At 38.1% G+C, this 72,089-nt stretch overlaps 1 protein-coding gene across 2 annotated transcripts; it reads right to left on the reverse strand.

Moving 5' to 3' along the window:
• Positions 1-393: 393 nt before the first annotated feature.
• LOC131572861 (actin nucleation-promoting factor WASL) lies at positions 394-51,286 on the reverse strand. Of its 2 annotated transcripts, XM_058826266.1 has the most exons (12): positions 50,810-51,286; positions 25,241-25,375; positions 23,869-23,955; positions 23,263-23,359; positions 18,332-18,355; positions 13,352-13,520; positions 10,091-10,133; positions 9,544-9,697; positions 8,735-8,752; positions 5,939-6,459; positions 4,695-4,803; positions 394-3,208 (listed from the first exon to the last, which is right to left on the reverse strand). In XM_058826266.1, the coding sequence occupies exons 1-12, from the start codon at positions 50,921-50,923 to the stop codon at positions 3,147-3,149; spliced, it is 1,533 nt and encodes a 510-aa protein (XP_058682249.1). In that variant the 5' UTR covers positions 50,924-51,286; the 3' UTR covers positions 394-3,146. The 2 variants fall into 2 exon arrangements, with proteins under 2 accessions (XP_058682249.1, XP_058682250.1); XM_058826267.1 differs by lacking the exon at positions 8,735-8,752 and having other exon boundaries at positions 50,810-51,282.
• Positions 51,287-72,089: the final 20,803 nt, after the last annotated feature.

Raw genomic sequence — 72,089 nt, forward strand, 5'->3', positions numbered from 1 at the left:
ATCTGTATAACCCAGGTTAAGTTAGAGCATTCACTGACTAGAGTTAATTATTTAGAACTTCTAGAATGTTTATTAATGATCCCGTTTGTTTGACCTTGAAATGTTGCTGGTTTATTGCACTTGCCTGCAGCAGTAGCTGTTTCCAAGGAAGCTGCTTAGCAGTGGTGAGATCTGCCAGGACGGGGTGTCACATTCTTACTCATTGTGTTTATTCAACAGCACAATCCAACTTTCCAGAGACATGAAACTACTGCGATTTGACAGTGGCTATTTACTGCTTTGTGAACTTGGCCAGGTGACCAAAGTCACTTTTAAAGCGTGTAATCAATCTACAGATCTATTTTAAAACCTGTGCCGCAATCAGCACTTAAAAACCACACAGTTTTACACTAGTTGGGTCAAATTAATTTTATTATGCTTCATGATGAATTGCCACCAGTGCAACATCCTATTCACTGTACATTTCAAAAATTCACATACTAAAAATTTCAGTTTGATAAATGGAAAACTGAATGATTGAGAAGTTCTTACGAATTTCATACGTACAAGTGGCTAGCTGATATTGTCTATGCACATAGAGTGTTGAGATACAAAAGCCTCATGCTAGTTTGTTAATTGCTAAGGCTATCTGGACAGTCAATTAACCAGAATATATAGGAGGCCTTCATTACAATGTTTAGCAACAATGCACCAGTATCATGAAATGCTATCTTCTGCTTGGAGTGCAAGTGGCAGAGTGCTGAAGCATGCAGCTATGACTAACTTAACTGCCGTCACAGTCTTTATGCCTGAAATTTATCATGAACAAACACTACTTTAAAGTAAATATTAACCTGGACACCACAGGTGTGAGTGTACTTCTTGTATGAAGAAATAGAAAACCCAAAAACTTTCTTTGGCCAGTATCTACAAATCAAAGTTTTATTCAATAATGCAACTTCAGAGCTCCTAAAATCCAGAACAGAAATTTGATTAATGAACTGTGGTGCTTAATTATGAACTATATTACAGAAATTCCAATTCTGGGAACAAAACAGCTAAACATATCTAGGAAGTAGCATGTTAGGAAAACCTCTAGGCCTCATCTGCTTAATTTTAAAATGCCCTATATGCAATAAAAATAAGAGTGCAGTGCCAGAAGTTATATGAAAGCCATACAAATATTTTCCTTAACTCCACTGCCATTAGCTACACCAGGCTGCACTTGCACTTGATCCAAAGCTCAAGCTATTACAGCAGCAAAGCTAGCAGGAAGTGTTTCCAGCAGCGGAGGCCAATGTGAAAGTTACTGCAAGAAAGTGAGACCACTTGGCAAATTTTTTCTCAAGTGATGTGCTTAAATTACTCTTGGAAGGAAGTTAGCATCCTCTGAATAATTTAACTACAACCATACCTCTCCCACTACTTTTCAGCAACTTTCTTTTCTCCTCCTACAACTAAATTAATTTGCTAAAGACTAGGTTATAATTGGGTTAGAAATCCAAGCCGTATCATGCAGGTCCAGCCTGTCAAGATCAGGTCAACACTGGGTTTCCGTCAATACTTTTCTGATAACTTAAATTCCGTTTGATACCCTGACTACAGTCAAAGACCCAGGACACTATGTATTAACTACACTCCAAATGTAACTGACTTAACTAAACATTCTGTGTCAGATAATGTGGTTTTTAAAAAGATTTTCTACCTGAAAATTACAGTAAGTACAGTAATTAATGCTGCAGATATTAAATACCCACATAGCATAGATTAGTATTTCATAATAGGCAGATGTGCCAATGTTTACTGCGCTACAAAGTACAATGTATATAAATGTGCAAGCTGTGAAATGAAAATCCCATTTTCTGTCCATTTATTCAAATACTACTCTTGTGAATCAGGTTCTTGATCTTCATCACAACCCTCGGTCTTAAAGCCAACATATGAAGACAAAATAATGCCATAAAGTTCAGTACTTATCCAAAGTGTATAATTCTGAGTTAATGACTTTCCAACCTACAGGATGTAGGATTGGTGTTTCAGTATCTGCTGTGTACCATAAAGCAAAGACTGCAAAGTAATACCACTTGTGTTTATTAGTACACCAATGTCCTACAAATTTTAAAAAGTAATTAAATGCTATTGAAGCAAGCCTTAAATGCAGCCCTTCAGCCTAAAAAAACCACAAAAAATTGATTTTAAAAACAGATCACACTGTAGCAATTGCCAGCCTCCAGTACAGCCCCCAGTAATTTAGATATTTTCATTCTGAAAGTAAGAGCGGGGAACAAAAAAAACCAAATAAACAAAAACAAACAAAAAGCCCCCAAACCACCATAAACAAAAAATCCACCAAACAAAAAGCTAACCAACAGAACCCAACCACCCAAAAATCCCCTAGAAACCCATCCCAAAAACAAAACAAACCAACCAAAAGTTGAACCTGTCTGCATCAAAGTTGCCATTACCACTATGACAATATAGAGCCACCCTGTTTAACTTAGATAGAGGTCCCCAGTTGAAGAATTTAATTACTACTGCTGTTCATAGCAGTCAGTACTATAGTCAGGGCAAGGTAATTTTCACAACTACCTGTGCATTTCTGTAGTGCTTTTCTGTTATGTAAAGCATACTGCTAAGATTTGAACTGCAATGTTTTGATGTATTTGAAACCATGCAGTCGTATAAACCAGCCTCAACATTCATATAGCATTGCATTTGAAATCAAGGGGCTAAATAAACTAAGAGCTGCATCACTTAAAGAACATAGTGCTATACTAGGCTTTAATAAGAAAATTTAGATACAGAAAAAGTAGGGTATGAAAATAGTGTTTTCCTTCTTGCATTATAACTAAATTACATTAAGGTTTTTGTCAGTCTCACATATTACATTTAAACTCCCTTATTGATGGAATGGAAAGTATTCACATGTACATGATCATCCAGGTGTAAACTTGCACACATTAACAGGGAGTAGCTTTGTAGAGGATTATGACAAACCTTTACAGATTAAATGAGGTATTGCACAGATTAATAAAAAAGCAAAAGGCAACAAAAATATACAGCAAAATTGGTAGAACATTTACATGATAATTTTACAGAATCCATAGACAGAAAGCAGTGTTTAGTATCTCATTCACCTTAAAAAATATATATATAATAATATATGATCAATCATCCCATTCGTCATCATCCTCAAAGTCTTCTTCATCGTCTTCATCCTCATCTTCATCTGCAAGACAGGAAAAGAAAGTCACTTGCATGCACAGAATTAACATGATAAAAGTATTACTGATTTCTGTCACAATTTTCTGAAAAGAGAACGATCAGTTCAAGGTCGTCATGACAATATGTTTAGTAATACTCCATTTTAAGATTGCTAGACATGACATCCAGTTCAGATAGTTACTAGCTGGAAGTTAAATCTAATTTTCTTCTTCTCTTACTCCTTTCCTCATGTAGGAAAAAAGTGTTTTGTTCTAGAGAAAAAGGAATCAGAAGCTCTCATTTAACAGTTACTACTTATTACTCTTTCTTAAAGAATGTGCAAGTAGCCAGCATGTTCCAGACTGGCTGTTAAACTTCAGGAACAGATTAATTCCTGGAATGTAAGAACTGCTTCCCCAGCTTTAGTACATAATGGAATTTGTTTACTTTACAAGCAGATAATAAACAGTCCCCCATAAAAGGTCTGGTGAGCTAAAGACCATCATGGATACTGGAATATTCAAAGTTGTGTAATGAATATTAACTTTAAAGTCAATGTTTGTTGACTTTATTCAGCCTTCCACTTTTTTAATATACATCATCCTTAAAAAAATGTAGCCTGCTAAAATTAAACTATTTATTTGTTGGACAAGAGCATTTCCTTCCCAGAAGAAAACGTTGTATTTAGCTCCCTTCAGGTATTTAGTTTATATTAAGTACCAAAATTGTCAATTATTACATAGGGCAGCATATCAACAAACCATACTGCACTTGGTGAGATGCTCTGCAAACTGAATACCCAATTCTGATATCAAGGCAAGCTCTAGAATGTATCAAAGCCTAGACAGAAGAAATGTACCCAAACAGCTGCATTGCAGCTACTGAACTAAATTTATTACAAGCTGGTATTTGAGAAATGCAAATCCTCTTGCAGCCCTAATTTCTCTCAGCTCTTTAGCATGGAAAGTTGTTTCGGTCCCGATAGAAGCCTAGTCAAGTAACACTGAATATCTGCTCCTTATCCAGGAGGTGGCAGCCAAAGCCCACTGGGAACAGCAGCACAGGAACTGAACACTGGCAAGAGATTTAGCATCAACAAACAGAAGGCATAAAAAACTTTCTTCCAAAATATTTTGACAGCTTATTTCATCAGATAGCTAGTAAATTAAAACAAGTCAGTTGCAACAACAACAACAACAAAACCTTTATAAGATAAAGCATATATGTTTTATCTTATATTATTATCTTGTATATCTCTATATACAGAAATAAGCAGTATATTAACTCTGCTTAGTAACTTAATCGAGGATTACTGCAAATTGCTATACCCCAGTAGCTCAAAGCAGCATGAAGGAATCATTCAGCCCATTTCCAGGGCACTGCCAAGAGCATTCTACCCTGCACTACCTGCTGGAATTCATGCTTTTCTCCAGGAGTATTTTGTGATAAACACAAGTGCGAAGTCTTGAAAACATGACATCATGAGGTCAGAAAAATTCCATCAGACACACCTGAAGAATGAATGGCTTTGCTCCTTTTCTGCATAACTTCCATTAACGCACCCACAATTCCTGAGGTGGGTGCAGGTGTAGGTGGTGCACTCTCCTGACCATCAGATACCTTGGAACAAAAAGGTTACAACAGAAAGATGCAATTAGCAAAACAGGACCTCTGTATTTTGAGACAAACTTCCTTTATGATTAATGAGTTTATTTTCCACTAGAAGAAAGTGTGGAACAGCTTGTTCATTTAGCTCAAACTGCAAAATCTTTATTAAGAAAAGTCAACTTTTTTAACATATAGCTGAACAGTAGTTAGCTATACCCAAGGTTAAATATTTCAGCTCTGATGAAGTGAGTACTCATCTAAAGGAAAGCTTCGTAATATGGCTGTACAGGAATGACTTGTGTGGCTGCATAAACATTATTTATTTAATCTTTGGTATATACATATATATATCACAAAATATTTTTCATTGTTTGGGTTTGTAAACTGAGACTGCTTTGGGCCAATAATCCCTTCTGAAGTAATTAACTTGGATAATGCCTACCTCTGATGGCAAATAAATATGAACACACCCTTACACTTTTTACAGTCAAAGCCTTGAGTGCAGAGGAGCGGTAAAAAATAAGCATAACAGGCAATATAGTTTTTAAGAAATTATTTTTAAGATAATCAGTGGCATCAGTAAGAAACAGTAATAGCCTGTGCTGCAGCAGGGACAGCTAAGGCATCTCTTATGGGCAGCACTTGTAGCAACACAAGCAGCCACCTTCTTATAAGCCTCAGTATTTGCAGAATACAGGCCCATTTTAGGATGAAAATAAAAACAAACTAATAAATCTAGTGCTTGCCTTCCACTACCATTACTCCTAAACTCATCCCCTGCAGTTTAGATTATTTTACTGTATAGTCAGGAAAGCAGTAATCTTTCATAATTCTTGCAAAAGTTCTGTACAGCCATGACACTATGGCATCACCATTTGTGGATTGTAGAAATTGCAGATTGTACAAATTGTAGGATTTACAGATTTTACTCAAAAATGATAAATGAGTTTGAAAGGGTAATTTCTTGCACCAAGACTCATCTATAGCAGATGTATGTTCTTTGCATTTTCTCAGTACTATTGTTAAGGAACCACTTCAAAAACTCTAAAACTTAAAATCCAGTCCCCAAAGCAGAGCCACATTTTACTGCTCATATTGCATTTGCAAGTCCCAAGGGGACCTAGATAAGAAAGAAGCTTTTACTCACAGATTTCAACTGTATACCCTGTCGTATCTGGTCTAGCAGTGCATCTCTTCCTGAGCAGGACACTGGTCGACTGTTCTGTTCTACCTTCTTTAACTGAGCTCCTTCTCTGATTTGATCCAAGAGTGCTGCTTTGTTTCCCACAGGAACTGGAAGCTGGTGATCAACCTCCGAAGGAAGGCCTGGTGGTGGAGGAGGACCAGGAGGGGGTGGAGGAGGCGGAGGGGGTGGAGGAACAGATGACCCACTTGCTGGTGGCGGTGGGGGCGGAGGAGGGCCGGATGGTGCAGATGAGGAATGCACTGGAGGTGGTGGAGGATACATCCGGTTGGGAGGAGGCGGGGGCACTGTTGCACCAGGTCTAGATGGAGGTGGGGGTGGAGGTGCCGCTGTGGGAGCTCTTGAAGGAGGTGGAGGTGGTGCCCCTCGGCCCCTAGCAGGTGGAGGAGGAGGGCCCGAGCTATGGGGAGGGGGAGGTGGAGGTGGAGGGGGTCCTCCTCTGCAAGGTGGTGGCGGAGGTGGAGCTGAAATGAAACAGAACAACTTTGAATTATCTGCTACTCAACACCTCTAAGTCTTTCAGACACCAGCAGAAAAAGAACACAGGCTGTGCCTTGCCTTTTGCAAGGATCTCTGTGCCTGTGCAAATTTTACCAATTCTGGATTAAATTGGATACAGCTGAATATAAGGTATGCCTATAGGGCAAATCAAGCTAAACATAGCCTATATCAGTTGTGTATTTTGTAAAAGAGTCAACCACTGCAGGAAGCAGGTGCAATACATAAAATGACTGATTAAAATTCGTAAGAATCTTGTAAAATTTTGTTGAGCTAGGACAGAACAAAATAGAAAAACTTTTCAGAAAATACACTTAAAGTGAAATACAGAATTTCCACTTTCTAATCTATCCATTATTTTATTAGGTAATTAAAGAAGCAAGCAGTTTTTGAAGCAGTATCTTCTAGTAACAATCCCCCCCAACTACTGCATTATAATGCAGCACAAACTGACTCTTAGTCTCCTACTGAAAATTACTTACAACAATGTCTTTATGGTAGGGGCTGTCAAAAGGAAACAACTTTAGGGCTACACACAGGGTCATTTCTCTGTGAAGTGGTGTTGAAATGTACTTGCTCTGCTAATGGCATTTTGAATAGCACTGTTTCATTTCTTCTTCCATTAAGCATCTAATGGCTCATGGTACTTGAGGTTGTGTGGTTGCTATACATAATTACTTGATAATCCAGGTGCCATCATATGACTAAGGAAATTCATGTTTGATTTCACATGCCTTTATAACAAAAAGGGTATTACACTCAAGAAGATAGTTCTTTACCCCTTCTATTATCCCCTTCACGTTATTTGCAAAGAAAGCAGGCTGGTTGCACTGGCATAGAGAAGGGAACATCCATAAAAATGGGATTGTGGGGAAGCAGGAGTCACTAGTACCTCAATGCCTCCTTCTCTGCTCATCTTTAGAGAAAGATACTACTCTAAATCATGTATTATGCTCTTAAGGTCCACGAGCTGCTGGTTTTTTTCCTACCCCTTCAAAAGAGCACTACAGAGAGAATTGCCTCTGAAATGCCATGTATTTTCCAAGAGATATACTACCAACATTCTAGATTTTAAAACCTGCCATTTTTGGCTGACATGGCTGTAGTTCATGTAGTAATGCCACTGGAGGGCGGCATTACCAGGTGTAACAACCTGCCAAGCACTACAGATGGGTTTTTGTGATACTGAGGAGATACTCGGTGTGGTCAGGGCTCCAGAGCCTCAGCTGCTCCTAAGATTTCAAACACAAGGTTTAGGTTTTCCAGTGGGGAAATGGTTTATTCATATTATAACTAGAGAGATATGCCACATCCAATTTGCAGAACCAGCATTCTGCCTGTCTGCACTCAAGTGTAGTGAAATGAGGGAGAAGCAGCAAGGAAGAGCACCATTAACTTATCCTCTGTCCCTTCCCCCTAAAACAGGTGGAACAATCAAAGCAAGAAAATAATTTTAGTTTTTTTTATAATTGCACACTAACCTGTACACTGCTATTAACAATAAAGTTCGTATAATTGTCTATAGATGGTAGTGACACCAAAAAAACAACCACCAGTACCAAAACTAAGGAAAGGGCAGAGAAAACAGGAAAATAATTTCCATCTCAGGAGAATGGCTTGTCTGCAACTCTCTAGTCAGCATCCTAGCAGGGTGAATATGTAAGCACAGAAATTCTTGCAATAAACACAGAAAAATGTTTTTCAGTTGAGAAAGAGCACTTCAAACAGCAGTGAAGCCTATACATCAAATAACGCAATTGTGGATAAACCCACTGAAATACTGGAGTATTTTACCTACCTCTATCAAAAAGCACAGAGGTAGATTATCATCATGCATATTATAGATGAGGCAGTTTTTCTTTTAATTGCATACATGCAAATGGCCATAATGTGAAGTTAACACGTACGAAATAGAAAAATAGGCATTTAAAAAATATTTTAAGCTTTTCATAAGACTCCAAGGCAAGTCTCCTCAATCTAGTTTTAAAGTTAGCAATCTGGGATCAACAACCCTGTAAACATTTCAAACAGAGTTAAGATTCTATATAGAAGCTGACAGATCTGTTACTGAGCAAAAAATTTGTAATTGGGAGTTTTGCTTGAAGTTTAACTAGGAAGTTTGAACATAATTTTTAGTATTGCATTCAAACAGGTGCAGACTAAGGTATCATCTAGGAAAGAAATCACACAACAGCATGAATACTTTGAAGCATATGCTTAGACACCAGCTCAAGTACATACCACTCCACCGAGGGGGACCTAAGGAATAAATGTAACAAGTCATTGTACCCTGATTCTGTATCTCTTCAGTCACTGAACAATTTACTCACTGCTTTCAAACTGCTATAATTTCACCTTAGATATACTGTTAAGAAGAGCTCTAAGCAAATTTTTGGAAGTTTGATACTGGCAGTGTAATTTTAAACTGACTTGCTATCTTCACTAGATAATGCATCAGCTGGGGTCACATTTAAAGGTTAGGCAGGCAGCAGAGTATTTGAGAATTTTTTTGCAGCAGAGGCATGTTCAAAACTACTATTTTAAATTTCAAATTAGAAAAAACCCTAACTTTAAAAAATATAAAAATTGCAGGTCTGTAGCTGTTGCAAGTCTCTCTACAGAGTACTGCCAGGGTAAATGGGCAGCATACATACCTGCCAGCCATCTACTACCACTACAGTTGACAACAGCATTATGGCTTCCAATATTTTAATTTACTTATAAGATTGAGATTATAAATAAATATTTAATGTACACAGTCTGAAAAATCTGTATCAAACACACTGCATAGCTTTGCATTCAGACTAAGTGCCACTGGAAATTACTTAACTGGCATAAATGTCCTTACTCCTCAGGGACAAGTACTCTCATGGATCATGCCAGAACGTTTTTACATGGTGTGTAGTGTGGAAACATGATCCAGTGCAACTGCAGTGACACGAAGCCCAGCGATGAGAATCAAAAACTGCTCACCATCAACAGTTTCTACTCTAATCCTTAAGATAAAAAATACCCTGTTAATTTTTATGTGGAAATGAAAAGAATCCCACCTTGTCTGCGCAGTTCATTTTTAACAGCCTCCACACCTCCTGTTTTTTCAATGAAATCGTATATGACCTTTGAAGTTTCTTTGTCTTTTAGCTGAGCCTCTGAAATCCCACACAGATCGAACAGATTTTTCAGTTCTGGGTCTAAGTTGTTCACCTGCAAGTCAGATAGATTAGTTTTGAGTAGCTTGGAATGTGGAGATATTTTAAAATATCATTGGTATTAGGGGAAAAAAAATACCCACAAACCATATAGTTAAAAGGAACAGCAGGGTGACCTATATGTCTCTGAATCAACTTTTCAAGTCAGAAAGTACTACTTTAGGAGTGGTAAGTACCCTGCATGAAAAACTGAAGGTTTTGAATCTTTTCCCCCCCTCACTCCCCCTGCCTATTCCCTTTCTACTCCAACATCTGTTTACATCACATCATAAAGTCCCAATTTATAACTATGTAATTGTACAGTTAACTTTTTCTTAATGCAAATCTTTAATGCAAAAAGTCTCTAAAGCTTAAATCATTCTCTTCAGTAACTTATTAAATTACTTACATCAAAACCTGTGTTTGGATCCCAACCAACATGTCCAATGTGTCTAAAAAAGCAAAAAAGTCCATTTAATCAGCATAAAAAAGATCTTATTAACTAAAATAAGAGGACGCCAAGACAACCAGAGATGACTACCAGCTTCTAAGCAATTCTTATTTCTCAGTGCCCCACCTGAGAATGGAATAGTGAAACCTCTTTACTTTCACTTTTTGTCTCATGTCCAGAAGACCAAGTAGATAATTTCTCTCCTTAGGTTACAATCTGTAGCAAAACACGAAGGCTTCATGCCACCCTGTGGTGCATACAGATAATGATGGAAGGACTGCACACAGATCAAAAAGTTTAGCCTTTATACAGCACCTGGACCTTGAACTACTGCCAAATTTTTCAGTGCCATGCTACTGGAAAACCTCCTCCTCCCTATCACCACTGGGTGTTCTCCTATCAGCCCTTTCCCACTCACATCTCTCAAAGGTAAGTCAGGACTGTTTTCAGCTGCCATCTTCCTAAGCCTCTAGTAGCTATTTCATGTGGCTACTAAAATATTATTTTATGTGATGCTATAACCAGCTAGAACACAGACGAGTTTTGTGCCCCTCCAAGTTACATCACGATACTGCCACTGGATATGGAAAAGAGGGCCATCATGTTACCTACCAGGACTCCATGTTTTGTGATTCTTTTTACATACAGTGACTTCTAGAAGCAAGATACAGTTTTCAGGAAGTTCAACTCAGAGTTATAAAAAATACCAGGTGAGCTGTTAGTAGCCAATGCAGTGTAGGCTTAGCTTGCTAAATTACAAAGACTGTTTGGCTGCTGTTAAACAGTGCCTTGCACAACAGACCTTCCATTCTTGCTTGGATCTGTTTTTATCAACACCACAAGTTTTCTTCATTAAAATACTGAAATACAATGATCAGTTTAGGTTTTGGTATAACTGTGACTAGTTAGCTAATTTTAAGAAGCAAGAAAAGTAAAAGACCTGGTTTAAAGTGACATTATGCCATTAAAAAGGAAACCAAAGTCCCCATTTTGCCAATTACTTAAATGCTTTTACCAAACTACCAGAATATGGGATGACTTGTTAATTACAGAATTTTGAATGTTAAACTACAGCTTGCTTCACATAAATTAGACATGCATTTCCCAACAGGGTCTCACAGCTGATCACCATGTATTAACCTGGCATATGTAAGTTGACATTAGTTTACCAATAATATAATCTTACCCACATATAAATATACAATATAATCTTACACACATCTATGCAACATGGGATGCTCTTTTAAGAGGCTGAGTGTACAAATCAGAATTTAGTGCACCTAATTGACACTAAAGTTTCATATGCCATAGTTTTAGCATTATTTTTCATTTATTTTTCACCCTTTCAGAATATGATAAATTACTTGTACACACTGACTGTAACACACTTTTTCAGATCTTTTCAATGCAAATACAATTAACAGGTAACCCCAAGTCTTATGCTACTTATAAGAATGTATACAGTAATAAGTTACATTCATGCTGAGTACAGACTGTTGCTTTTTTTCTCAAAACATTGAAACTCTACATCTGTCTAATAGAAGGTATTTAAAAATTTTATCCACCAATTGCAACTTTAATCTGGTATAAACAGTGACCATGTTGGTCTTCAGAAGTATCACAGCATATCACAGCACAAGTGATACAAGTTATCCTACTGGCTTATTTGCCCAACAATACCAAGTATCAGTTTGTACAAAACCAGAAATTAAAGTATCTTACATAATAAGATGACACATCTTATTATGCTTATTAGGTGCACTCTACAGGAAACTTAAATAGACCTTAAGCCACAAAGACTTTCAACAGACTTCTTTTGTAACATTAAATTGTAAATTTAGTGATACTGAAACGCATCTTTTGTTTGAATATCATTAAATATTTTATCATCTTACTCTCAGCTTCTCTAGGTCACAATCTGATACATAAACAATGTCTCAAAATAATTTTTTATCTATGCTGCTGCACAACCCCTTCCACAAATTCCAAACAGAGGTTTTGACAGGGCAATGCAACTTTTGTCTGCATATGCTCAAATCTGCATCAGTAGACATCATCACAACAGTGACCAGCTACTAAGCACTCTTCATTTTTGTTTTCCTTTTCCTTCTTTTCTGTATTTTTCCGTTGCCTAATGTGACTAATGTGTCAGTGTGACACACGTGCAGAACTTCCTGATACTAAGATCAGTAAGAAAAAGCCTGATGCCTGAATTTTCTATGCAGAGTCTGTTTAGGGAAGTGTTTTAGCCCACCTCTTATGTTCCATCCACTATCCCATTCCACAGAGCACTGTCTCAAAACACTGCAGTAATGTTACTGTAACTAGTAAAGTAAATATTATTTTAATGGAATTTTATTCTGGGAAAACACATCAGTGTAATGATGCATCACACCAGTTCAAAAGAATAAGACATTCACTTGGCATGTAAGCATCACACTGGTTTTCTCATGCTTCACAGAAACAGATCTCTCCTGTAACTAACTCAAGCTCTTCAAATTCCTGTTGCTTCAGCAAATAAAGTATATTTATTTTAAAAGGCAGAAGATTATTATGTCAATTAATGTTCATGAAAGCAACAGTTAATTGAGTAAAGTGATCAAAATCAAGTTTCATGAAAGTAAAGCTTAAAGTGATACACTCTAACTACTCCAAAAGATTAAAGATACGTAAGAAATGACAACCGGAAAAATTCCTGAAGGGTGTATGCTGTACTTTCATCACAAGATACAGGTCCCAGCCTACACATCAGAAAAAGTTTGTAAACAGAAAGCCAAAGATGAAATGATGGCAAGTAATTTCAGCAATTATGACAAGTCAGGACCCAAATATGTATTTCACATGACAATGCACAGCTAAATATGCACAGGTGTAAGAATCACAGTGTTGAAGAGTTGACCACTGAGGGTGAATGTGTGTGTCCACTGAGCTGACAACTTCAATAAGGCAACTTTATGCAGCAAAAGTGTTTTCTAAGCTGATTCTGGATAGCAAGTTACTTTTTGTTTACAGCTGCAGGAAAATCTTCATCTGCGCATAAGCTAGCATTTACTGAGTTCAGGTTACACAGATTTAAGAGTTGGCCACTTTCAAGTGTAACTGACACAAAAAAAAAAAATCAGAAAAGCAAAATGCCAACATCACCTCAGCCCACCACCTCAGACAAAAAAAAAAATCCCACCCATTCAAAACCAAACTCTAACTCAAGAACATACTTACTGGAAATTAGATGGAGTTCCAATATCTGCCTTCGTCAATCTTCTCTTTTTAGTTTTTCCTTTCTTTTTTTCTTTGGTATATGAAATATTGTTGACTTGTGGAGTATAAAATCTGTTAGTTGTAATTTCTGGGTTTTTGATATCAACAGTTGCCATTGGTAGATTTGGACCTGTGGAAGTCAAGTACAGGATTTTTACTGCTGTGTTTTACCAATGCCATGTTCAATCCACAAACTTCAGGAGTTGTTTTTGAGCTGTAGATTACCTGTACTCTAGGCCACATGCATCCAGAAGGGTTCTGAATGTCAGATGCATAAACAAAGATATTTGATGAAAAAAAAAAATGTTGCTAGAGCAGAGAGACAGGAATATTTTCTGAACTACAACTTTTTTTGCCACATGCACAGAACACATGGAATGATGAGATATATTAAGTAAGATACAACAAGGCTACATCCTAGATAGGATCAAAGATGTGACTTTTATAAACAGTTAAACCCAAAGAGCCAGCAGGCCATTACCTGGGTAGCACATTAAACTGATCTTTCAGGAGACAGAATCTTCTTCTAATAAGCCCCAAGTGGGAATGCCCTCTGCCAGCACACACAGAACCTGAACATCACAACAGCTTCAGAAGGCTGCTCTGGACACACTACTGTCTTCAAATACAGGACAATATCTGTGGAACTATTCAGGATTTCTTGTCTTACTCTTTGACAGGTTTTCAAAACAGTAAAGTCCCAGATAAGAAACAGCTTTCAGAGACAGTAAAAAGGGCACTAGAAATACAATTCATAATTCGTGTGTTTCATTTATGTTCTCAAACTTTGTTCTTAATTAAAAATAATTCTGAATTATTATTCTAGTTATTTTAAATGCATCTGAATTATACTCCCGCCAATTTTAGCATTTTAATATTATGTTACTTGTGCAATACCAGCAAATGAACATATCTAGCACATGTTCCACTCAGGTTTTTGGCTCTGATAGAAGATAACTCTTAAGCAAGTGATAGAAGTACTTAAATACTAAGAGCCAATTTATGCATTTATCATATATATACGTATGTATACATACATATACACACAGGTGTATTTTTAAAGAATCCTACAAAAATGGTAAGTAATTTCAGTTTTGGAAGAATGAGATTAAGCAGGTCATTTAAAAATAGTTTGGCAAAGAACAGTTTGAAAACATTCCATACCTCCCTGTGGTGTTAGGACCCAGTGGTTAGCAAATCAGCTAAAGTAAGACACAGTCTTACTGGGCAGATGATAAAAAAATGTCTCATTAGACTTTGATAAACCTGAACCTTGTTTTGACACTATTTTTTCATAAGTGCATTCAGAAAGAGCCAACAAGCCTTATGTTCACAGTCCAATGTAAAACCAGAAAGGACAAGTAGACAACACAACAGATAACATAGCTGACACCTGCTACACATCTCAGTGGGAAGCACCTAGTACTGGCTACAAGAAACAAGAAGAGAAACATGACTCTGGGCTAGACAAAACTCATCTAAAACATCATAAAAATTCCAACACTTCTGTAGGAATCTTAAAGAACAAGATTAAAACTGCATTGAAACTGCATGAAAAAAAAAATTCTAAACTGTTTCCTGCTAAGCTGAAATGCTTTTATCTAGAAATGTTTTGATCTAGACAACTGCCCTTTGAGAATACCAAAACACAAACTGACAACAGAAGTCTACACAAAACAATTTGCATTGTTAGCATTTCACTTAAAATTATTAGACTTGAATTGACTAATCATCAAGTATTATCAGCTCTAAACTTATTATTAAGTTCAGTAAAATCTTCAGAATTAATTGACAATTAAAGTCTTAATTTTCTTGGTACAGAACAAAAACCACTAGGAGTTAACCTTGACTTTAATCACCTATTACATTTTCTGTTACATTCTGCCCATTTTCACCTATTATATTAGTATTTACAGTTTCAATAGCTGTACTGACATTCAGAAAAGAAACGGGTACCTTTATAATGCTAGTAAGTTGGTGATATTCTTCTCTCAATTTCTAATAGTCTTTGAAATGCATCTTTTTGTGTACAGAATCTAAACTAACCGAACATGGTCAGTTGTATGTAAAGCAGCAGCAATTTGCAAATGGAAATTTTATTCAGCTGAGCTAAAATCAAGGACTGATAGCCTGATTCCTTGACAATAATATTCATACATGAAGTAACTGAAAATTTAAAGATGAAAATTTTTCTTACCGTCTGGTTTAGACCTTAGCTGTCCACGAGGGATAAAAGAACCTTGGAAAGAATTGTACTCCTCTAGAACTGCCATATTTATATCCAGTAAAATTTTTCCCATCATTAAACATGCACCTTCCCCAGCAGGTGTAGACAGCTCAATAAACGAAGATGAGAGAGGCATATAGAGCTCATCATTAGGAAGTACCTGACAGTACAGTGGCTTTAAGCATCCACTGTTATCAATATCTGTTACATCTTCAGAAGGGGCTCCAGAAAATGTTGTACAGAACATTTTGAAATGTTAACTCTAGTCTGTATTTTATTTAGAGCCTCTCTAGGTATCTGTCCCAGACTACAGACAGCCCTACAAGAAATGCAAACTGTTCTAGTTAACAGCTGAAACCAAATTCTGCTACATGGTTCTTCAAGATTCCCTTAAAACCTAATAATCTGACAAATCCTCATTTCATCCAGCACTTCACTATGAGGTCAGTTCAACCACAATAATTCTTCTTTATTTGCATAAAGAGACCTAGCTATTACAAATGAGTAGAACACAAATCCCAGGAAATTACAGACTAATACATTTTACATAACTGTTAATGCCAATTTGAGTTTAATCCTGCAATTCTAAAAAAAAAAAATAAAAAAAATCTTAAATCCCTACCATTGAAAACGTCATACAAAACACCAAGTGCTTTTTCCATGCAGCTTCAATGTATGCAGAAAATCCAGACTAACAAACCCCAGTAAAACCAAATTCCTCACAGTATTTCAACTATGGGTCATGTGAGTACAGAAATGTGACTGTTCTTGTTTTTCAGTTTTAGAGCAATTAATGCATTAAGACGCAGCACAAAAAAAAAAAAAAATGTTTTAGCTTTTCTCCCCAACAGAATTTGTGAAAAGAAACTGCATATAGAGAGTAAAATAAAAACTAGCTTTTATTACAACAGGTGCATTTTTTTTTTTCTGGTTACATGCTGATAGTATGTACCTGCTCTAGTCTTAATTTCAAATACTGAAATGTGAAGTCTGTGTAGGGTGTAACAACCTGAGGCTATAACCCATGCCCTGACCACATCTTATCTGTGACTACTGAGGACACAGCCACACAGCTTTTAATCAGCAGAGAAGCCAAGCATTAAAGAATTTGATAAAATCAGAAAAGGAAAAGGTTTTGACAGGTTTTGTAAGAGTATGTGGATGTCCCAGGGAAACAGTTTATTAAAAAACAGATGCTGAAACCTTTTAAGTGATTATAAATCTGAAACACTGAGTATAAACTCTGCCTTCCACAGAACACTCAGGATAAATTCAGCACAGGGACAATGACCCTAAGTTTAGCATGAGAGAATTTTTCTCAGAAAAATATTGTTCCCAAGGTCTTCTAGCATGAGTTATGGAGAGCATTTTAAGAACAAAAGTTTTTCCAGCCTTAGTTTTCTTAAATCTTACTCTATTCAAGGATAGAAAACTAGACCAATAAATTGTTTGTGTTATAACAGAGACAAAGACTACATTTTTTGTGGGAGGTGTTACTACATGATCACCACTACTGATGTAATTCTCATCTGCTGTGCAGACATTGCTATCAGGGATGTGCTGTTTAGGTGAACAGAGCAGTTAAAACCTTCTGAAAGCTCAGAAAGCTGCACATATGGTATTACTATAAGTGTTTCAAAACTTAACAGCCCAGTCAAAGTTTAATCTATACTAAAAATGACTGACCTAAATTGATGATTGCCTGACATTCCTCAAAACTTAAGCATTTATGAAAAAAAAAATAGCAATTTTTTGAGGAGGATTTCATATGAGGGAAGTTTTATCTGTGTATATAAAAGGAATCATTAGTTATCATAATTCAGGATTAGTTATGAATTACTTATTTTGGTGATCGACAGAGAAATGCCTGAATGACTTGGTTAGAACAAATTTTTAGGCTATGACCTCAAGCCATAAGTAGATTTCAGAAGACCAGTCGACTCTACCCTTGCTCAAGCAGCACACTCACAGATACATGCTATGACCTATGACCTGGATCACTGACAGAAATATGACAGGGGAAAACCCTTTTCAACTTCAGTGTGAACTCAGAAATCAACATCACCAAACTTGATATTCATTGATGTGCCTTTGTCAAGAGTTTAGAATGGATGGTAAAAAAAGTTCTGTATCAAACTGATGCACAGTTTGATTCCTTCCATCAATTTAATAAGAGAATCTCCTGAAGAACCTGTATCTTCATGCTAGTGAGACATGATCCTGAGAGGCAAGGAGATTCAAATAATTCTTGATGAACATATGACATAAACCCGAAAGACCATGTTACATAGTTAGCCAGATACACTGAAATTGAAATATTATATTCTATTAAATCCATCATTATTATGCCTGCCATTAAGACAAATGGACAAACTTTGTGCAGTGATCCTATACATGCATATTCTGAAGATCAAGCAGCAAATGCAAGGTACAAAGTTTTCGTCTCAGTTTAAGCTGAAGGGCCCTCTCTCCCACTTGCAACAAAATATGTTCCTCCAGAAACATTCTTTACAAATGCCAGCTAAGCCACAAAGTTTTCAAGCCACAACTAAACAAATACCAAAGAACAGAAACAAAAAGAATACTGTAACCTCCAGTTTACTGCTTTGTCACTACATGACTGTCCTGAACAAATCTGAAACAAAGCTATACATAAACAGTAAATGAAAGCAGAAGGAAAAAATAAAATGCAGTGATTCATGCAAAAAGCTTACCATTTGGTGGGTCTCGTCTTTTCTCTGTTGAAAAAGAAAAAAAACCTTTTAATCACAAGTATCACAGGAAAAATGAATTCTAAATTTTAGTCTCTAGTGAAGCTTTCTTTCAATGACCTTGACCTCAAACTTAAGAATCTATTAATATCCTTGGAGTCCACTAGTGCAGTTGAAAAGAAGTATTACAGAATAAAAAAATGCCAATCTTAGATAATAAACACTGATTTCAACTGTACAAACTGAGCAGGAGCATAAGGTAATAGTTACTGACTTGGTTTTGGGCATTTCAACTATGAAGTAGAGTGAAATATTCAAAAAGTGTCTGTTTTAAATACAACCTATCAAAGTAAGATTTTTGAAGCATTATATTTTCTGATGTCTACTGAATGAAATTGTTCTTTCATTTTAATCTGAAATGTAATTAGCACGTTTATTGAGTATTGTTTCCTCACAGAACCTAAACTTAAATTTTTGCTTTATGCATAAAAAACAGAACACAGAGGGGCAAACACTTTACCTATGATATTCAAGGTAACTGAACAAAATGGAAAGAACTAGAATCTCCTTGACACTATGATATTCTATGCACAGCACCGAAGTGTTTCACAGGCTGTGAAGAATCTGGCTAAATTATTTAAAATGTAATATTCAATATTCTCAGCTTATAAATTCCCCTTTAAAGTTTCTCAGTTACTATTAATTCCTATCCACCCCCAGTATACATTTACACTATTTGTGTATCTATACACACACTCTAAAGACCTTTGGATTCAGCAGCAGCCATAAAGGCAAGCAGTTTATCATCTCACTACGACAAAAACCACAGCTCTGTAAGGATCTGTATCTGTAGTTTAATAACAGGGGCTCCCAAGAGTTGTATTATCAGAATTTGTAACAGCCATTTCACTTTCCAGCAAGCCCCAAAAACTGTTAACTTGTTATATTTTTCCAGACTCACAAACATAAGAAGGGAGAGAGCACCTCCACAGACGGTGCTGACCCTGTCCTAGGAATACTTAAAACCAAAAAAACACCATCTTAAGTATGCAAGGCAAGTCAGCCTTATGCCAGTCTGCTGATCTTTAGGTAGGAATAAAGGAATCTTTAGATTATATTATAATTATATAATAATATATAAATCTTTAAGGAATATAAAAGATTATTTATATTCCTTAAAGATTATAAAACCTTCATGGGAAAGTGACCAAAACCTGTTGAGGATCAACTTTTGATGAACAAGCCTTCCAAAGACAGTTGATTTTTAGATCACAGCAGGTTAGTTTCAGGGATAGAGATGGAGAACGTCTGCAAGGGTGCCTCAGGATAAGGTAGAGGGTCTGAGGTGAGAAAAAGATAAAAGGCTTTTTGGCTAAGTACTCTGCTCTTTCTTCCTACAAGATTCAGTTTGAGAAACTACATCTTGCACTGTCCCCTAGAAATAAATTAAAAAAGAAAAAAAATCAACCCCCAACTCAACCTTTGGACCATAATCTAGTTCTAGTCAGCAACTCAGAGATGGCAAAGGAGAGTGCAGGACTGGTTGCAAGCATCTGTCATAGGATGGGAAGATGGCAAAAGCAAGAGGCATTCATAGGAAGTGTTAGGCAGCCTTGAGTCAAGTCAAGGGAATCCTTTACAATTTTCATTATAATAAATAGCTCTAGAGAAAAAATAGTGGGAAACAGACCAAAATATATATATACACTTCCTGTAATTTTTACTGGCTAGATTAATTTGTGGCCCAAAGAGACTAGTTCTGTTTTTCTGTGGTTACCACTGTTGACAAGAAAGTATGAACTTTTGTTCCTGAAGTGCAGATGACTTGACGAGAGTGGCAGATTTTCCGGTTTTTGAAGATGAACATGCCTACTGATCTAAAACAGATGAATATCAGCAGCTGCCTATGTACAAAAAAACCACAGCTTCCTTCAATAAGCATTCCTGGAAATGAGAATAATCTCTGCCAAGACTTGAATCCAATGCACACTGAGCAGGTTAGAAATGTCCTTGTCACCCAGGCAACAAAAATAGAAGCTGTGACCAAAGATGAGAGAAAAAAAACAGAGCAAATCCCTCTCCAAATGAAGTATCTACCTTGAAACTTACTTAGTCCATTATGAAGGTACTCAGGAGCTAAAAGCTTGTGAAGGAAAGAAGCAGTTTCATGGAAGGTTAACAGAGCTCCCATCCATGAGCTACAAGCAGTATACAAAAATTAGTCAAGAAGCCTCCTGTTTCAGAAAGAACTACTTGCAGTTAAGAACAAATGTCTGTTTCCCTTTCTAGGATCAGTGCTCAGCATGGGGAGAAGGCACCTGTGTCTGCTACACACATTAACATTTTTGAGGCAAGATAATAAAAATAAAAACTAATGATATCTATGTGCACTACTTGAACCGAGAGTGTACTGCAGTGACAAGCCCTGAGAAAACACACACTGTTCACCCTGTTTACTGGAGGACCTATTTGGGATTGGTTTAAGAAGTAAATGGAGAGATTATTTAAGTAAATCTACAGTCAAATTAATGTATTATAGTAATTTTTTTCTAACCTAAGGTTAAGAATTTAATTGACTAAAGAAAAAAAAAAACAACTCAAAACTGAAAACACAAAACCTCCAAAGCCTCAAAATCAAAAGGCCAACCCAAACCAGAGTTTATCTAGATTAAACCCTGCACGATTACAAAGATTAGGACAACAGATCAAGAATTCTCTCTCTGCCTTTGTTCCTCATTCTGTTCTCTACTTGATATTTACAAGCTTCTATACATTTTCCATTTGGAGCCAAACTCTCACCTCTCTGGAACTCCAGATGCACTTACTCAGGGGTTGTCTGTATACTGGGGTGCATCTCATGCTGAGTGAGGAAGAGCAGAACACTGTTGTGTCTCCTCTTAGCTGTCAGACAGTGTTTTATATACTATCCTCAGCACCAAGTCATAGCTTTGTGAGCCAGAACTGCTGTTACTGCTACCTTTCAACAACCTAAGTTTTCCATAAAACTCTTGGAGAAGTCTCCCAGCAAGCCCTGAATGACATAACAGGCAGCTAAATGATCACATGGGATACTTAGTTGAGTTGAAAGCATCTCAAGTGGCACTGCTATGAAATGAAACACAGTTTGGAAAGCATTAACGTAAAAATCCCATTAAAACAGAAAAGCATCAAAATTATTAGACTATTACCTCGGTGAGAAATTAAGATGTATTAATATTATAAATTACATACAACTCTGGTATCATATAAATATATATAAAATAATATATATTTTATATAAGCATTTATAAAAAACTGAAAGCATAAACACCAACAGCAAATCAGCTCTGATTTGAACAGTGTAAAGCCTGTTATTTTAGAAGCACAATTAGTCACACGGACAAATACAGAACTCCATCTGGTGGCTTAACTAAGGAATCTCGTAACTGTTTTAAATTCTTGGTTTGCAGCTCCTAACAAGGAAAAATCTGAAATGTTTTGTTTTGAGGGTTATTATTTGTTTTCCATTTAATTTTCTTTTTTAAATGAAAGCTATCTTGAAGTTGCAAGTGTTTGGGGAGGTGGAAGTGTTAAAACAATATATGAAGCAATGTGACCTTTACCATACAAACCAAGACATTAGTTCAGAGAGTAAACAAGAAAAACTTAATGTGGTCCTGTGAAAAAGAATCACTATGTGGAAGAAAAACTGCAAACAGAAGGTTTGAGTGAACCATTATTTTCCAAGTTTGCTATAGCCAATAATACAAACATACTTCTTCCTACATCGTGTCTGTGCATTGTAGCAGTGTGTTTCAGACATGTAATAGAGTAAAACTTCAGGAACAGTAGATGCGAAATTACTTTTTTGCAATGTGAGTATGAGAAATTTGATAACTGCCACTTCTTAATGATCCCACTTCTCATGAAACTTTATGAACTTATTCTGAGCTGAGGGAATCTTAAAGAAGTCATTTAAGCTCGAGGATCAAGTGTTCTGCTCCTGAGTCACCATGCTTTGGTGAAATCCAAGTGAATACATCCAGGTAATGCACATTTGCAAGAGTACTTGCAAGGGTTGGTCTCCGGGAAAAAGGCTTGCTCCTTTTTCAGTAGTCTCACTGCATTGCTAGTACGATTCCAAAATGGATTACAAAAATGCATCCTGTAGCTTGCACACGAGTCCAACTACATCTTACAACAAGCCTGATCACATCTGCTTGTTCCAAGCCTGTATTTTGTATCACTACCCTTCATGGACATATGGCTGTCAAGACAGGAAAGTTGTTTATGGGTTCCCTGGAAAATGACCAAGACCAGATCTGTAGGAAGTCTGAGCTGCCTTTAAAGCACTAACCACGTTTCCAAGGCATCTTGCAGCTGGCAAAAAGCATGCTGTGCTTCACTGTCTGTCCTGTGCTGCTAAGGACAGTATAGGCACATTATGTCTTCTGTTCTTGGCCTGAGCCACGAACACTAGTTCTGAATAAAAGATATTTCTCTACTAACTGTTGGATCAATGCCAAAAATTCATGAACTACTGAACGTACCAGATGGTAAATTTTTTGTTACAACCCGTTTGGGCTGAATTTAACCGACCAGTTATAAACAGCCCAGGGCTAAAAGAGGGTTTATTCAAATATGAAAACAACTTAGAAAAAGATTTCCAGTTTTCCCAATGTCAGCTTACAATTTTTGTTTCCCCCAATCTGTATTTTCAAATCACAACCTTGGGATCTCAGCTTACACACAGACTTATAGAACAGAACATCAAGGTGGGTTGTTTCAGGAAAGTTCCACAATAGAGAAAGAAGCACAGTTTAATAGCATAATTACTTCAAAATATAAATATGGCAGTAGTGCCTCCAGAAGCTTTCAGACATAGCAGTGTCTTCCTGCCTCCCCCCCAAAACAAGACAAACAAGCCTGAAGTTAAGATTAATTTGAATATTTACCAGATCTTCTCTGCCGTCGTCCAAGTAAATCTGTTACTGTTTTGCGGAATAGTTTAGCTTCTTCTTCATTAGCAAAATTAAGACCAACTTGACATGTCTGAAAAACATTAATATTTCCCCCCCCATGACTAAGATAATGTTTTAAAGGCTTTCTTAAATGTTGTCTTATGCCTTTCTAAAGATATAACAAGAAAAAAATCACTGCAAATTTGGAACCAAGTCTTAGTGACATGTATCTTAGGAATGTTTACTAATCAACTTTCTGAAGATCATGGCTAACAGATATGAGCAAAATCTTGTAGCTTCAAATCGAAGAGGGGAAAGGAAAGGAAAATTTGTGTTTTAATTTATGACATGATATGTCATAAATATTATCTCCAAGTCAGAAAGTAGTTTCATTAAAGAAAGTTGAAAATTAAGAACCATGCTTTATACTCCTGTACTATATGTTAAATTTTCTTGTTGAGATATCACAAAAATTCTTTTAATAAATAAGCTTTTACAAATACTTCACAGAATTAATTAATAACCTCAGTTACATTGAAAGAAGATACTGTTCAAACCAAAGGCATTTTAAAACAGGTATTCAAAGACATTGAGACTCACATCTCCAGCAAAGGTGTGAAAATATCCTCTAGGACTATTATATACAAAGTTATTGTACAGCTCCTGCTCCCACAATAATTTCCCATCCTGAAAAGAAGAAAACAAACAAAAAAAGAAATGAAAATATGATGAAAACAAACAAGCAAAAAAAGAGATGAAATTGCAGAGTTTAACTTATTTTACAATAGAACCTATTAAGAATTGGACACAGCTTAGTGTTTAACATCTGCCTTGTTATTAACCCAATGGATAAGCTCTATCAAAACCAAAGTACACCAGAGCTTGTGGAAGAGTTGTGAAAGTCTATTCCATGGGGTCACTGTATTTGGTTCAAATTCCTGGATGTCTCCAAAAACTTCTTTCAAGTTCTACAACCCTGCAACACTGATACTGAGAGCAGTAATAGTGACCAGTCATAGGAATATAGCAATGGAACAGCAACAGCAATAAAGGAGGCTTTGAATCTCCTTATCTCAGGCTTAACTTGAAAATGGTTAACTTAAAGAGAACAAAAATATCATCTTCTTAAGAAGTCTCATGTATTTAAATGACACTATAGTTCAGCACCAACGGAAGAGATTTCTGACAGTCTTGATAATCAAGTGACCAAATCACAAAGTCAAATGCAAGGGCCACCTGGCAAACCTGAACAAATCTGAGAGACTTCAAGCACTGAATGCTGACAGATAAGGAGCTGTTTCCTGGCTGCAGAGATAATGGGAAGCTTTCCAAAGTCTCAGCACAGTCATTAGGGCTTAGGTTTCTCAGCATCATTTTTGTTATGAAAACACATCTTGGACACTTTGTCTCTCAGTTCCCACCCCCGAGTGGAATATTATAATAGGACAAAGATCTTCAGTGTGAGTATTTTTTGTGGAGGGGGGAATGAAAGAAAAAGCCACCCACCCCACCAGAAAGTCAGAACACACTATTTGTTTATCCTGCAGTTTTCACATGCACCACCACACCAATCAAAAAGATTGTTTCCACCCATACATAAGACAGCATCTATTTTCTTAAACCATCCAAAGTAGTGACACCTGCTAGAATTTAGACAGCTATCCTTATCAGTGACACTATACTGATTTTCACTAATGTGACTAATCAGATCTGTAGAGGACAACTTCTGAGAGCCGTAAAAAAAAAAAAAAAAGATATTTCTTTCATCCATTAAAGATTACATATATGAAATTGTTTTGAGTACCTGAAAAAGTTGCAATTGCCTACTGATAACATCTGCACTGCTTAAAGCACAACCACTTACTTGAGAATGTCTATGAATGCATACCCAACAACCTATACTCATTGAATTCAAAATGGAGAATTAATACAACCAAATTTAAAGGCTCTGAAAAAGAAAAAAGATGCTTACCTTAATGTCAAATATTCTGATAAAATACGACCTCTGCGGATTGTCCTTTACAAGGCAAGCTACACCACAGCACTTCTTTGACCACATGGCATTGCGATCTGCTGCGTATATCTGAACAACTGCTGAAGACATCGTCTGAAAAGAAAAGGTAGCTATTACTTTTAAGGAAAAAAATAATAAATTCTGTAATTGATCCTTTCTCAAAGCATCTCTTGGTTTTGTCCCTTGTTCTAGGCAGCAATTTTGCTGATTTCCCAGGTAGATAACACCGTAAGGTTTAAATGACCCCAAATTAGTCCTGTGCTTTAGATTTTCACTCACCTTATGAACCCAAATTAACTTTTCATCCTTTTTCATGAAAATAAGGTTTTACCAAAGAGATTTTGCCTGTAAGAAGTAGACCAGTAACTATAACAGTCTATAACACAGAGTAGCTCTACTGTGCAAGGAAATGTCTGTTTAGTACTTCAAACTCAATACAAACACAATACACAAGATGAAACTATAAATTGCACAGTGCCTGGACATACTCCTGGGTACTGGAATGCAATTGGAATACATTGCTTAATTGTTCAAGTGATCTCTGGCACAATTTTAACCTATGCCAACTAGAGAACTCCTAAAATTTCTGGGCATGGTTTGAGAATTCACATGAGCTACGCTCATTCCCAGCTGGCAATCAGAAATTGTCCTGCTTTCAAACGGAGAGATTTTAATAAGAGATGAAGATTATTCCACACCAGATTGCTTCAGTAGCTAGAACATTCTTGAGCATATTGTCTAGTATGTATGTGTCTTTTACCTTAAGAGTCCCATAAGGAAAGAAAAATGGAAGCCCTTGAAGAATGTTTGTTTAGAAGCCAAGTCATAAGGACACAAAGCTTAAATGATCTGTAATGGGCCAGACCAGAGGCTATCTAGCCTAGGTTCTACACTCCAGCAGCACCAGATGCCAAAAGAAGGTAAGAATACAAGAATATACCATTACAACTATGGAACTATATCCCCATGAAACGCCAGGCTGGAACTCAAAGCTTCCCAGGACAGCAGCACATACTGTGTTTTTCCTTTGTGAATTTGTCTATTCACTCTTCAGACTCATGTGAAATTCTGAGCATGATAACACTGGACAGGATTGTGTTTCAGAGTTTTCTTATGCACTGGGCAAATAATTAGCTCCTTTTATCTAGACTTTTGCCACCTGCTAGTTTCAGTTGATTATCCCTTGTTACTCTTACACTAAGAGATAGTATTGATGGCTTCACAGTTATTCCTTTATGCTGCACATACTTTTATAGATATTTGCCACACTTTTTTTGCCTCTATGCTCTCTTTAGGAAGTTTAGAAGCAACACTAGTTTTGTGTTGTTCTTGTACCAAGAAAAAAAAAAAAATCACACTACACATTACCCTTGTCACTCTTACATGGATATTAACTAGTCCTACTATGTCCTCCTTTGACTGGGGATGAGACTTATGCTATATGAATACAGTTTGTTAGCCCTTTGAACATAGGGTCACAATAATAGCTTCCTTCTTTGTTCTCTACTTATTTCATTATCAGTCAAAAAGCTGCATTTCCTTTATCACTATGAAATATTAAGCAGTTGTTTTCTTACATCTGTTATAATTCCAAGAACTTTCTGGATGATTTATACCTAATCTGAGTAATGGACTCCCTGTTAGATTTTCCCCACTTGCTCAACAAGGATTACTTTGCCTTCATCAACACTGACTACTTGCCAAAACAGTAGACATCTAGAATGCAGGCATGTCTTCTTGCATTATAAAATTATCTACTAAATATCATTGTCACCATGGTCATACTTTTCAAATGGCTTAAAACACCCCAAAATAGCCTAAGTTTCACTGGATTTTTTTTAATCAAAAAACCTTCAGTTTTGTTAAAATAGAGTCAACATAATATAGTCAGACTGACAGCTACACCTTAGGGAAGCTACATAAACTTTGCCCATGCACTGTGATGCTAACTTTCACAAGTCAAGATATATTTCTGTTTCTCTTTGCAGCTACCTTGTCAGAAGTTGCCAAACTGACTACTAATCTTGCTGGTAACCTACAGAAGAAGTTAAAGCATGATTGTTTGATGAAAAGAGTGCTTTGTAGTTGCTTCCTCAAATGCTCTATAACTATGCATGGAGTAAAACTTCTCTCCCTATAATCTACAGAGTAATATGAGTAATTTAATCCTAGCTGCACTTGTCAGATGAGTAAAAAGGGACCTAAGAATTAGCCACACTACCACAACAAAACAGTTATATCTGCAACTCTGTGCCATCCAAGAGATGCCATTTTCCTCTCTATGTTACAAACAGGCAATGACCTAATTTTGGGCACACCCTGGCAGATTTTGTTCAAAATCTCTGCTTCTCTAACAACCTAGTTCCCCTCATTTCTCCAGTATTGTCTAATTGTTAAATTGATAACCTTGTAGACACAAGACAACACACTGGGGCAAAATGGGCCATTCTACAGTTCACATTTAACCACAGCAACTATCTCACCACCCCTGCAAGAAACCTTCTTAACACTCCAAGAAAAGTGTTGGAGTTAGCTCCACTAACCTCCACCCAACAGGACTTCTCACACAAATGAGTGGTCTTGGCGGGAATTATACAACTTAAATTCAAGGCACAGGAGACAGTGACTTGTGTCAAGACACAGCTCCCTATGCATTGCTCATTATCATATCTAACTGCAAAAGAACCAACTGGATTATCTGGGTAAACCTGTAACTGTCGTAACTCAACAATTGCTTATAAAACCTCAAACCAACACCTACCTCATGAGTACAAACAAGAACATTACACTGAGTGTGTCCTCATTCTGCATAATCATAATATATTTAATGTATATTTGGTTACCCTATGACTAGAGTTTGATTTACAAGAAACAATTTCACTGAATCTAAACTACATTTTGTTTTGAGGTCTACCAAGTTTAGAGTTCAATTGCATTTTAACTTACTCATAAGTTTTGTACAAATTCCTAGTGTCGACAAGCTGTAATGAAGATTTGCATGTTAGAATATAAAGTTACAAATTCTGCTGTTGTACCACTTAGTTTTTTTTTGTTAAAAGGGCAATACAGGAAAAAAATACAAGAGGGAGTAGGACAATAAAATCCAGCTCCTTTTACTTCATTCCCTAATCATTTTCATTATGTGGAGCAGTGGAGTCAAGCTTTCTGCTGTTTAGCTTCCGAAACAAAGATGGTAAAAGTAATCATCCACACCATTTGGAAATTTAGACTCACAGTGAAATTTAAAACCTGAGAAAATAAAATTCATCTACCACTATTCAGTATGAATCCTAGCCACATAAATTCAATTTTTAAAGTTAAAATTTAATTGCATAATTGCAGCATCAGAGAACATTTACACAAATATCATAATTTGAGTATTCTACAGTATTTACTGAGTATTCACTGTCTATTTTGAAGCCAAGTAATATACTCAGCTCAGTTTCTCACAACATTCTTGAAGAGAATCATGCATTTAAAAGTATGGGCTCTTTTGTATGTACATATTTCTTCAGAACACGTCAGACTACCAATTCATTATAATGATTGTATTTTTTTCTAACATGTAGTAGGTTACTTTGTTACACTACTGTATTTTCAGGAGGAGGATTTTGAAGCTGTCACTACTTCTTTTTTTTAAGCATTTTGGTGAGGAACTTGTCCTTTTTACATAGCTGTATATTTAGAAAAGGTGCATAGGGTAAAGAAATAAGGTAGTCCACCAAAAACTGATGGCCATGGCGGTGAAAAACAATCCTGCTCAGTTCCCTTTACTTTTTCCACAGTCAACCTCCACCTGGAGGACATACCATTGATTCCAGGAACCTATCACACACCCTTCAAGCTGATGAGCCATGAAGCAGTAGGTCTGTGCTGTCAACAGTGCCCTGGCTGTCTCACTGGAAGAGCTGGTCCTACCCTTTGACCCATACCACAGGATATGTGGTATCAACAAAGGGCTCATGAAAACACCTTCTGCCTGCAAAACTTAGCCACAACCACTCATCACACATTTGCAGAATGTGATCACAGCAGCCACTGACAGTTTCTGACTGGGCAGTAGATAGCTGTGTACTTTGACTGGCTTCTGGTGTGAACATTTGCTACAGTGGCCTGTCAAGTTAATGACTAGCTGTAACTCAAGTGTTTCTCAAAAAACAGTGAAGCAAGCCAACACAGACGGTGGCACATCTCATTACAAGAAAGAATCATTACAATGCATGGCTTATGGCTGACAGACATTAAAACATAGAGGGCTGAAAGCCACAACAAAGAGTGGCAAGCAAGATTAAAACTGCAAGATATTCAGCAGTCTCAGTATACACCAGAACAGAAAGCAAGACCCATTGGGATGTTTTTTTGCAGTGCTTACATACAGTTGACAACAGGCTGTGGTGCAAAGATCAAAGACTCATAAAACAACTTTGGTTGGATGTGACCTCTGTAGGTCTTCCAGGCCAAACTCCTGCTCCAAAATGGGTAATGAAAAGCCTAGAGTTCATTTGTTCATTTTGCAGTCCAGTTAAGTTTAAGGGCTAGAAAATCACCTCTGTGCTTAATCACTCCCACCTGGGTGCTTGTACAAATGTATCTACGTTTCAAGAATTTCTCTAATGGCTCAGTATTGTTGTGTCACATGTTGACAATACTACTGAAGACACACTAGCATTAACTTTCAACCTTTTCCCAATTCTAAGAGATGTTTTTTTCCCATAAAGGTGCAAAACCCTGCATACACACATAAGCTGATCACAGACGATAGGGCTTGCTTTTCTGAAATTACCCTTCCCGGCCCCTGGAAGTGTCTTACAGATAAAACCAGGAAAAAAAGGATTAAAAAAAAAAGAAGACTGTCCTGTAATGCCAGAATGCGAGTAGTAGCAGTTGCTTCCAAGCAGAGTAACCTCTTGAAAACACCCATGTTTATACAATGGCTATAGCTTCTTCACTAAATCAGTCTGAGGACTTTCTGCTCACTTAGCTACTTTTACATTACTGGGGGAAAAAGCAAGCTACGGTGAACAGTTGTGGGCAATCCAAACCTCATAAGAACAGAAATCAGTATTTCTATTCTCTTTCCCATAAAGCAGGTATCTGGAAACATTGTCCTAGTCAATACTAGAGCTGGTATGAAGACACCTATGGCAGGTATTTCTAAGACATGCTATAGTCAGCCTGACCAGATGATGCTGGGTGCTCCTGGGTCCCACATTTCTTCTTTGGTACAAAACCAGGAAGATAACCCACAGTTGACTTTTAGGGAAACTGTTCAAAAATAAAGGTCTGTTGCTATTCAGACACTACAACAGTGGTAATAGTTTTCCTCAGAGTGAAGGGTTCAGGAACAGAGGCATGCTAACATCAAGTACCACTTCACTGTAGAAATGCTTAGTAATCTTAGTAAGATCCAACTTTAATCCTGACCACAAGAACAGCAGAAGCTTCAGTACCAAAGCAATCTCTAATAGCCTAGCACTGGCTGAGTCACGAAGGAACATATGGGAACAATATCATTAAGACTCATGAATGAGAAAGATGAGAAGCAGAAGTGAGACCATGTTCTATAGAAAACTGATCTTCATTCACAGCAAATTAGGCAATTAGATATAATTCAGTGGCTGACATTTTTTTCTCCAGATGACAAATATTCTGTCGGAAAAAAACAACCAAAATATAGCATTGACTAATCAAGCAGAGACAGTGCTTGAAATCTTAGGTTTTTATCCAAAATAAGCTTAGGGTTTAACAATTACACTTTCAAATGTTGTTGCTTTAATAAATTCACGTTTTTCAATGCAAACAAAATTGTAATTAGACAGAGATAATAACTCCCTGTTGTTTTGTACTTGCCTTATCTTCAGTGTCATAAATATATGGATGGAGCTTCCAAAAATGTTTCTGCAGTGCTCAATACAGCTATGCATTTTATCTCATTGCTCAATACAGAAACATAAAACCTGCTGCAGGGACTAGGCACCAAAACTTTCACCTCTTTCTCAAGGGAAGACTTGTGCCCTACACAATCAAGCTCTACTTGCTTTTTCTCGCAGTTTAATTTTCCTTCTGTACAGTGGTCCTGTTTCAAGAAAAAAATGTAGCTTTTCTTCTTGGCATTGAGGAGTCTATCATGTGGGAACAGTATGTTCCCTTCCAGCTAGAAAGGGCTGATAACCCACTTCCAGGGAGAATGTTCTCTCCACCATGCACTCCTACAGAAGGCATGCACTGCAACCTCCTCCAATGGCAATTTTAAATGAATTGACTAAGACTGCCACTGTAGAAATGACCCCCAACTAATTAGGCCACATAAAAAACATGCAAATATGCTTCCCTAACAATTGCAACATTTTAAGTTAGAGAGGAATTTGCTAGAGTAGACAAAAATATTTCCTAGCACTTTCACAGAAACTTAGGAGAGTTTAAATAGATTCAGAATCCTACAATATTTATTAGCCCTGTAGAGTAGGTAAGCCAAACTTCTTAAGCGTGGCTGTCTAGTATGATGATACAGGTGCAATTCAGGCCAAACAGAGAAAAAATATGAACACAAATTAACATCAACACCAAATTTTAAACAGCTCAGGAAGTGTTCGTAAGTGTCAACTTGTAATTACTTTTCAGTTACGGGTGGGAAAGGATTGAGATTTGAAGAAACTGGAGAGAAAAGACTGGTGACACTGAAGACAGGCTACTCTTGCTTACTGCTGACACTTTCAACTGAAGGACTGCAAGGATTAGGGGCCCCAGACAACAGAATAAGTACAATAGATGCATCTAACTGTCTTTTTAGGCTGTTCCGCTCTAAAAAGAGTGTATTTAGGTTACTGCATCTTGTACAAATAAAGTGTGATGATGCTGTCTTGATAGCATGCACACACACACACACATACACGTGTGCTAAAAATATTCTTCAAGGACTCCACAACATTTTGACTACAAAATTAGATTTTCCTCAGTCAGATTTTGCAACTCTCAGACATAGTTTATGTTTTCACAGCAGACTGCCTCCAGAATCATCACAACTGAGTCTAAATGTGACAGCACTCATCCACTGGGGATTTGACTACTACCTAATTTTTATCCTGGACAAGCTATCGCAGCTTCTAAAGATATATTTAGCAAATTATTAAGAATCTCTTCTTTAAAGACAATTGTGTATTGCAAAAAAGATACCTTCAGATGTTACCAACGCTATTTTAAACTAGTTTCACATAGAAAGAAGACATACAGAACTTCAGAAGTTTGCTGGCAGATTTCAGTAAGCTAAGCAGCTAGAAACAATCTTCTAATTTTTATGCCATTTATAGGACACTGTTTTCCAAAGACCAACTGATTGCTCCAAAGACAGGAAAACTAAAGCAAGACTCCACATTATTTGATGGAATTGACAAAAGAAAGCATTTTATAAATATCCAATCACATGAGTAAAATTTTATTTTGTGGAAAACACAGAGGCCTAATCAGTTTCTACTGCTTGTGAAATTATTTGCAACAATTACCAAGTGTTCAGTTTTAAGCTTAAAGCTTGCTTTTCATCTTAATTTCCCATGATTACCCACTGATTTAAAAATGCTGCATATATAGATGCCAAGAAAATAGTAAATTGTTTCCACCTATACACAAAGATAGGCTATTAGAAATAAAGCCACTGCACAAGAGATGCTGCTTTTTCTTATTTGAAGGCAGAAGGAAGAAAGAAATTTTTTTTAGAAATAACAAAACCACTTCAAGTATTTTCTATCACTTCTGAAACATGAGAAGATAGTTCTGCTTAACACATAGCCAAAACATTTAAGGAAATAAGAGACTAAAATTAATTAAAAAAATAAATAATTAATACCTAAGAACAGATTCCCTGTCTTGCTTGTGCCCTGATAGCCAGACAAGTCAGCTGCAATATTCCTTAATGAAGTTTACTGATGTGAAGGTATCAATGATCATTAAGTAATGCTACAAGAAAAGGGATGAAACAAGGGACTGCTGTTTAACAAATAAAACTACTTGTCTGAACTTAAGTCTGCTGTTGTCCAGTAAAGAGATCCTTCACTCCTAATCCTCAGTCAGCCAGTTACAGACAGCTCACATTTTAACAAGTGTCCTCAGATACAAATTCATTTGCCTTTCCAGTACCTCCCACAACCCCCCAGTTTGGTTAGAGCTGGCCAACTCCTTTTCAAAACATTGCTCACATTGCTCAATGGTAGATCGCAGAAGACCAACAATTAAGGTGTGGGTAAACAGCATAGCATATAAAGCCTAATCAAACAGCACATGATTAAGAGAGACATTCTTTTATAAGACACAGCATGAAGATATTTTTAAATCCCACAACCTCAGTTGTAGATGTAGAGAAGTCTTCCTCAGCACATAGAAGACTTCAGCCTTCATGAGATATGACATAACCATAAGAATGCTGTGGATTATAATATTTCAAGCTATCTCAGTTTAGCAGATCATTTACCAGCTGACGTACACAACCTGGGGCTTCCAGCAATGAGCAAACTGAAAACCATCACTTCCTGTTAACCTGCACAGCATCACTCACTGAGCTGCACCTCACTGCTTAGTGATGCTGAAGCCTTGGCTGGACACAAAACAGCACACACAGCAAAAGAGTTACTTGGGTTCTGGAGTTTAAGTTGTTCATATAGTTACCTTCAGAAATAGAGAATGTGCTGCATTATGGGCTTTCCATAAATTTGTCACTGTCTACTGCCATGGAACAGAAATTCTCATTAAAGATATTTCTCTTGCAGTTCCATTCCCTCTCCAATCTCCCTAGAACCACTCAGATTCAAAGCATGTAAGACTGTTCTTGCCAAAGCTCAGGGAATTTTTAGACAAAATGCTGAAGTCTACCTTTCAATTTTGATCCATTTTAAATTTGTCAAGACTCCTAAGGCTAGAATGAACCTTTTGCAACCAGACCATTGTAAAGATACATAGATGAACCAGTTCTAAAAACTGTTTCATGGTCATACACAGAAATTGCAGATTCAAGTCAAGAATCACGAGTTTCATGAAATGCACAGGATAAAATTGTTCACCTCTGTTTTGTTCTATTCCACTGCCCATCCAGCTACAAGAAAATCCAGCTTCCTTCCCACAACATGCCCTTCTCTTCTACAGTAACTCACTGCCTTCATGCACTAAAGTCCTCTTTCTCCAGCCCTCACCAATCATTCCATTCTATGCACAGTAATATTTTGTAGATGCTAGTTCCTTATTAAATGCAGATTCTTACAAGCAAATCCTCAAACCCACTTAAATATAATATACGATATAAGATATGAGAGTGCTTTGAGAAAAGACATTAGAATTCAGGCCCATTTTTTCAGAGTTAGACCCACTGCATTCCTTATTGACCTACTCAATGAAATAGGTATCATTTAGTTCACAAGCAAAAATCTGTAGAACAACAGTTAAATTGATTAAGGAAAGGATGTGAAGCATAAACCTCAGGAATTCATGAATTATCCCAGCTCTGGAACACTCATTAATGAGCCCTTGAAAATGCTTTTCAGCATCCACTTGGTACTCCCAGGTCCAGAGTTAAAAAACAGATTAAAAAATGAGTATTTGCTTTGCAGAGGTGATGTTTAGGTAAACTGCATTGACAAACTTTACACTTGAAGACAGAAAGTAGTATGGAATTTTGACTTTTGATACTTAGGGAAGATTGAAATAAAACAGCTTAAGTGGTTTTAAAAACTCTTTTATAAGAGTACATTAATTACATGCCAACATAAAACAAAGAACTCCCTTCAAAATATTAAGAAATATTGAGAAAAGGCTATTAAAAGTAAAACCTCTTTGAATAATAGCCAGCAACTGGTCTCACAATTGTGTATAGAAGTTGTGTCCTGTCCTGTAAAGCAGACTCAATCCACTTACATAAAGGTGCTTAGAGATGCAACCCCCCCCATTTTCACCATGCCACAATTCAACATGTATTAATTCCTCCTTAAGCAGTTCACTTTTGAATAGAATTTATGACAATTCAAGTCAGACACAAGAAAATGTATCTGCATATAAGATTTTTTTTTTTTAATATATACCAGCAACTGAGTCTGCTATGAATAGTTATTCCCAGTGACAAGTCTTAGAAAGTAGATGTAGTATGGGGAATGAAAAAAGGCATGAAGATGTGTTAGTTCTATGATCCCTTACCATATTCAAAGTTTACTGCAGGATAAAACATTAGATATGAATGCCCAAGAGACTGCTGGCTTTCATTTTGTTCTGGCAACAAGAAGTTGCATGCTAGTGTTTGCTTCTCCCCTGTGCTTCAGTTTCCTTATCCGTAACATTGAAGGTAGACACTGACCTCTACCTCTGTAAAGTGCTTTGATAACTACTGATGAAGAAGCATTATGCTGTCACAGACAGAAATTACTTTTGGAGGTGTGGGATATGTGTCAACATTATTGTCTCTGCTAACAGCAAAGGTTAAAACAGGCTAATTTTCACATCTGTTTTAGACAGGAAATGGAGATATTCTTTTACCATGAGGGATGCCCCTCGAGTCTAATGACATTTATTACAGCTAACAGTTTCAATTATCACTGCCCAAAGGGGCTCCCTTCTTTGCAGGTACCTGCACTACGTTTACCAATGTTCTGTGGAGGCCAAAAGACACTTTAAATTCACCTGTCTGTAAACAAACTTTAGTGGTTTGGAAGCAGTGTCACAGAATGGTGGTCTTAGATGGCCAAATATATGAAGATCTCAGGCTTAGAATTTAAATCACCTATTTCCATTCTAGACAAACCATGGCTGCAAATTCTTAGCAACAAACTTACTAATGCTTTTGGTAAGTCACCATCACACTACTTCTTTACACAGTACATCTAACTTGTGATTCTTAAGATGGAAGACTAAAGAGTACATGATGTATAACTCAAAACTTCCTATGTACCTGGAATTTCTCAATGGTCTATTCCACAACAACCCCTGAGCAATAATAATCCATGAAGTCTCAGCATGTAAGCATTGAAAGAAATGTAAGACGATGCACCAAAAACCACCAACAAGTTGTTTTGAAAACCAGGCACTCTATCCTAGTTCTGTCACAGCCCTTTTAATAAGGGCAATCTCACCATCCCCATATAGCTAGGTCCTTTTACAAAGGATTAAGGCTACATTGAAAAATGCTAGGGAGAGTTTAGTTGAGCTTTTGGCATTGCTACTTGGACCTCTAAACTCCCCCGAGAACTGAAAACTCCACTGTAACATGGCCTTTGCAGCTAAGGATTTGTGTTTGAACTCTCAGGTCAGGTATTACAAACCTTCAATTTCTACAACTGAAAAAAAGTCCCCAACAAAAAATAGTTTGTGTTTTTGTTACACTCTCCCCCTTGATTGTCCAAATGAGTAGAACAAAGATAATATTTGAGTGTAGTGTATTAAAGGGAAAGAACACACAGCCTTAAGGAAAGAATTGCTGAGTTTGCAGTATTCAATTTCCAGGGTGAAAAAAGAAATTAATAAAACTGATCTCTGCTAAGCTAGGACTTAATAAAAAGTTCAGATTAAGAATTATTTTGAAATTCAGATATTAACAATGGAGTTGACAATTTCCTTTCTGAACTTGTTACCCACTATCTAAAAATAAATGAAGATGGCTGCTGAATGGGACAGCTCCTTCACGGAAACCAAAATTCTTCTGTAACACCTTATAGTGCCAGAATGTTTCTTATAATGAAGTTGCCCGCTCTACTGAACACACCTAGAAGAGCAAGAACTGTAAAGAATCTACTTATTTAAAGTTAATGATAAAGTGCTTATTTATACAGAAAAAATAATGTAGAAAGAAGGCAGCAAGATGTATTTTTCCACTGCATATAACACTTCAGTGTCCAAATGTAGTCACCAGTTTCCAGTTTAAGAAAAAAATTCAAATATCACGTAGTACTTATTTTTTCTTTCTGGTAGAGGTGGTAGTACACATAGAAAAGGGGAGGAACAGATAAAATGATATTGTTCTCAATTTTTAATTCTTTAATATTAATGTCTGAATGATCAGAACAAAATCACCCTCATCTTCATTGGAGATATTTAGCTCCCCATAACTGCTGCATTCCTGTTTGTAACTTGTGAACATTGTTCAATAGCAGTAACATATATGCTACATGAAAAGTTACATGTACCCACCTGAACTTACAAGTAATATAAAAATTATTTCACTCTACTTAGAATAGTACTAGTAGTACTAGACTCATATGAGAAACAAAGCTTACAATAAAAATCAAAATTTATTAGACCAATATGGGAGTTTAGAATGCACAAAGTCACACCAATATAATTAACATGGACACATGAAAGATACTTTAACAACTCTTAGGACAGAAAATATTTGTTCCGAAGAATAGCTAAAAGAAACATCTGGTCTGAAGCTGACCTTTAATCTTTTTGGTGAGTATCATCTGAATTAATAAAATCCAACAAGTTGAGCCAAATATTAACTTAAATGAAAAAGATATGAAGATAGCTTTGCTTGTGATCACAGTGAAGTTGTAACACTGACAATCACCAAACTTTTGCACTAATTGCAGTCCAATTAGCCAGTATTATTATCCTAATCAAGCATCAGATTTGACGCATTACATGCTTCAGTTTCTGAACTACTTTTCTGCAAGTCTCCAAGTCTGTTCTGGAGCTGAGAGAAGCTAACATGCTCAATGTTACTGGATCCTGCTGCTTGGGAGAACTGGCAACTGTTTTCTTGTCATGTGAAGTGTTTGTCACTATTCTGAAAACCTCCACTTATGCAATAAATTACAGTACTTTTACAACAGTGCAAAATCAGCAGATAAATTGTTACACCATACTAACATAATAAAAATGTACGTAATAAATGTTATGCTATTTATAATCATTGAACAGATAAAAGTTATTAGTGACATAGTGATTATTTTTTTCAGATGTGCAACACTTTTGGAAACAAGACATTCCTCTGTAAGGGCACTGATGTTCCTTAAATTGCAATGACTGAAAGAAGGTATGCCTTGTCAAAGCAGACTTTGGATTTCCAGGTTTTGTGTGAATACACCCTCCCTTCCTTTGTGACCAACGAACTACATCAATTGCTCTGAGCACCTAACAGCCTCAATCTGTTAGTACAGAAACAGAAAACTCCTGATGTTGAGTGTATGACAGATAATAACACTCCCATGAGTATACAGTTTAGACAAAAAACAAGCTGGTTACCACACTAAGACAAAATTCAAGGAAAATTACAGCCTACTCAAGAGACTTTACATGAATACAGAAATAGGGTACCTCTCCCAGTTTCCCGGAGTAAATTATCACAGGTGTGGGACCTACATAATAGCAATACATTGCTAGAAGTTCAGTATGGTTGATTGTATGCACATCATACAATCTGTATCATTAGGTCTCAAAAGACCTGTAAGATAAACTGTGAGAAGCTTTTAACACCATGGTACAAAGATTTCCTACAGGAAGATGGTGATGGAGAGTGCCAGTAACACAGCTGGATCTTGACAAAGTCTTGTTGGGGGGGGGGGGAAGGAGGAGGGGGCCTGAGGTAAATAAATCCTGATTTTGATAGTCTAGTATCCATTCCTGGGCACACAGAACAGATTTACAGAATAAATTGAAGGCTAGTCAGCTTCACCAATGGAAGTGTCTCATTGAACATCTGTTAGATCTCTGAAAACTGCATCCTTCAGAAGGCCACTGCCACCCACCATGTTATGTGCAGTATAATTGCACATAGCTTGATACATAGCTTGAGAGTTTTTTATTAGCTTATGTGGAACTAAGATCTTTAAATCTACCAATCCCTACGTAAAAGCTTCAGTCCTGCAACAAATCCAACAGTCCTCTGCAGAATTCCAGACTTCAAGAAGTGACATGTCAGTCAGCTCATACCAGGACTAGGTTGCTCTAACAAACCAGGCACCATGCTGCACTTCAAGTGCCCAGAGCACCTGAATTGAAAAACAACCTTTGATCATGCATGGCAGACATCTGTATTCACAGCTGATTTGTTTATTTGGAGTAAGCCAACTATGTAACACCCTTTGCTAATTCAGAGTTGCATCATAGTGATATTTTTTGTATGTGGTGACCTTGGAGAAGTTATTTCCAGTCAAATGGATATTGGTACTGCATCACTGCATCACTAAAACAATTACTGCAGCCAGAATTGACATGCAAGCCACCATCCTGAAATAAAGCCTAAAAACACTCAGTTTCTAAATCCACGACAGATTGTTATCTCCCTTCTGCTCTGAACCAAATGCTACCTGTTGTAGGAGAGAACTGCTTGCACAGCACCAAGCCTCACGAGAGGACCTGTTCCTGACAGTGTTGACTTTTAAAAGTGACATTGGGAAAAAAATATGGCCTGAAGGGAGAGAGGGAATAACCAAACACTCAAGGGGAAAAAATGATAAACTAAAAACTTGAGAAGAGTGTTTACAGAACTGAGGCATGCAAACACTATCTAGCAGATCTTGTGGACACAGAAGACAGAATGAACTGAAAAAGTTTCCTCGGACTGAAAGAGTCTCCTGACCTCATACTTTTATACCTCAAACCAAACCATTGATTAAGGTGACTTACCAGAACAGACACAGTATGTGATGATTTAACTATCACTAATTACACTACTTCACACCCTAGAACAGTCTCTGGACCTCAATCAGGAAACAAATTATTGAATCTATGCTTACAGAAACTGCGACAACACTCCAAAATGCAGCTTCAAGTAAGATTCCAAGAGAACTAAGCACACCCCTGGAGGCTCTGAAGATGCACAGAACTTGTCTAACATTACTCACAAAGTACTCATCAGAAAAGAAACCTTCAGACAGGATACATTTTCTTGGTAGGCCATCCCTCTGCAAATGAGAAGTGAAGTGAAAGAAATGCAGCATCCTTTGAAGTCATCTCTCCTGTACCTCATGTACTCTGTAGAAGCACAGCCACAAGTCAGCTATATCTTCCTACAGAAGGCAAAATATTTTTTTTCCCTCCTGAAATCAGAGATTAGAAACCTTATGAGTTTGTGTTCACAGTATCAGTATCAAATAGACTTGATAATTTGTCCACTGCAGGGGGTGATTGCATGCACAGGCACATTTTCATCTGCTGTAAACTTCTAGGCACTTGCATTTTCTCAGGTTTCCAAAAGCAATTTCTGGGAGCAGAAAGACAATACTGAATTTTGCTGCTGCCAGGAAAACCAGGTTTGACTTGACCTTAATGTCAAAGCAGGCATCTGCACAGCAGCAGAGCTGACCCTTATTCTCTGATCTACATGTTACTGACAATGCTAGAATAGACAACTCGCATCTCCCCATCCCCAGAACTGCGTTTGTCTCCTTGCAGATTTTCCTGGTTGTGCAGATATGAGCTACTAAGACCTGGGGCCACTTTCTGGATATGATGGGAAATGGTGCAGAATGCATATATGCATAGAGGAACAAATTCTCTTCCCAACACAACACAAATTGGGTAATGATGCCTCTACCCCATATGATGTACAAGGAGCTATTTACACCATTCTAATCCCAAAACCACACATATTAATTTGAGCAGCTATAACTCAAATCTGTGCCAGGAAGTGTGCCAACAAATTGAACACCACAGACGGACACGGAACAGTGCCTGAGTTCGTGCTACTGCCCCACTTAGGTCTCTTAGCCATCAGTATGTTACTACAGCTGGCTGACAGACCAGAGGTAAGAAAAAGGACAAGATACATCCTTCTGCCACCAAACTTAAATGTTATTAGCGACATAAAGGTATGGTCCGGACAGGTATGGCCACTGTGAGAGATGGACTCCTTGGTAACACTGTGTGAATCCTGGAGCAGCAGCATGAATACTTAATTTTTCAACAAACAATTTTCATAAACAATATGAAAAGAGGACAGAGAAATAAACAGGATTTGCCATTTACAGGCAGAAAAGACCAGAGATGTTCAAAGAGGTTGCTAAGGAAAAGCCTCAGTGACGAACTGAAGCATTCAAAGCAAGAGCTCCTAACAGACACAAAAAGATGAAGTTAAAGCCATGACATGGAGTGAGATCTATATATCCCAGCAAAACATTTAGCACCAAATCTATCTCCATGCATCCTATCAAACAAAACTGTAACACAGCTATAGGCATCTAGATGCTTGAACTAAGCCAAAGAAGGGCATGCCCTGAGCAGAGACAGAAGTTGTATTATCAGTCTCTCAGTTATAGAAATACTGACACCTGAATATGATAGGGAAAAATCTCTTAAAGACAACACTATTTTTTAAAATAAAGAAATGGTGTACTGAATTGCTACTGAGTTCTAGACACCAAGCGCAACCAGTATATACGTGTTGCAATCACACTTTAAATTTCAAGCTATACCAGGTTTTAAAGTTCCAGCTACGCAAACCGAACACAATCTAACAGTACAGTGTAACACAAAGAGAACAACATTGTTTAAGAAAGGTCAAAATTACACCACCTATTGCATGGCTAAAATATACTGGTTCACTTAACATTGTACAAAATTAAGCCCAAACCCTAAATTTTTAAAACTGTTATCAGGTTGCTAAAGATATAAATGCCAACAAATGCATGCCCAGTTATAAAATTAATTTCATACCTGAAGTACTCTTAACTAAAACCTAAAGCAAATAAACAAGAAAACAGCCCTGCATTTAATTTGTTAGAAACTACTGCTTCCTTCTCTGTAAATGCAAGGGGAAGCTTTTGCCTGTGGCATTGCACAGAACACACACCACTACAGGATGTTCATAGCTTTCTTCCTCTTTTCAGTTAACCACAAAAATCAAGCACAGTTTTACAGAGAGGAGCTTATTTGGATGCCTTTGTGTGTATTTAGTGTCATAAGCCAAGTGATGTTTCTGTTTGCTTTGTCTGACTGAGGGGGAGTAAAGGGAAAAAATGTCTACTTAGAAAGAATGACCACATCTTAGCTGTGCTCAGAGAGAGCTGTCACATGGTTAGAGGAGCGGGAAATAACTTACAGTTCAGTCAAAGCAGGACTAAGCAATTCTGTGGTTTTAAATCTGAGCCTGCAGAATTGCTGAAACTGTATCTTTCAGTATACAGTTTCTTAATATAGCAGCTTACAAACTGGAGAGTCCGGTCTTGCCTGGAGAAGCAGCAGTGAAGGGTGGAGCAGTGCAAGAAGCCTGAGGAATACCATACTCCTGTTTTTGTCTACCCTTCCCATATCCACTAAAAGTTCTCTTCCCTATAATGACATTAACATGACTTTGGCCAGTGAAGATAAATATAGGTGAGAAATGTATAATGGCCAGGTCTCAGGCTCAAGTGCACTCCATGTCTGCATCAGCTAACAGCTGCCTGGCATAGACACTGCCTCCTCTCCAAATGTCTCTCCTTATGCAGCACTCTGCTGAGCTACAATGAATGCCATGTCTATCCCAGCACTGTGTATGGGTAGGACTACACATCTGATGAGACACAAATCAGGTTCTCCTTTGTTCATCCTCAAGAACAAAACAGTTGAGGAACTGAGGAGGGGGTATAAGGGAGTGGAGGAGAGAATGGCAAGGAGGAGAGTCAGTCCTACCTGGAGATATTTGCGCAGTTTATGCATGCAGGAGCAGCTGAAGGGAGAAAGGAAGATTTTGGAAGCACTTAAGGTGCCAGAGGGAAACAGGAAAGGAGGAAACCCTGTTACTGTGACAGGACAGAAAACTTACTAAAAACAAAAAGAGCACGTGTTAAGAGAGTGCAAGGAGAATATCATGAAAGCAGAGACCTGAGATTTTGAGGGCAGTCACTACGCAGGACTACAAGGTACATCAGCAGGATGGGGCTTACAAAAGAAATAGTGGTTAAATTAATTGCTAAAACAGAAAATTCTTTTAAAGTCAATAAATTACTGCTTCTGTTAGAAAATGTACTAAGGAGGTTGTAAAAAATCCCTTAATTTCCTTTATCCCCAGCATAGAAGAATATTAATACAACAAATTAATACCCATTCCTTATCCACAAATCACACAAATTGGTTGTCGCCTTGAGAGGGGAGAAAACCTTTAAAATTTACTGCCAAATTCCCACTTTCAAATATTCTAGCTCTTCAGCCTAAACAGCAAGACAAGTACTAGGGCTTGTTACTTAATGTCAGCAAGTGCTGGCTAACTTTTGGGAAAACCATTATCATCAGTAATACTTGCAGTAAATGCACTTTTTAAAAGGATTTGCAATCTCAGAGGCAAGAGTTATCTTTGCATAATTGAAGTTCAAATAATGAAAAACAGTTTTCTAAGCTGTTCAAAAAGGCAAAAGTCACACTTTCTTTTGCTAGGTTGATGTTTCTCAAATTGCAGGCACTGTACCTTCACATGCAAAATATGCTTATATGGGAGTGTATCTGTGCTCACTAAATACACTATCCTGTTGCTGCATAGTGGTTAATGAACAAGGGGAGATAAAGCCAAAATAACACATTTGCATTGAAGGGAAAGGAGATGAATGCAGGGAAATTCTGAATTACATGAAGTTCTGCAGGGGAAAATGGTGTGTGAAACTGTCTTACAGAAATTGAAACACAACCTTAGTGTGATCTTTCAGCTTTAAGCTAGACACACTGGAGAACTGAAAAATGTATTAACACTATTCCTCAGAAAACCTAAAAAGAAAATGCTGCCTTAAGAGTGAGGATTTTAAGGACAGTGAAATAAACAGCAGAGGGAAAACAGCCTCACCAAGGTGGGGATGCATGAAAGCAAGTGCCTAAAGTGAGAAGCAATCTGCAAATGTGTTGTGGAGCTCTGCAGCAACAGTTTCCTTGCCAGCAATGATCATCTCTACAGAACATTATGTCTACAGGAATTGAGTAATTCATTTAATGAACTTATTCCAGAATCATATATTCTTAACACAGACATTCTAATCTTGCCTTAAGTGTTATTTACTGCACAACGAGGTGTCAGCAAAACTGTCTACCTTTAACTGAGAAGTGTCTGAGAAAACACTACTAAATTTTAAGAATTAAGTGAGCAGCTTTCTAGGAAAGTGTCCCTATGATTGAACTGCATCTTTTCTTTTTCTATTTGGACCTTCTAGAACACTGCTCCTATCATGTGATGAACACAATACACTTCAGGATCTTCAAATTTAACTTCAACTGCCCCTGAAGGTAACTGCACACCTACTGTTCCCATTTTATTGGATATTCAGGCATCAACAACATGTCTGGAAGCCACAAAAGATAGGGTGGCAGTGTACCCAAGCAAATACCCTGAGAAAGTATCTTGTACAGCATCTGAATCATGTTCCAGTAGAGTGGGCTGTTTAAAACTACCCATGAAGGCACACTTCTAGTTCCATTAAATCCACTCTGCAAGATTTACTGCTACAAGGAAAACAAACTAGCCAATAAAAAACAGTCCATCTGTGCATAAGAAACACAATGTCAGCCTTTCTTCAGGAAACTGTACCCTAACCTACCAATAAGCAACTCTGTCGAGTGCCTGTGACACATTTTCTTTACTTCCTGTAGTTTATTATTTAGGTATTAGGTAATGAAACCATAAGTCTCCTGCATACTAAGATTTATTTCTGTACTACAAAGATTCCTCAAGAGACAAGCCTATGAAACATGCTCACTGGAGGAGAGGATACTGTAAATCTTAGCACACAGCTTCAAGTCAACAGCAAATATTCCCAGCAAACTGAGCATTTACAGCTCCACAAACCCCATCTACTCTGCAGACAGTTCTGCCTATAAGAGGTCAATGACAGGACTGGGCCTTTTTTCACTTTGGTTAATACACTAGTACAGAGTTCCTAGGTGGTACTCACTCATCACATACAAATACCTTCAATGCTTTACTCCACCCATGCCAGCACTAAGCTAAAAGCTGCCAGTGGCAATTGCTGCCACTGTTGGTACCTGCAGCCACTATGAGTGAAAGCAATACACAAGCTCTTAATGCTGGTACTATTAAAAGTAGAGCAATAAGGGTCATAGAAACTTCTAAAGGAAAAAACAGGTGATATTTTTCAGCCAGAAGTACCAGAACTCTTTCAGAAAAAGAAATTCAAGATTTAAAACTAGAGCATTCCCCATTATTATGTTTTTAGTCTGAAACTGCATGGTTCTTATGCAATGGATCTTGAACTCTTCACTTGTGACAAGTTCAGCGGCTACTACATCTTTCAGAACTCCAGAAGAAATAATCAGAGAGAAAAAACATTCTAGTTATAAAAAAATAAAAACAGTATTTACAAGCAGATAATGCCAAGAAATCACATCAATTTTCCATTAAAGGAAGAACAAAGTAGTCTTTAAATTTACAAATTCGCTTGAAATAGCAAACTCAATATTTTATCTTCTAACACGAGCCGACCTCTTCCTTGGGCATTCTCCTTAGCAAGGGCTATCTAGACATCTTGGTGAAAAACTTGCAGTCAAAACTTGACTGTTCATCTGAATCCTACATTAAAATTTTGCCCTCTTCTAAATTACTTAATATGAGTCTTAGCTGTGAAAAACCAGTAAGTTACAACACAACAGCTTGTGACTACAAATTGTTCTCATCCTGTTGTTTTATGTATACCATAGGATTCCAAAGCACTTATCAGGAGCGTGAGTAGCATAATTAACCATCTGATTCACCACAGAGACGCTGAGAGACTTTCAGCACCTGATTGACTTCAAAACAGACAAAATATATCTACAAAGATGCTCAGAAAAGAATGTAATAATGCTGAAGCCTTAATAGTGAGGTCCAGGTTCCAGGTCTATGTTAGTAGATCACCTTTCATTCAGCAATACATAATGCTTCACAACAGACACACAGTGACTGAAACTTGTACCAGGAATCACTCCTTGTATCAAGACACAATTTGTCTAGCACATGAGGTACAAGAACAGCCAGGAGATATGTAACCACTTCAGTCACTGAAGCAAAGTAAAAACTTCTGTTAACTGAGTTTCTATCCTAAAATCAGATTAATAGGAGATTCAGATAACTGACAGTGAGGTTTATTGAAATTATGGGATTTTAACACCTACATTTCTGTCTCTTAGTCCTTAATATCCCACACTTTGTGAATTGATGTTTTGTCTCAAATACATACTATGAGATGCAGTGCCTTCTAGACTGTTCCCAAGCAGTCTCAAAACATTTATCATCCATGGGTAAATAAGCTAAAGCAGTGAAGTATGCTGTAAAGACTTCAACAGCAAGCTGTGAGGAAAACGAGCATGAGCAACACACTATGATAAGGATGATGGTTGTACCACTTGCTCTACAGAGTCTGATATGATCCATTACTGTGAAAATCAGTTTTATAGGCACAGGTTTGGTTTAAAGCAGCTGTCAAAACCCCCCTGTTATTCCCTCTAGAATAGAAGATTATCATTGAAAAATTGTTCAGGGAACTCACTCTAGTGGATACTAGTGAGGTGTCTAAAGATGTTATATGTCTTTTATAGAAGAGTGTGAATCTCAAAAGAAATACAGGCGTAATTCTCAATAATCTCCTGTTCAACAAGACCCCATCCTTTACACTATATCTTCTCCCTCTACAACTCATTTAAAAATAAATGCAAAGATGAGAGAATCACCACTGAATTAATGACTCAGTTCTCCCTACTTGTACAGGTGATAAGTCCTTTTTAAACTGCAACGTCAATGTTTTCTGGATGTACAGACTGCAGCCTGAACTCAAACTGAGGAGTCCTAACACTTCTCAGACACGTGAAGCTGCCCATTACTTAGACCTGTAGTCTACCTTCAAATCTTAGTTCATGCTGTTTTCATGAGCACAAGTAATCTTACTAGTCCCTTCCTGATAAAACATTTAATTCTTATCAATTAAGAGCTATAACTGCTATTCAAGTTTCTATTTTGTTTAATCTCAACTATTACTGCAATTTGTTCTTTGGCTCCGATATACAAACTTACTCTGGTCACATGCACTTTTAAAAGCAGCCAAAACAGTCTTCTTAGTTAGCTTACTGCTGTGTTACTTCTTTCTGCAACCTTCCTGTTTACCGTATGAACCATGGCAAGATCTTACAAAGAACAACATACTCCTAGCCTTATTCATTACAACTTATCCAAGTGTGAGTCCTACTTCTAAGCAGCATAAAATATCTATACTCCATTTTATCTATTTCTAATGCTACCAAACAAATATTTCTCATGCTTTTTTTTTTGTTTCCTAAGGCCTCTCAAAATTATTTCTATAGAATAAACTAGTTTTTCATTACTGACATATCTGACCAATATTAATCATGCAAATTATAAAAGATACTTCTTTATTACAGATTATAAAAGGGACACCTAGCATTTACTTTTTCTTACAAAACTCATTGTTATTTAAAGTAATGATCTGTAACTAACCAGAACTTCCACAAAAACATCTAAGTTGGGCATAATCACAAAAAAAAAATCATTAATATGCACAAAACTAATCTCATAGCTCCCCTTAGTATAAGTGTACATAAATTTTATTTCTATGGTATTACTAAGAAGTTATTGAAAGCTTTTTACAGATAGCAAATTTTACACCTGACCCAGACAACAAAGGTCACAAGCCTGAATGAAAATTAGTTACATGACTAAACAACGGAAGTCCTAAAAGGCTTTACCCTGGATACATTCTGTAAGTAGTGCTATAGTTGGATTTATATTTCAGCCAAATTAACTATAGCTACGGCTTTGACTATTAGCCAGTGGCTTGGCTTTGAAAGCCTGATGTGTCATGGACAAAGGTATTTTAATTGCTTATAGATTCAGATAAACATTTTACAGCTCAGCAAATGGAAGGGGGAAAAAAAAGAGTAGGAAAAAAAAGGTCAATTACCCTCTGTACGTACATTTGGTTAGTAGTAAGTTCCTCAAAGTACCGGTAGCAGTCTGCGAAATGGTATCAATCTCAGCAACACACAGAGTGATGGCTCTTTACCACTTCCCCCACTCATAGGAAATTTTTCCATCAGGCTTCATTACTTAAGATGCCATTGGAACTATGTCCATTTCCAAGTTCACAGACTGTGAGTACTCAATTGAAGTTATACTACTTGATAAATTCCTTTGCTTTTCCACAGAACAAATTCAGATAGTTGAATCCTCAACGTTATTTCAAAATAACTGCCTTGTTACCAGTCAGAAATAAAGGAAAAACTGAAATAAATCAGATTCAGAGCACCACATACTTTCTTAACTAAGCCCTTCAGGCCTGATGGCAGCACAATGGCATCCATTAAGAACCCTATAAATTATTACTACAAAGAGTATCTAGGAGCATAGTTTAATATCTCAATTTTCCTCTGGTGTTCATTGCAGTAGTGATCTAAACACAAGGTCTAGTCAAACAAAACCCAAAATTATGTCAATGTGGCTGATACACATCACATCCAGTAGCCTCTCCATGCCCCAGAGTGACAGAAACACCACCTGCAGCAGCAAGGCAGCCCAGATATTTCAGGTGATTGCAAGACCAAGCATTCAGCACCCTACAGAACTCACAAAATTTTCCTTTCTTAAAAAGCAGCACTTACAGTCTGAAACTTCACTAATGAATAATTCAAATATGGATATTATGAGATCAAGTATCATAAGCATTACAGCAAAAAAGCATTTATCAGCCTTTTTGAGTTAATGTTGAGTCAAGCTAGAAGGTCAAGAGTCCCAAGAGTCCTACTGGGATCAAAGAGGTACTGCGGTTTCAAGTTAGACAGCCGAGGCTGTTACCATCTCCAGGTACTCATTCCACTTCTCTCCTTAAGACAATGCCCTCCAAGGGACAGAATATTTTATTTGTTCACTTGTTTCTCAATTTCTGGCTAATGCCACACAGTAAGCCAAAAAAGCTTGGTTAAATACCTCTAGACCTTCAATGCCCAAGTCCTCAAGATTGAGCAGAAAACCTCAACTGTACTAAAATAAGCCTATTTTAATAAATAAAATAAGCCTAAACTAAGAGATCATAAAGGGCTGGGGAAAAGGGTAAACAGACCACAATTATAAGAACCTCAACTGGAAAGTCATCCAATATTTACTGTAAATCAGAAGAATGTGTAATTTCAAGCAAGCCATCAATCCCATGACACCCAGATACTGTGAAGATATTTACCTCCACTCTGCTTTCAATATACTATTTATGCAGAAAAGTTGGGAGCTTAACTAGGTGAGTTTTACAGCTGAGTATAATAGAAATCAAAAGTGCATTCGCCTGACAAGAAAAATATCAAGTTATAGAAAAGCAAAAACTGGAAATCAATTTAGACATGAATACATGCACTGTTTTTCATATTTAAAGTTGACATTGTTTTTTTTTTTCTTTCTTAGCAAAGAAGCTGAAAATATGACATGTTGCCTCAAAGCAACTGAGGCATTTCTACAAATCCATACTTTTCAAAACATATACCTTCTGACACACAACTTAGTTACTGTGACAGCATCTTATCTAACCCACCCCAACATAAATATTCTCTACTTCCTGTTCAGTTGCTGCATCTTATGTTTTCCTTGCAACAGTCAGTTTGATCAACAATACTATTTCAAAGTCCAAAGTTATGTGGAATCAGAATGACTACACGGATATCCTGCTTTAAGTCACAGTTTTAAGCTCATGAAAACTCTCCATAGCTCTACAGCAAGTGCATAACAGTATTTTACGTACCGGACACAATGCACCTGAATAGTCATTGTTTTGAAAAATACGATTTTTTAAAAAGCAGCTTCTTTTCCAACGAAAGTGGTTATCTTTTGAAGCTTTCAAACAGTTCTTTAATACAGCTAAGTAGTTTTAGTACAGTTTTATGTTACATGCAAGAAGGTATTCTGAAACCGAACTTACTGATACAGAAATAGGAAAATATGCGGTATTTGAGTACACGAACCTGTTGTTTAGGCTAAGAAAGTACAGACTAAACCAAGACAGGCCTAGCACTGACAGGAGCCTTCCTACAACTTCGTCCAGCACTGCTTTGTTGTACCGCTGGTGCACCTGGAGTCTGTCCCAGCCTTGTCGAGCAATGGAACTTTTACTCCCCAAGCCCCGCGACTGCTTCTTTGCAGCCGGTTCCCCCTGCAGCGTACGAGTCGGCTGCAGGGCAGGAGCAGCCCCGCCGGCCCCGGGAGCTCCATATGCCGGTGGACAGCGAGGCGCAGAAAGACGGCGCCCACACCGGTCCCCGAGGCGGTTTCGGAGCCACCCAGCGCGCCCGGCTTCGAAGGGAGCGAGGCCGGGCCCGGCGCTCAGGGCCGGAAGCCCCGCCGGACCGGGCCGGCCGAGGGGCCGCTGCCGCCGCCGTTCATCGCTCGCCGCCCTGCGCTGCGGGCGAGCCGGGCGGGCAGCGAGGCCTGCGAGGGCCGCCCCCCTCCCGACGCCGGGACGGGGCAGTGGAGCGGGATGAAACTTCCGCAGCCTCAACTTCGCAGCGCCCGGCCGGGCTGTCCTCACACGCCCCCGCCCGCCCCGGGCCCCGACCCGCCGCGCCCTGGTGGGGCGGCTGGGGGTGCCCCAGTCCCCTCGCCCCCCGGTCGGGACTTACCACGCATTTCTTGCCGAGGAAGCCGAAGAGGCTCTCGTTCTCCTGCGGGGTGAGCAGCAGCGAGCCCACGTTGGTGACCCGCCGCGGGGGCTGCTGCTGCGGGGCGCCGCTCATGGCCGGGGCCGGCCCGGCGCTGCCCTCGCCGCCCTGCGACCGATGGCGCCCGCGGCCCCTTCCTCCCCTTCCTCCGCCGCCGCCGGGGCCTCACAGCAGCCGCATCGCGGAGCCTCCCTCACGGGGCCGGGCAAGGAGGGAGGAGAAGAGGGGCGGCGGGGAGGGTGCCGGGGAGGTGGGCAGCCGTGAAACGGGGTGCCGGGCAGCGGTACAGCCCCCCCGGAGCCGCTCCGCGCCGGGGCCGATCCCGATCGCTCCCGCCCCTAAACTTCCAACTCCGGCCCGGCCCCGGCGGCCGCGCGATCCAACATGGCAGCGGGGGCGGGCGAGACCACGGCGCGCGGCAGCCAAGGGGGAGCCCGGCGAGCGCGCGGCCGCCGCGACCATGCGCCGTGCGGGGGGAAGGAGAGGGCGTCGCCTTCCGCGCCCGCCCCCTCGGTACCTGCCGGGCCGGGCGGTGCCGGGCACGGGGTCCCGGCGGGGGCGAGAGGAGGAGGGTGATCAGAGCACGAAGAAGAAGAAAGACAAGAAGAAGACGAAAAGGAGGAGCGGTCGCCGCCGTAGGGACGCGGCCGCTATCCCGCAGCCGTGGGAACCTCCGGGGCGCCGTGAGGGGCAGTGCCGCCCGGTGCTCCGGGCTGAGGTCATGGGGAGCCCGGGTCTGTGGGCGAATCGCCCGGAGCGCAAAGGGGCCCGGATAACATCGCATGAGCGCGAGTATCGGGGCCGCCCGCGGGGATGCGGGAACCAGCGTGTGCTGGAAGCCCTTCAGCTGTCAGTGGAACCCAGTGTAATTTGTAACCCAAAAGTCTTTTCTCGTTTTGTGGCAGAAGGGAATCTTGTTGCCCGCGCAGGTCGCCCGGCCGGGGTTTCACTGTGCTCAGCCAGCGGGGACGCCGGGCGGGGGTGTCAGCACCCCCGGCCGAGCGCTGCCTGCTTTAGTCTGAGGTGAATAGTAGGTATTTCACTCTCTCCAGGGGCCAGCTGCTGAGGAGAAATCACGTATACAATCAACAGCCTTTGTCAGCCAGATTTCCGCCTGCTGCTTTCCATTTGACAGCAACCAGCTGCGATGAAGGTTGAAGACATTTCAAAAACCAAAGACCCAAAGCACTGGTGCTTATACTCAGCTTTCAGCTGCACAAAATAAATGTTCATGTTTCTCACGTGCAAAGGTGAAAAACAGATATCAAAGTAAGCACCTTGCTAGTTTTCTGTGGTTTTAGGTGAAGAGTGTGTCTCATCCGCTGATAAATTAATTGTGTGGAAGGTGAAAGGTACCCCACTATAATTAACTGTACATTGTAGAGAACTGAAGAAGTACAAGAGGAAACGAACCAGGGAAGACAGGAGAAAATCCTGGGAACACAAGTCTTTATATGATGCTGTACTGACTTAGTATCTTCCAAAATATCAGGTGGGGACAAGATGGCAGCCCCTTCTGCTCTACTTACAGGCCCTTTTGCCTGTACTTAAGAGCTTGTAACTGTGTCCAAAAGTGCAAGGAAGGAAGAATACAGAAGAAAATCCCGATTTTGCACCATAAAAATAGATTTAAATGCATGCATATGCAAGACTCCTCAATCTGCAGATCTCTCGGCAGTGACTTGAGTCTTACTGTAAAGGAAAACCACTAGGAACCAAGTTCTTCCAAATCCTTCTCAGCAATCCTAGGTTCTTCAGTTTTACACACTTTCTGTAAAGTACACACTTTTTCTAAAGTACACACTTTTTTTAAAGTACATGTGTATTTTAGTGGAATGGGAAATGCTTAAACTATAGAATACTGGCAGCATTTCTTTCCTTGCAAACATATGTAAAAAGATAAAACACTTGGAAGCACTTTACAAGATGGTATTTTGTGGGATTTTTTGTGGGTTTTATTTTTTGAGGTTTGTTTGTATGTTTTGGTTTTTTTTTTATTTTATAGACCAGACAATTATTGTATCCTGAAGCCATCTTAGGGAAATTTACATGCCTCCCTTGTGGGTGGTGTAAATAACAAGAAATATAGTACATGTCCAGTGGCTATATGCTGGTACTGTCCTCATCTTCTAATCAGTTGTATTCCTTCATTATTTTTTCTTTTTAAAAACTTTTGATGTTTGTTCCTGTGTAGATCTTGCCATACTGCCTGGGTGTTACAGGTGATGCATTTTGCTGCATACTGCGCTTTTCAGACCAGCTGGCTGGTGGTTATTCTTAAGGGCCTTTTAACCTTCAGGCTCTATTGTTAGGATTTTGTTTGCTTTTTCAATAAGGGGAGGCAGGAAAGGGAAGAAAAGAGGTCTATTTTCAGTTCCTGTGTTTCATTAATTATTCAAAAGCTGTTTCTGTTTTTATACCATGGCTAAGCAGTGAAGGGGAGGGGAAATACCAGTATCTGTCAATACATCCAAGGGATCCACTGAAAAAATATTTTTGCCTTCTATATGTTTGCAGTAATTTCAGCAAAAGCCTGTTGTTTCTGCATAAAACATCCAATTTGTAGCAAAGTTCTCTCAAGGAAAGCCATCAAGTAGAGTTATCTGTCTGTATTTTGAAAATGTAGGAGTGCTCTTGCTGACTTAGGGCAATTGCTGTTTATTGGAGACTGTGTTCTGAATTTCTCACTTCAATCCTTAGGGTTCAAATTGTGTTACCTATTGCTGATGTTTATGAGCTTCTTGGGAAGCTGCTCTTTCATATTTTTTCCATTTCAGGATGCCAGCTCATAGCACTAAGGTACTGAAATACATTGGAAATTGCATAATGCGCATCAATATAAGTAAGTGGCTTTAAAGATCTATAATATAAATACTTATTTAATAAATAGATTTTATTATCCTTATCAGAGTTACCTTTGACAGAAAATTGAATTTTGTCTTTAAATGTGATCCTCTACAGTAATAGTTCATACTTTGAGTTTCACAGTTTAAATATTCACACAATTTCAGAAGTAACATTCTACAATTGAAAATGGAATAAGAATGTGAGGAAAACTTCCTACCTAAAGTGCATTTTTCTAGTGCTATGAATCATACCTTAAATATTTTATTAATGATTGAACTATATAAGTGAAAAAAAATAGTTATCCAAGGATTTATTATTTTTTTTAGTATCATCACTGCATTTCCAAAGTCTTGATCCTGTCACAGTCCTGGTTTTAGGTCATGGTTTGGTTTTCTGGTTTTCCATAAAATGAAGAGATAGTTGATCACACCAAAGAAGAAGCAAGGGTAACAGAGAATATGCCTTTCCATGGGGAAAAAAAAAATCCTACCATCTCTTCCATCTCATGCTATTTGCAGTGACAGGTGGAATGGTCTGGGACAAGTGCAAACCTCACTGCAGTGACCACAAGACTGTGGTTGGGGGAGATCAGGAGTGAGAGCATATGATTACTGTGACCACACAGGAGGGGTATGTCAACAGGGCAGACTGGGAATGAACAAAAGTGAAGCAGGCTGCCATTCCCTCAGTACCCTTTTTGGTTGGGCCTGTAGAAGACACCAGTCTGCTCACTGCAAAACCACTTGTGGTAACTGAAAATGAGGAACTGTCTTTGTGGTTGGAAGTGGGTTTGCAGCTGTGAAGACACAAGTTCTCTTTTTTGAGTAAATCATATTTTTCTCAACAGAGACCCTGTTGAAGAGGATTGATTTGCGCTGTTACTGAATTGATATCAGATAATGTATTAGTTATTTGACTGATAACAGCCTCATTCACTTTCACTCCGTGTCCTGAACCTTTAAAAGCTGAGGAATTGCAGCCCTGAGAGGTACCCCCTGGAGGTGACTGAATCATCTATTAAGTTAGGGTTCATTATGGACTCAGTCACAGTATTTCCTTTCTCAGAAATTTTTCATTATCTGTTTCAGGTGAGGAATAGTCTAGAAGAAAGAGGATCAAACCTATGGTGATTTATTTTCTCTATACTGAATTGGTATGCTGTAGGTTTCAGTAACAAAATGACATGATTTAGCAACAAATGTTGCCAAAGACAAGGGTGAAGTTTTATTTTAATTGGTCAGTAAAGCCTCTGCTGATTCCATGTGGATGTGGAAGTGTGTCAGTAGGCAGCAGCCTCCCCCTTGGTGGGCAGTCTGTGCAGCCAAGTGTCCTTGCCGCAAGAGTGAGCAGGCTGCAGCCTGAGAACCAATGCTGTGGTACAATAAGTTCTTTCATTTCTTGCACGAATCCTGTCTTAGGTGCCAGCTTTTCTCTTCCTGTAGTGCCCATTGTATATGTAATTTGTATCTTTTCTAGCTCTCATTTTTGACATCAGACAACTTACTTGAAGAAAAGCAAATTGTGCCCTTCCAGTTTACTCAACAAAGGATAAGGTTGGTTTGCTTTGGATATAGAATTGTACTTTCAAGTTATGGGGATATCTAGCTCCTTTCAAGAGCTCTTCAGCAGTTTTTTTGTGGCCTAAAGCATCAGGCTATATTGCTCTCCTTTTCAAGACTCTGGGGAGGATGGACCAAAAACATACTGGAATTTGAGGTGTCCTCTCTCTCCTCTTAGTTACTGATCATTGCCTGCAGCAGCTGTGCAACAGTTCTATAGCTGCTCTGCAAATTAGAGGAAAACATTTTTCTTTCCCCAGCCCAGGTAACATCTGGCCTTGTGTTAGAGCTCATTGGCACAGGGTTTGGTTGAAACGCTCTTCTTATTCTCTTTGCTTAGTCTATAACTCAGCAAAGGTATGACTTCTTTAATTTTACACTCAGCAATAACCATGAGTGGAGTAAATAAGTTAATCTTGTTTTATTTGCAGGTATTAATGGGAATATTTATTCCTTCCTGTAAGTTTCCTGACAATTTTTGTATTCAATGTAATTAAATTCCCCTTTAGCCATTAGTCAGCCACCATAGAGCTCAAGAACTTCACCAGTTAAAAAAAGCAAAAAAGAAACATGTTCTTTCCTTACTGTGATCTGCAAATCTGTTGTTAGAGCACATTTTCTTAACAACAAAAATCTTGCTCTGGCTTTAAAACGTCAATTCTTATTTGCAGCGTGACTGACCTCCCGCCCTGATCAGCATGGTTCTGACCAGGAAGCCACGTCTTTACTGAGAGGAGGGAAGCACAGGCAAGTGCATGGAAAATACACTCTTTTTACTGTAAGTGCTAAGAAAAAAGTATATACTTGCCCTCTAAAATCTGCCTTCAGGTCAATAGTTTACTCCCAACAGGTCAATGAACAACTGGCAAATATGTAATGCAACTCAGCAACAATTGCTTTTTGGATCCTGATGGATGACTTAATAACTTTTATACAGTTTTTATTTTTTCTATTTTTTAAATTTTCTTCTTTTCTTTAGTTCTTTATCTGGCACATAACAACATTAAGGAGTTCTCTGCTGAGTTTGTGCTGCAGCTCAGATCCTTACTGCAGCCCTGTAGTGTATCAGGGCTGGCCATGTCCTGGCAGTCCTGCTCTGCTGCTGCTGCTCATCAAGAGGTCAAAGATTGAGATTCTGTCAAAGGGCAGATTTCGGTTCAGACATGGGGTTTCTCTGTTGCATCATACTGTCTCTGATACTTCAATTGTTTTGCTTACAAGTGGGTTTTGCCAGTTGATGCAAATATTTGGGGAGGAGGGGGAAAAGAGAGAGCAGTATTTATGCATCAGTGTTCTTGCAGGTGTACGGCTCCACCTCATAAAGCAAGATTGAGAACATGCATATCTTGATCAGCCTGATTTTTGTGTTTGGTGAGGTTATTTATATAAGCTGCAGGCCAACTAGAGTAACTGGTACAGTGAATTATATTGTTTTTATAGGGAAAAGAGAATGTACTTTAAAAATCTAAAAGCTTAACAAATGTATATTGTAGGAGTTTTAATATATGTAAACAAAACAAAATTGAATATGCTTCAAACTGGCTTGAGAAGATGGATGAAAACTATCAATTTAATTTTTTTTCAAAACTATTATGTTGTTTAGTGCATATGATCCATCAATAAGGAAATCTGTGGTTTGTGCAGTTGTTTAACTTCTGAGAGAATTAAGTCTAAAAGTACTTTTTTGTTTTTGATTGCGTTCTAGTAAGTAAATACAGTTAAATTTCCTTAAAGACCTTTGGAATATCTGGAATTTAGCACAGACAGCCAGGTTATTTTGATTGGTACATTCCTGGCTCCCCTATTATTATTTTCAATTAAGGACTCTTCCCATGGTATGTTAGAATGGCACATACAGATTATGTCAGTGCTTTATGTGGATATCTACTTGGCTCATGCTCACCACTCTACCTGAAGAAGAAGTTGTCCAATAAGAAAATACCTACCTGACTTTTTATAACTAAAATGCTGGTATATGTGTAGCATAGCACTTCTTGAAGCCCTATATTGTTTTGGTGCCCAGCTGCCTTTTAAGTACATATGAGAGCCCAGTGGCTGATCTGAGGAGGAACTGTTAAACTTGGAGAACATCCGCAGCAGTCCCCCTCCTAAAACTAATCAGCCTTTAATAAATATTAAATAAATATTTATTTAATAAATAAATAAAATTAATAAAACATCCTGAAGTAGTGAAATTTAGTTTGGTTTCTATACTTTGTGACAAATAAATTTTGGAAGATGTGTACCATTTTATTCATAGATATTGTCATTCTTCAAGTCTATCATTACATGTGTTAAAATTAAATATATATATTTATGACATTATATATATATGTCAGCTTCAGACCTACCATTTTGAAATGTAGATTTGGTTGTTGCTACAGTATAACATGTAACACTGACCTGTTTTTGTCTGGTTAGCTTTCTTGACCTTGATTTTTCTCATGTCTATTTAAAAGATGAAACCCGGCATTTTTATTTAAAATACTGTCACAACAACTAAAGTACAACAAGTTGCTGTTCAATAACTAGAAAACCTACAGCACAGCTAATAAGTTTTTCTGAGAGCATACTTGCTACTGCTGTAGCAGCTCTTTCACAGAGGTCATGGCGGGGAGCCAGAAGAGGTTGGTAGACAGCTAGGCAACCAGAAAAGAACAAGTTTGTCAGCATGTATAGCTGATTAACGTGAGGATAATTTTCCATAAGCATAGCCTGCAGTGCTTGCTTAAGGTGGGGGGGGGGGGGGTTAATTTTTCACTAAACTTCCTAAAAGCTAAGCCATTTTTAACTGTAGTAGAAAGTAATTTGTTCAATTCAAATGGAATAAGGCTCCATAAGAGTTTTATGCTATTTTAATTTTGCCTACACATTGCGTTAGGCTGAGGTGTATTTCATATATAGGCAATATAAGGTTATTCCCATAAAGATACATTATGACAATTATTTTTGATAGGTAATTTTATTTCTACTAGTTTGAGTGATCAGAACAAGAGAACATGAGAAACATTTAGTGGCAGAAGAGGCAGCCTTTAGCTATGTTCTCCTGCTTGTGAATGCCATCTAGATTGCTAGCACGTAATAGGAAATAAATTAACTTGCTTTTCTAGGTTGCTTATTGTTATACATGTTACATAAGTCTGTGGGAATATGAATGGTCTAAATTTTATGGTGTTCTGTAACCCAGAATCTCCATGCAAGTATAACTGAATCATAGTTCCAATCTCCAGAGCGGGTTTAGGTGTATTCAACTGCTGCACTGAATCCTGAATCTATACTTCTCCTTTCTCCGGCTTCTCTCCAGGTGCAAGGTCAAGGATGAAAAGAGAATATTATTACCCAGGCCTGTGTCATGCAGAGACTTCCTTCACGCTGAAATAACCCAGTATTTGCCTAAGGAATGGTATAAAGCAGATGGACTAAAACAAATGCACAAACTCTAAACTTTCAAAAGAGAAGACAGAAATCAATTCATATTTATACTGTTGGATTTTTAAAAAATGAACTAATAACTTACTCAATTCTTAATACTGTTCTCAAATATACTGGATATTTGCCGATATAACCATGTATGGTTTATTTCAAATGTGATGCAACCCCTAACCTGCATTCTGCTTGATTTTGCAGTATGAGCTGCCTTTATCCATTATTTATTGTGTTCAAATATGAGGAGGATCAAAATATTAGGCAGAAAGAGCACAGTGGCATTGAGGATGAGTTGTAAAAATGAGATGAAACTGAGTAGTAAAAACAGCAGTGCTTAAGTGTCTGGATTGAGAATGACTGAAGGGGAGATCCAGGAGCATTCAGAGTTGCACTGGCAATGTGGCCTTGGTAAGGTGAATGCGGGTCCCTGAGCCTTTTGGCGAGACATTCTTGCTAAAGCCAGGGAGGCACTAGTGCCATTATGCAAGGCCCTAAAGCACCTTATTAGGAATAATGTGTGTGATTCTCTTAGTCCATTTTCTAGAAGTGAATTTAGATTGGAACAGGTTCAGAGGACAGATAGCATATGTCTGTGAGAATAGGAAAGAGGAGATGAGGTATGGCAAAACAAAATGACATAAGACAAAAGAAAATATATAAAAGTTATAAGTGTAGTACACTTCCTGATCAATGAGTAGGTACAATTTCTGTTGACTTGATATAATTCTTGTTCCTATATGTAATTTCTTAACAATCAACACTGGCTGCACTGTGATTTTTCAGATTTTTATGAGCAATAGGGAGGAAATGTTTTGGGTTTTTTTAAAGTAAAAGATGATGTTAGTTCCAGAGAAGTGTTGAGAAATTAATAACTGATACATTTCTAGAGAAACGTACAGATTCCTAATTCTGAGAACAGTCTATAACATGTCTCCAGCCAAATTAAGTGGAGACAAAAAGATTTTCCTGCTTTAAAGCTGGAGCTCAAGACAAAGTGATTCTATACAGTGTTGCTTTTAACACCAAAGGACAGGACTCAGTTCAGAAAATCCCTTTAGTTTTTCTGTTCATCTTTGTCTTTTAGATATCTTGCCATCTAAAAAGTAATAATAAACCAAATCACTGTTATGGAAGGAATTTAAAATCCTTCTGTCTGAAGTTTTCTGAAACTAATAATGATTTGGGGGTCTGTTGAAGAACAGTAGCTTCTAAACAAATCTATCAAATATTAATTTAAGTCTCTGTTTAGTCTACAGCAATGAAATTGCTTTGAATAGAAAATACATGATAAAATATGTGTAATGGATCTTGTCAAAAAGCTTTTTCATTCTATTTCACATTTTCCAATAACAGACGATCTCCACTGCATTTAATAAAGAGTAATAAAACTTCTGAAGCCAGAACTGATTGCTGGTTATTACCTCTCTTTTCAGTATATTGCTCATTCTCTGAATCTAGAAGTCACTGGTTAAATAAAGTCTCTCTGGGAGGAATTTTCCACTGTGAGTCATAAGCATTGGATTGACAACCTTTATAGAAATTTAAATGCAATCCTTTTAAACAATACACTTCAATAAATGCTGAGGGATAAATTTCTTTCACTGAGTGGTGGGGGGGGGCACTGAGATGCAGTATCTGAGAGAATGGCTTGTAGAGAGTTTATGTAGCTATGAGAAGCCATAAGGTTGGGATCTGCCTGGCTGGAAAACTTATAGTATCCCATCAGGAGAACAGGATATCTAATGGTTCAGAGCCCATCAGCCAGCAGCAATTATCTAAATGGTCTTTGCCTACAGGAATAAAGCAACAGCCACATAAATAAAAAATAGTTGGGTTTCTTTCAATATCACATTAGGGATGGATATTGCTCTTGCAAACATCACTTGAAACAAGTATTTCAGTAAAATGGAAATAACTATCACAATACTTCCTGATCTGCATTTTGAATGTACAAAATTTAGAAAAAAAAAAGTCCTCTAAACTTATTTTGTGGTTTCTTCAACTTTGTCTCCCGTAAATATTAGTTTGGCTTCATTTTGAGTTTTCCCCTATAAACTCTGGGTAACCTATAAGTGAAAAATTTAAATGTGTACAAAATTATTAAAATTTCAAACACCACTCCTGTCACAAAAACAATAAGGCATAGGGGAAATTACTGTTTCCCATATTTACAATAACTGGCAAATGTAATGACAGTCAACCAACTTGGGATGCTGAGCATACACATGAAGGAGAAAACTAGAGAGATCATAGGTGAGGCTGTAACGATGCACAGGAAGAATGCTGAGAAGAGGATATATGAAGATGCTGGACAGATTTCTGGAACAGCAGAGAAGGCATCACCAGCAGGTGTTTTGGGAATGCATAACATCACTCTTTTGATTGAATCCAAGCACTCATAAATGCCAGCGTGTGGCCACGGTTTTGTGAAGCTGCCGTGGTTGCTGGGCTGGGCTCATGGTGACATTTTTAAACATGGATGCTTCTTGGTAGTGGCAATTCTCAGAGCAGTTCTCAAAGTCTTCACAGCTACATGAGTTTAAAAACCACCACTCCCAATATAATCCCTTCTGATATCAGGTCAGACACGTGGTGCTGTGCAAGTTATTTCTTGTTTTCACCCTTCTGCTATCACAACCTCTAGATCACTTAAGATCTGGCACTGCTGGTATCTTCCTGGGGAAGGACATGGCAAGGTGATTGCAAGCTACATGTGAACACAAACCCCATGCAGCTTGGTACTGTGTTTCTCAGAAAACAGGAGTGCCAGAAAAAATGCAGTGAGGCCATGCCACTGTTCAAGAGTGTTGCTAATAACATTTTCTGTCTTGTAGCAATAATTTCTGTCAACATCTACATGTTACTTCTTGTTTGTTAAAACAAATTATTATTTATTTCTAGTGATCAGCTGCTCTAACTCTCTTCTCCCTCAAAAACAGCTACTAATAAAACATCAAAGTTTGTGCTTTGCTGTACATACATTTTTTTCTTGGTAAAACTGAATAGCTAAAGTTATGCCAAAAGTTTTAACAAGCAAATGAACAAAACCCAGTAAAGAATCTACAGAAGTGAGCTGTGTTACCACACATTCTTCTGAGTCAGCAATCTGAGATTTAAAGTATTTGGAAACAAAACAATCCATTAACCAATGTTGTCCATAAAATTAATCAGCCATAATATACTCCCTCAGATTAGCAGTAATTTCCCACCAGCCATAACCTCTCTCCCTCCAGCAAAACAGGCACTTTACAGGTCTGTATCACTCCATGTCCCATGCCAGCCCACAATCCAGAGAGCAGCACAGCTATTTACAGTTGGTTTCATTAAAATTGCCATATATTGCAGAGACTGGAGCATTTGTGCTTGTATAGGTATGTATGTATTATATGTATATATGTATGTATCATTTGTCCAAATATAATCACTGATTTGTTTTGTCCTGCATTTCTGTTCCAACAAGGATGCATCCTGTCCACTTGGGTAAAGGAAAACTCTCATGAGAGAAGAACCATTTACTTTCAACAATCTTGTAGAGCATCACTTGTCTTTGGCCTTTCCAATGCATTTTATACTGGAACATCTGCAGCAGCAAAGGCTGTAACTGAACTTCTAATGTGGCTTTACTGTCTGGATGAGGTTTTATAGCCCGGGGTCTCAGGACAGGCAGGATATCCAAGATACAATTTATTGGAAAGCTTTGAATAGCTCTGCTTCTTCACATTGATTTTTGAGATCACTACTGGTCATGCAAGATTATTTGAATCCAAAGTCATGTGGAAAACCTCCCACTCTCAAAGTCCTGATGTATTTGCGAGTTTTGTAAGCAGTTGGCCTATAAATGTCTCTTCCTATGGTAAACATTTTCAGCGAATCAAAGAGATCTGTAGCGGGTGCATGTTCATTTCAACAGATGTATGAGACTTCAAAGGCACTGCAAACATGACTGGTTCTCCAGTGTGTAGCCTTACCTGCAGTGAGGTAGTTGATATTTTTACTAAGAAAAGGTGTGGGAATATTTCCAGACCCAAAACCAGCCATAGCTCAGTACACAGCTCTTTCTTTCCAGCCACTGCTGACTTAAAATTCTAAATCATTCTATGAAATCTCTTTTTAGTTTGTTATCAAGAAAACTCATACCTCTCTTGACTTTAATGGCAGACAGTGAAGGTTCAGAGACTTGATAATCAGTATTAAGATTTTTTAAATATATGATTATTAAATGATGAAATTTCAAATTATTCTGCTTTGTGCCATATTTTTATCATAATGTTAAAATCTTTCTTGATTGATAAATATTGCTGAAAATAAATCTGGATAAATCTTCTGATGGCTTCCCTTTCATAATAATATGTGTGTTTCCAGTGTCTAGTGATCTCTTACTTTGCCCCAACAAAAATACTGGAAAAGAGGAACTGTAATAAGGAATTGCTCATTCTAGTACAGGTACATCAAGGAAGTGCAGAGAGCACGGCAATTAGTATGGCAATCAGTATGCCAACTGATGGTGGCAATGCTTTCTGCAATTACAAACCTGGCTCTGGGTTCTCTCAGACTCTCTAAATTCTGTTCAAATTGATGAGGCAAAGTTTAATGTTCAGAGGATTTTCCACTGAAATTATGCCCTTGTCTTAATTCTGTGAGGATGGGATACCAATGGCATGAGCAGAGATTTGGGGGAAAGCATCACACTTGCTGTCAGGCCCAGGATACTGCAGGAGCAGTTTCTAATCTTGATGACATTTTCTACCAAAGAAGCACAGCAGGAGATAAAAAGGTGGGTGGAGTGGCTGGCATTTAGATGAGCCAGAATGCTTCTAACATCAAAAGAGTTTCAATTCAGTAATTGGCCAAAGGGTCGACCAGATTCTTGCCTTGCCTAAGGCAGTATTTCCATAATGGTTTTGGTCTGTGCAATTGCTTCCATACAAACATGGAGACAGGGAGCCTAGGCAAACTCCTTTATTCTTACAGGGCTTTGTGCTGGGCTAGGAATTGTCATTTCCTTAAACATTGGACATGTAATTACACATTTTATCTTCCCAAATAATGTTTATTGTGCAGTTCTGGTATCTTTTCTCATCAGTTTAATAATAAGGCTGATTTGCAATACACATTTTTTATCTGCGTTGTCTACTTTCTAGGTAATTAAGGTCTTGCTAAATAGGTTTTTGTGGAAGCATTTTCTTACAATTTGCCTTTACAACTTGATACATATCTACATGTATATCTTTATATCTATATTTAAATCTCTTTATATTTTTTCTACCTTATTTTTAAGTGGTGTCATTGTATTTCAGTGATTAAAAAGAGCATTTATTGTTAATTCACACAATAACCTTTGTTAGTGCCACTTTCTACATATACTTAGCAAAGGCAAAAATGAATGGAAAGTGCCTCTGAATGTAAAGCAACTGGTGCTATAATACATAGTTCCCCTTGTAGGTTCACCACAAAGGATAATGCCAACCTCCTGACACAGCATGTGTAGTCTTATATTAAGCTATTTTAATGGCTTTTAATTTGTTTTTTTATTTTTAGAGGTTGTTCTTGAAATATCTATTTAAGATTCTCTGTTTAAAGTCATTTGGGGTTCTGAATTAAATATCATTCACAGAGCTCAAAATATCTTGATAATGTTATTTCTACAGGGGGTTGGATTCATTTGACTGTGTGCAGATCACTACAGGAGTTATCTGCACCTATGCTAATCACATCATTTTCCCTTTATAACCAAAGAAGAGAAATAAGTATGAGTCAGCTGATCTACTTCTGATATGTGGTACAGGGTGAGATGAATTGCACCTTACTCCCTAGAGACCTCAAAACCATCTTTGGTGACCAGTTCAGGTATAGATATTTGCACTGGTGATATCTAAAGAGAGGTGAATCCCACTGAGGCGACTGGCAGTAATTATGAGCATGCTTTTGAACAAGCTTGAGCACTATACATTTACTCTTATCTGTACAGCTGTTTGCATATTAAACAGTCTGGTAATACTCAGCTTCCACAATATCCTTTTTTTCCTATCTTTACAGTAGATTGCTGACAATTCTGACTAGTCCTTTGAAAGAAGAAATTTAGGTATTAAAAGAAAAAAGTCTGCAACTTGGAAATTCTAAGAGTGAAGGCAGGGGTATCAGTTTTTAAGTAAATTTCTATTTAACTATATTATTAGCTTTTAACTTGCAGGAACTTTACTAATGGTTCTGAAAACCTGTGAATCAAGGCAAACCCACACATCATGCTTAAATCCAGTTTGGATAATTTACTTGAGGCTCACATTTTAAGCTTAAAAATGTAAACAAATCTTCTGCATGTGGATTTGAAGAATTTTGACCCACTTCTTGGAGTAAGACATTGCCACTGCAAATGTAGGCATTATTTTCTTTATGAAGATGTTTTAGCTGACCTTTTCTTTTAATTTCATGGATCTGACCTCAAAAGAATTTTTCTAAAATCGTTCTGTGACATTAGCCAATGTGTCAGAAATCTGTGAGGCATGGTAGGTAATCATAATATTGTGCATGTTTTGCTTGATAGATCTGAGCTTTGTGCTAAAGTCTTCTGAAACAATGATTAGTTTTTAAACTCAAAGGGCTGGTCTGTAGCATTGGAAGAAAAAAGAAAAAAAAAGAGGGGGAAATGAAAGAAAAGTGAAAAACAACTTAGCTGAAGAAAATACACTTTCATTTTCATCCACAAGATGGTGCCACTCCCTCAATTTAAAGTACAATTTTGAAAACTATAAAAATTACATTTGCCAAATTAATCCCCATGGAAAGAGTGAAGGAGCAGAGGAGTCCTACTACTGCCTTTAAAATAGCATTTAAATGGCATTTAAATGACATATGGTCCTTGTGCTGGCCCTCTGCAGAAGACTAGGATACATTCTGCCTGAATTCAGGGACATATTTGCTAATTGGTGTGACAGAAATAGCCTTTTAGTGCATATGGTCACTGTCAGCTCCTCAGCAAGTCACGGTGCTCCATCTGAGTGGGTTTCTGTTTCTTTCTGTATACCACAAAAACAATTTAGCAAATTTCAAAGCTTTATATCTGAGGAAGAGTACTGAAGATTGGTGATCGGCAGAGATACAACTGAAATTTGAGAAGAGTGGGGCTGCCAGTGTGTGCCTGAGAACCCATCTGACCCATTCACAATATTCTTTTTAGGGCCATTTCAGAAGAACTTTTGGAATACTGACCATGGTTTATTATTCATTCCACCTTATATGGGTGAAAGCCTGAAAGAAAAAGGAGAAAACTCTATAGTTTGTGCAGCACTTTGTCTATAAAATTATCTTGAAGTCAGATGCTTAAAGAGTAGGAAATGGCAAAAGAGTCAGTCCCTTGGCAACTGCCTGTTCCCATGCTTGGCTCTACTTTGCTCATCCCCACTGGTCCCTCTGGAGGCCCTGGCCTTTGCCCCAACCTTCTCCAGGAATCTCCTACCTGTTGTTTGCCCTGACTGCTTCCCCTCACACTCATTTGGTAGTTGGTCACCCCAAAAAGGTACAGGGGAACAAAAGAGCATGGAGTGTCTCCTTGCTTTTACTTAGGGTTCAAGCACCCCAAAAACAGTGTGTAATGATGCAAAAATATTGGAAAAACTTGACCATGTGCATCATTACTAGTACAACACGTGATGAGACTGTGTTTTACTTTGGAAAGAATAGAGGTGTAATGTGTTTTATCATGGAAATCCTAGTCTGTATTTAAGGTGGAAAAATCAACCTTTCATTCAAATGAATTGTGTGAGCGATTCCTACTGAAAGTCAAAACATGTAGCCTCCTACATCTCTCAAGGAGTCTTGTGAGGCTTATTTGAGAGTGTAACCCAAAATTGCTTCCCTTCACATGGATAGGAGCAGCAGTGTGAATAACTGAAATGCTTTCAAGCATTTTTATTGCCCAGCAAACTCCTCTGAAATGTAGAAACCCTAATAACAGCAGCCCAGTGACGAAGCATGGGTACACCTCCGAGCCAGGAAGCGAGTCACTGTCTTGAGGCAGCTCTGCACTCACACCCTGGCCAGGTGGCACAGTGTCACCGATGTGGTAACCCCACATTCTGGAGGGAACAGGTTATTCACCACCTGGGGCATGTCACCATCCCGGTGGGTGTCAGAAGAGATCCTGCAATTCAAACTGCATTAAGTGTGGGATTCTGTGTGACTCACAGCGAGCTGATGACTCCCTACCTCATTTGTTTAGGCAAGCTGCAAGCCCAAGGATGTGTCCCAGCCTATGTCATGCAGGTTGTTTCTCCTGTTCCTTATGGGAGTTCCCCACATGCATATGCTGCCTATGTTTGAAAAACAAAAGTTATTTTAAAGATGAGACATGACATTTTATAGAAAATGACTGACTGTACTACTTCATTGAAATCTAGAGTTGGTCTTATGTAGCAAGGCCCTTGAATTTTACTAGTTATGTAAGAAGTAAAAATTGCATTTTGTTTTTATGAAAATGGCAACAAAGGGAAGGTAAATAGAGGGGAGAAAGAAAACAGAAAAAGCTTTGAAATTAAGATTTTAAAAGAAGTGTTTAATTGAGTTTAATTTGAGTTAAAGCTTATTAAAAACTTCAGTACATCATGTTTCTGAATAGTTCTATTTTATAATACCATATTTTTATAATACCATATATTAGAGAAAAGAACCTCTCTTGGTATGCTTTAAAGTCATAACTAATGCTTCTTCTGTGAAAAAAAAGTATTAGTTTGAGACATTTTCTTTCGTATTTCACAGTTAAAACTGAATCATATTTCCTTGTAAATCAAAATAAACCCCTCTGTTAGGAAGGAGGAAGACATAGCAAAGGCAGGAAAATTTAGCTTCTGTATCTGGATAGCTTTAGGAGCACATGATCCAAACTGTGATCTTCAAACCAGGAAACACACTTCCATTTTTGCTCTTATTTTCCTCTTTGCTCTCATGGAAATTTTTTTTTAAATTTTTTTTAATTTTTAATTTTTTTTTTCCTTTTTAATCTAGATCTGATTGTTTGGGGCATGTTTTTATCTTGCTGCACTACACTAAATGTAACAGGGTTAAGGTGATCTGCCTGGTGAAGATGGAATCCAAATCAGACAGAAAGCAGAAAGGATTGGAAAAAAATACTGCAAAGAAGAAAAAGAAGCTGGAAAGGAAATTCACACATTAGAAAGATGGTTATTAGAAATGCTTGTGTCAGAGGCTTGAGGTGGCATTTTCCCCACTCTGACAGCTGCTGCCTCTTTGGAGCAAAGGGCTGCTGAGCCCTGCACCCTGCACACACAGCACCCCCAGGCTGCCAGGAACATCACCTGGGTGCTCCCTGCTGTAGGCGGCTGTGATGAAGGTGTGCAGTGCCAGTGGGCCTGGGTGCTGGTTCTCTGTTCCTCCATCCCTCTTTCATCTTCAGCACTTTTTAGAGTCCTTCCTCTTTCAGTTCTGCTACCCAGAGAGCTTTTCAAAGGCCAGGGGGCATGACCAAAGTGAACACTTCTGCAAATATCTATATTTATGGTGTTTCTACTAGCTGACAAACAAGTTTTTGACAAGATTTCATGAACGTGAATGTTCAAAGAACAAAGAAAAGGATGGAATAATTTCAAAAAGCCAAAATTCTAGGTTTTATAGTAGCTTACTGTTACCCTCCCTACTTACCCAAGTTTTGGTTAACAACACAGACTTTAGAAAAGTAGTCTAAAGTGTGAGGTGTGGTTTGTGCACAGTGTGTTTCTGGCTGTTACTTCTGCACACACACACACACACACACAGAGAAAGAGAAAAAAGCAAACTTTTTCTTCACATAAAAGTTTGTTCTTAACTGCTGTCTTATTATTTTCTATTAGCACTCAAATGTACTTATTGTTGCAGTTAAAAATCAATATGAAGAAATAACTTGATCTCCCAAGGTTTTTTAATGATCCTGCTTGCTTCCTTGTCATGTGAGAAAATACATGAAAATTGATGAGATGTGACTTAGCCATAGGCCTCAGCTTCTGCTTTCTGGCTATACAATAGAAACAGAAGAAAGTTGCCATGCAGAAGAAGTATGTGGGTAGTCATGGCTGTTCTTTAGCTTCCTCCGTACTCAACATAAATTGGCATTTTTTTTCTCCTTATTAATTTATCTCCTGCTGTTGCCTGAAAGCACCGTCAGTTGCTCAGGCCTATGAGTCAGCCACCTCTCTGCATGAAGCTGAACAATAAATTCCATTTCTTCCTCCTTGCACTTTAAATATAGCTTCATTCCTGTGTTCCCCTGGGGCAAGGTCTGTTATTTATTCTCTTCCTGTGCGATTGGGTTACCAACTCCCTTTGGTGTGACAAGAAAAATTAATCTCTATTCATAAAAAAAGTGAATCCACACATCTTTTTTAAACCAATGCCAAAATAATGGCAATATCACAGAAAAAAAAGAAAAAAAATAAAAAAAATAAAAAAAAGAAAGAAAAAAGAAAAAAAAAGAAAAATGAAGAAGAGTTCTTTGAGTAAAGTGTCTCTTCAGATATCAGTGTCTCAGACCTGGTAACTTTTATCTTCAGACCCCACTTTTCTGTTTGAGAGATGTCCAAAGAGCAGGGACAGCATAAATCTGATTTTGTGAGGGTTGTTGATAATGCATTAAGTTCTCCAAAACTGTGTTCTGAGAGTGATAAGCTTATAAATGTTTGCAAGCTTTGAGGTTTAAACACATATATCTTTTTATTGTAAGTGACCATCACCAGAGTAAGATCCCTGAGTGCAAAGGTCCACCAAGCCAAATGTGTTCTCAGGAGCTCCTTGCAAGAATACCTAAAATTAAGGTATTCTTAAAGGTATTCTAAAAACTAAGATTGGCCAAATCACTGGGTCGATGCGGAGAATATTACTGAAGGATAGGCTCTTTACATTTACCTATGGAATTAAACATTTGTGGAAATGCAGAGGCATTGATGTAAGAGGTTCAGTCTTAAATGATTTTTTTGTTCTTTAGAAAACATAAGGAAAGTGGAGTTGTCTTAAATTTCTCATGATTATTATTAGACTAAGAATAGGTATCAGTTGTTCCTTGGGCAGAACCTCTAACCATATTACAAAACTTCCATGTAACACTATTAAACCCTTGATCTTTCTTCAGATGAAGTCAGATCGCTAGCCCAAACTTCACATTGGTGTTGACTGATTTGAAACTGCCCTGGTACACAGAGGACTGACCTTTTTTTCACCTTAAAGCTGTGCACGCCCACTGTCCTTTCCTGTGTGGCAGAAGTGCCACTCACACGTAGGTTGTGCATATGTTTGTCAGAGACACTCCTACATGAAGGAGTTTGTGTATATATATATTTGTATGTATGTGTGCTTTGGCATCTGGGGTTGTGTTGGCAGTTGCCTCCAAGCCAAATGCTTGGGGTATATTGGATTTGGTCCTGCAGGCTGGGGGAGGTGGATATGACTCTGCACTGGAGGCTGGGTGCTGGCAACAGGGACCAAGCATTTTTCTGGCAGAGGTGTCCTGGGCATCCTGAGCTTCAGCCAGACTTCACCAAAAACCTGTCACAATAGGCTCCCCAAAAAGGTGTTGGTGATAAGCATTGACAAAAAGGTGCCAATACCAACAATTGGTACCAGCACCCCAGACTTGTCCCTGTCCAAACAGAAAACTGGAAGAGGCAGCTTATTCTGTCTCATGGTTAGCTAGACTGGTTCAGGGTGTGCTCTAGTAGTTTATCTAGCCAAAAAATCAAGCATCTATTATTTATGATTAACTGTGTTCAGAAAGGCAAGAGAATGATCTAATCCTTTAACCCTTGAAGGGATAGATTTATAAAAGTACATAAAGGCTTAAAGTGTGGTGAACTATACCTTCAAAACTAGCAAACATGGTTCAGTGCCATCAGTTATGCCCAATGATAACTAGATGTCTCACTGCACTGAAATTGCCAATAAGCAAGAATAAAATATTTGAATATTTTTTACAGCTATGGACCCTTAGTCCTAGGATGCCCAATCATTCCAACTGCTTTTAACAGCACCACTAAGTTCCTGTTTGCATTTTTGGGCAATGATGTCACTTGGAAATCTGATAAGCCCTCTTACTTCACATGAACTTTAAATAAAGCAGATTCAGGAGCAAAATTCAGTTCTAGATACATGTATGAGCTTGAAGTGAAACCCACAGTCCACAGGTCTAAATAATCTGACAACATTTATTTTAAAAATTATTATTAAAAGTCAGACTAATACTAAATTATCCCCATGCTCCTTCTCACTTTTTTTCCTAGCTATCAAGAAAAGAAGTTATTCTGTAGGTAGTGTTGAATTTTTTTTTTTCTAAACTCTCAAAACTCTTAAAAGCAATATTGTTATTAAATGCATAATCTGGATAGAATTGTTATGCTACTCTAGTTGTTAAATTACATATGAGTTTTTTAGAAGCCTTTGTTGTTCCAAATACATTTATGACATGGCACAAAACCTGGGTTTTAAATTATGTTAGGACTTGATCTTTTTCTTAAAGTCTTTAAACACTGATGTTAATAACTACTTGGTTATTAATTAGAAAATATGCATTTTAATTATTTTGTCAATAGTTTGAAAAAGATCCCCAAATCAGATCAGTTCTGCATTTGAGAACATATTACATTTTATTCAAGTGGCAACCCACATACCTATTGGGATTTCCTGAGGCATTTCTTCCTTGATGCATTGGAAGCCGAATTACATTTATCAGGAGTAAAATTGTAAATAAAAATATTATTCTTAGATACATAATAAGAAGCTGGAGACAGCTGAGATTTCTCTCCACCTCTAAACAAATGTGCTTTACATAAAATATAGCACTCTCTCTCAAATTCCTCCCACTACAAAGAACTTGGTTTCATTTCTAATTCAAGTAAAATCAAAGCACAAGTGACTCTCTAAATTATTTATCCAAACATGTCTCCTTATAGTTCCCCCTTGTCTGATGCAGCCCACCATTCCTTCTGTCCCCCAGAACATTTTCTGCATGGCTGGGGATGAGGCCTGGCTGCCAAGGAGGAGCAGGACCTGGGAAGACTCCTGATGCAGATGCCCACCCCCTGAGTTCAGGGTGACAGAGCAAGGCTGCTCTGGGCTTTTATTTTTAGCAGAGGTTTTGTATGGCACAGGAGGAAGCTGGCTGGAGCTAGACTGCAAGTCCTGGTGTCATTCTCCTCTCTGTCAGAAATATGTATATATACACACACAGGCATCCTTTGTCAGATGGTGGGAATCAATAGCTGCTGACTCATGGCAATTGGTGCATCTCTCCCATGATCTCCATTCCTAAAATGCCAAGTGAAACTACAATATTGAGTAGTTATTTATTTAGTCAAATTTATTGTTCTTTACCATTTTAGTTGGGGAAATGCAGTATTTTCTATTGATTTATCTAAGTTGTTTTTTCCACCATTCTT

This window comes from Poecile atricapillus, chromosome Z, assembly GCF_030490865.1.
Source record: "Poecile atricapillus isolate bPoeAtr1 chromosome Z, bPoeAtr1.hap1, whole genome shotgun sequence".
In the NCBI taxonomy this organism is placed as follows: domain Eukaryota; kingdom Metazoa; phylum Chordata; class Aves; order Passeriformes; family Paridae; genus Poecile; species Poecile atricapillus.

Coding starts and splice junctions, on each gene's coding strand:
- LOC131572861 (XM_058826266.1), bottom strand. CDS start 50,923: ATGAGCGGCGCCCCGCAGCAGCAGCCCCCGCGGCGGGTCACCAACGTG. Junction 25,376..50,809: donor TCCTCGGCAAGAAATGCGTG/GTAAGTCCCGAC, acceptor TTTTCTTTTCAG/ACGATGTCTTCAGCAGTTGT. Junction 23,956..25,240: donor TCAGAATATTTGACATTAAG/GTAAGCATCTTT, acceptor TCTTCTTTTCAG/GATGGGAAATTATTGTGGGA.